At 40.4% G+C, this 72,089-nt stretch overlaps 2 protein-coding genes across 3 annotated transcripts in view; both read left to right on the top strand.

Moving 5' to 3' along the window:
• Window positions 1-35,192: 35,192 nt before the first annotated feature.
• Window positions 35,193-57,657, top strand: IFRD1 (interferon related developmental regulator 1). 2 transcript variants are annotated; one of them, XM_049641710.1, is made up of 12 exons: window positions 35,193-35,555; window positions 39,332-39,436; window positions 39,590-39,674; window positions 40,459-40,583; window positions 42,411-42,568; window positions 45,256-45,306; window positions 45,388-45,566; window positions 45,653-45,761; window positions 50,072-50,206; window positions 54,245-54,373; window positions 54,770-54,865; window positions 56,875-57,657. In XM_049641710.1, exons 1-12 carry the CDS (start codon window positions 35,465-35,467, stop codon window positions 56,962-56,964), a joined length of 1,353 nt encoding a protein of 450 aa, XP_049497667.1. In that variant the 5' UTR covers window positions 35,193-35,464; the 3' UTR covers window positions 56,965-57,657. The 2 variants fall into 2 exon arrangements, with proteins under 2 accessions (XP_049497667.1, XP_049497668.1); XM_049641711.1 differs by lacking the exon at window positions 35,193-35,555 and adding an exon at window positions 35,579-36,412.
• Window positions 57,658-65,814: 8,157 nt separating this feature from the next.
• Window positions 65,815-72,089, top strand: part of LSMEM1 (leucine rich single-pass membrane protein 1) — a 6,771-nt gene continuing 496 nt past the window's right edge. Inside the window, exons 1-3 of the mRNA XM_049641713.1 lie at window positions 65,815-66,181; window positions 67,917-68,045; window positions 71,986-72,089. The exon at window positions 71,986-72,089 is cut by the window's right edge and continues 496 nt beyond it. Coding sequence (XP_049497670.1) covers window positions 66,058-66,181; window positions 67,917-68,045; window positions 71,986-72,089 — 357 coding nt within the window. The 5' untranslated portion in view covers window positions 65,815-66,057. The remainder of the gene's footprint in view (window positions 66,182-67,916; window positions 68,046-71,985) is intronic.

Here is a 72,089-nt window from a genome sequence, read left to right on the forward strand (position 1 = left end):
CTCCCCCTGCCCCACGCCTGACGCAGGGTTCCTTGAAAGCAGTGGTGAGCCCCCTAGTGTGACCTGCGGGTTCACTTGCAATCACCAATGACCAAAATAAGGAGGCCACAGGCCCTGAAGGGTCTAACAGAGGAATGAGGGGTTTTCTCCGCTTCAGGCTGCATGTGAAAGAGCTCCTGGCAGCTAAGAGACTTGTAATTTGATCATGAAAATAGTGGGGTGTCTGTTCCTGTTGTGTAACTTCAGACTTGTTGAACAGGTTTTTATAAACCGAGATATATATGAGCCGTTTTGTTGAAATGGAGAAGAGCCAGTTGGACTGCAGAGGAAGCCAGGTGCCTAAAGGGCACTCCAACCCCTCAAATGGAAATGTATAGATACATTTTTGCCTGTTGCTTAAGTGCTAGACTTAGGATACAGACAAATGCCTCGGACCTTTTGCATCTTGCCTCATTAATCACTCCCTCAAAGAATGTGTCTTACCCCATAGAAACGAAAACTTCCCTTTTGGGAGATGATTCTGTATTTCTAGGTAATTCTAGCAATTGTTCTGTAAACCCCAGAGCCCACCCTGGCTATTCTGGGTGCAATTCTGGGACCTTGCTTTGGTTGAAAAGCTCTCCCTTAACCTAGAGCAACTCTTTTTCTTTCATTGGATGACCTTGAAAATCAAGCCACTTCCTTGTCTTTGGGTGTTTCTTTTTAAAGCGAGAAAGACTGTTAGAGAAGGTGACCTTCTGATTCAGCTCTTCATGCTTTAACATGAGGCATAACAGCTGTGTTCTGCGGAATAAGCAACTTTCTCAAACAATGACCCTTGTTCATCATTAAGGTTTTCACAGGGAGGTAAAAATTACCACTTAAAGTTAAAAATAGGTTAGCCAAACTTGCAGACCACTCATTTTAGTGCATTGTATTACTGTGCAGTCCAGAAAGTAGAAAGACACGGTCTAAATGATTTATAAGAATTTGCTTGCAGGTTGAAGATTTTCTGATGAGTTACAAAATGGATTCCACTCACAGGGGGAAATCTATCTTGTAATCCAGGAGGTATTGTTGTTGTTGTTGTTGTTGTTGTTGTTGTTTTAATGCACGTGTATCTTATGCACAATAGTTTTGACATTTTATCAGCGTGCAATTAAAATCCCTTTGTCTAAGGTTCTGGCTCTAAATTCTTGAACAGACAGAAGCCCAGAATGAACTGTGTTATACATTTCAGAAAGAAGAAATTAATTTGACATCTGGTACAGCTCCGTCCCCAGGAGGGTGTGAGCAGTGCTGTGCTGCACTCTGTCGGGCTGCTGCAGAAACATACAGTGTGCATTTTGTTTGTCTGCCAAGAGAGTCTTCCCAAGGAAATGTCTCCAATCGCTTCCCTGGGAATAATCTGGCTGTTTATTCAACACAGAGACCCTTCTTTTCACAGAAGAACAAGAGAAACACAATAAGCTAAGCAATAGAGTAGAAAATGAAATGTTAAAACTCTTTTGGTGGGTGGTGAATGTCTGTTACCCGACCCCCCCCCCCCTCGACATTTCATATGTTGAAGCCCTAATCCCCAGTGTGATGGTATTTGGAGTGGGATCTTTAGGAGGTAATGAGGTCATGAGGGTGTAGCCCGTGTGAATGGGATTAGTGTCTTATAAAAGAAATGCTTTTTTCTGCATCTATTGAGATGATCGTATGATTTTTATTCTCAGTTCTGTTAATGTGGTGTATCACATTTATTGATTTGTGTATGTTCAGCCATCATTGCTTCCCAGGGATAAATCCCACTTAATCACGGTGTGTGATCCACTTACTATGCTGTTGTTGAAATTGGTTTGCTAGTATTTTGTGGAGGATTTTTGCATTTGGCTGGCACTTTGATCTTGGCACTTTCTGGCATCCATTACTGTTAAGAACTAAATGTAATCTAGTTCTGACCATTGAATGATGTAAGTAGGCGAGGGGAAAGATTTTCCTCCCTAATAAGAGCAAAAGCTGCAGGAGAAGAAAGTTACATGTGTCTGCTCACCCCTCCCTGCTTACAGAGTTGTTTGGTGAGGTTGTGCTGCCTAGAACCTGGCAGACATCTTGGCAACCATCAGGTGTTAATTCTGTGAATGAAACCACTGATCTGCTGGCCATCCCTGGAGGACCCTAGCTCTGAGCTTCTTGTTCCTTGTGGTTTAAGCTTCTGTGGCTGAATATTCTGTTACTTAGAGCTGAATGATTTTCAGCTGTGACAGATGGTTTCCAGTTTGGACAGGAGGTAATGCTTCTCACACCACTGCATGGAGGAGTGTTAGAACTGGCCATCCTGCCTTCTATCGGTTCCCTTGGTTAGTGCTTTGATTGCTCAGTGACCTGGGAGCCCTAATGATTATGTGTCAGTAAGCCTTGTGATGTGTAAAAGCAGACTATATGTCTAGCCTAAAGCTGGCCTCTAAAAGTGTGGTTTGGAGCCACCTGCCCGGCTCAATCAGTAGAGCATGCAACTCTTGATCTTGGGATTGTGAGTTTGAGCCCAATATTGGGTATAGAGATTACTTAAGAATAAAACCTTTAAGGGGCACCTAAATGGCTCAGTTGCATTTGGCTGGCAAATCAACTTCAGATCAGAACCATGATCTTGTGGTTCATGAGTTTGAACCCCACATTGGGCTCTGTGCTGACAGCTCAGAGCCTGGAGCCTGCTTCAGATTCTGTCTCCTTCTCTCTGCCCATCCCCCCTGCTCACGCTCTCTCTCTCTCAAATAAATAAACGTTAAAAAAAAAAAAAAGAAAATCTTTAAAAAGAAAAAATAAAAAAGTATGCTTTGAATGACCCCAAAATCGTCTACTCAGCAGATAAATTTCCTTATAGCCTCCTTCCAGATCTGAAATTCTATTGGTAGGGATTATTTTCCTCAGAGTCTTTAAGAGCTCTTTATTAAATTACATATTTTCTTGAGCAGAGGCTAGCATCCTATAGTCTTACCAACTCACATATCAACTGAGATGGAGAAGTATAAGATGGGGACAAAATAAACAGAATCTTAGGATCTGTGAGTTGGTAGGGATCTTTGAGATCACCTAGTCTCATACCTTTATTTTGTAGATGAAAGATACTGTAGATCAGAGAGGTTCAGTGTTTTATGCAGATTATGTCCACCTTAGAGCCAGAACCTTGGTTCTCAGACTTCCCAGCCCAGTGACTTTGATACTCAGTTGCCATGCCCAGAATAAGTATTTTAACCTTCTGCCTGGTGAAGCCTTGTTGCAATTTCTCTATCTGGGTCTGGAAACCATGGGCTTGAAGTTGCATTTGAATAGTAAATATACTTTTTACAATGACAGAAGTGAACAGCACCAAGGGAGGAGCTGATGGCTATTGGAAGGAATAGACACATGACCACTGGCCTCAGGATCTGGCTGAGGTCTAAGCCTGCTTTTGCCTTCTATCTGTTGGAAAGGACAATTTCTTCTCTCCGCCTTCCCACCTCTATTCTTACTTACCCTATACAGGCTGTGTAGGCTAAATACATAATTGTCTTTAATAAACAACCCCTTTAACATTTTGATGCTTGTTAGTTTATTTAACAAATGTCACTGCATGGCACATTTACCATAGCATCACATTCTTTAAAGAAATACATTTCTAATAAGATAAAAACAGAAAGGGAGGCAAACCATAAGAGACTCTTAAATACAGAGATCAAACTGAGGGTTATTGGAGGGGTGTTGGGTAGGGGGATGGGCTAAATGGGTGATGGGCATAAAGGAGGGCACTTGTTGGGATGAGCCCTGGGTATTGTATGTAAATGATGAGTCACAAAATTCTACTCCTGAGACCATGTTATTACACTATATGTCAACTAACTTGGATTTAAATTTTTAAAAAAAGAAAAAGAAACCCATTTCTGAGGTAATGTTCCAGAGACTTTATTTCTGTGGGATCTTCAGATAAAAGTATTTCTTAAAATTTAGGTTAAATTATTTACACATAGTCCTATGTTTTTATCAGGCATTTAAGGATCCATAAAGAAATGCATCATTTAAAGAAATTCTAACTTTTTTATTAAAAAAGCAAGAATTTGTTCCAATGTCAGCAGGAATCAGTCACTGCCTTGGACATGCTGTTTTTAAATATGTTCTTTCAAAAGAACCACACTTGTGGTGGCTTTTGTTGTTTATTTTTGCAGAGAGACCTATACAGTTCTATTCCAAACATTCCTCAGGAAGTCAATCTTGGAATGGTTTCTGTGCTCTTTTGCCCTCTGCTGGCTAAATTGAGACCTTCCTAAAAAACATGTCAATTCGGTATCTTCTGGTCACGGAATGTACATCCTCTGTCCTGCTCATTCCTAGGTTTATGTGGCAAAAGCCCCTAACAATCCTTATGCCAGAGATAAAAATCCAGCTTTAGACGGCTGCTTTTTATCAAGATATCCATGACCAGATGGCTGCAGCTACGAGATCTGTCCATTCTCAAGCATCTTTTGTATTTATCCACAGCAATCTGTGATCAGCACCTTATTAAATACTGTTCTCTTTCTGAACTGCTGCTACTGCATAATTTAGTCGATGGATCAGTTTGTAAATATAAATAAGCTGTATCATTCTGTCTTATTAATTGCTTGGTGTTTGTCTTGTTTTCTCAGGGTGACTTTCAGTCTCTAGGCCTTCAACCCCATCAGATGGATTCCAAAGAGGCCTCAGTCATGGCAACTAAGTCCTCACCTAGACTTTAATAGGAATGACGAGGGGGCCTTCGTTCTTGCTGTGAAACTGGCATTCCCAGGCATCCTCCAGTCCACCTGCCGTGGCCAGGATGGAGCACACACCTCTGAGTAAGGTCCACCCTTCCCTTGTGGGCCCAGTGGAGGAGAGCAAACCAGCTCATGGTCTTAGACCTGTATCCTGCTGCTCTTCTGCTGGTGGTGACCCCGGGCTGGTGTTGTTTAGGTCCTGCTACCATGGAGACCCCACTGCCCTGCCTCCTCTTCCATGTAATTCTCACCAGTCTGGGCTTCTGGGGTAGGCTACTGAGTGACTGCTGCCCTTGGATTTCTACTATCCCATTTACATCTAAATGGAAGTCTGCTTCCCTCCCCCCTCCCCCTTATTAATCTGTATCCCTACCCTCCACCCTCTTCCCACAGAGGAAGGATGTATGAAAGATTTGAATTTGGTGGCTGGCATTTTTATCCCAAGGGAAAACTGCAAAAGTTCTCTTCTGATTTTTTGTTTTGTTCCGACTTGTTTTCTCCATGAGGTACAAGAAGGACAATCAGCTGAATGAGGGTGGGGGTGGAGAAGGGAGAGGGTGTGAATAGCTGTCTGGGGGAGCTGGAGGCCGAAGGACAGGGCAGCATGACTGGCTAGGAATGAGAAGGCACCACTTGAGGTCTGTGGTAATAAATTTAAAGCAAGACCAGTCAGCATGATCATGGGTTTTTCTGCAGTCACGTTCAGCTGCATCCTGTTGTGGTTTTACCAAAGGAATGCAAAGAAATGTGCAAAACAGATAGGAAGAAAACTTTAAAGCACTCTGTGAAACACAAATAGAGACAAACAAATAAGAAGACATCCCACCTTCTTGGCTTAGACACTGTAGCATCAGGGAGATGCCAATTCTCCCCAAGTTGATATATACATTTACTGTGATCACATTAAAAGTGGCCTTTTTTCTCCCCAGAGTCAAAAAGGTTTCCAAAGTACTTTTCCTGAAAAGGAGGCACAATGGACAAAAAAATATGAACAGGTGGTTAAAATTAAAAAACAGTTTGAAAAGGAAATGGCCTGTAACTATCTGAAAAGCTACTCCGTCTTGCTTATATTAAGAGGAAAATGAATTTTAAAAGTATTTAAAACTGTTACTACTCACTGATGGTAGCTACAACAGTCCTGGCTGGCACAGCATATTGTGTAAACTTGTCTAATCACTACCTTGTAACACCTGAAACTAATGTAACATTGTCAATTATACCAAAAAAAAGTTCTGTTCACCTCTCTGATCAACAAAACTCAAAATGTTTGCTGATACCCTCTGTTGGTGAGGATGTTGACAGTCGCTGTCATAATTGTTGGGAGTGCAAAATGGTGCAGTCTCTAGAGAGAATAATCTGGAATTAACTAATAAAAGCTACATTTGATTCACCTGTTGACTTAGCAATTCTACTTTCAAGAATCTCTAGAAATTAGAAACACTATGTGCAGGGAGTTATTCATTGTGACATTACTTAAAATCGCAAAAGATTAAAAACAATCCAAACATCCATCAATAGGGAACTTACTACATAAAGCAAAATAGAAAACAGAGCAGCTGTGTAAAAAAGCTTTAAAAAGAAACAGCTCTCTAAAAACAAGATTCAGAACAAAAGACTAGATAAAAGATAAAGATCGGATACAGTCTTTTGTGTAATAAAGGAGGAGAAATAAGAATGTTTGCTTATTTCTGCCAAAAACAAAGCTCTTGGAAGGATAAGTAAAAAAATTAGTAAAAATGGTTTTCTAGATGAAGCAGGAAAAAGGCCTGTGTAGATGGAGATGGAGGGGACACTTCTTTAAATACAGTGAACAGTGGAGACATTTTATAAATTTAAAAAATCATAATAAAACGAGGGGCGCCTGGGTGGCTCAGTCCGTTAAGCGTCTGACTCTTGATTTCAGCTCAGGTCAAGATCTCAAGGTTTGCGAGTCTAAGCCCTGCGTCAGGCTCTGTGTTGACAGCTCGGATTATGTGTCTCCCTGTCTCTCTGCCCTTCCCCTGCTCTCTCTCTCTCTATCTCTCTCTCAAAATAAATAAATAAACATTAAAAAATTATTTAAGGGGCGCCTGGGTGGCTCAGTCGGTTGAGCGTCCGACTTCGGCCCAGGTCATGATCTTGCGGTCCGTGGGTTTAAGCCCCGCGTCGGGCTCTGTGCTGCCAGCTCGGAGCCTGGAGCCTGTTTCAGATTCTGTCTCCCTCTCTCTCTGACCCTCCCCTGTTCATGCTCTGTCTCTCTCCGTCTCAAAAATAAATAAACATTAAAAAATTTTTTTTAAATTATTTAAAAATCATAATACAATGAAATTTAAAGGAAAATAAAAGCAAACCCTAATACTGGAAACACATGAATTTAAAATGAAGAGCAGACTGAGGGACCCCATGCCTCTTCTTCTTAGCCCTCTGTATATGTTCCCCAGTAAAGCCCGAACTTGATAACCAAATGGTGGGATTCTGGAATTTGCACAACTTGTCTCAGTTACAATTATTGTCTCAACATAATTTTCCCACTGAACAGCCAGCTCTACAGGACAGGGATCTTTATCCATTCTATATAGTGTCTGGCACATAGTAAGTGCTCAATAAATATTGGTTGACTGAATGAAACTCTTTGTGGGCAGGGAAGCCATTTATGTGCTTATTAATTTATGTGCTTATTAATGCCCCAGATCTTATACAGGGACGGCTAACGCAGGGATTGCTTAATACATATTTTTATCCAAGTCCAAATGTTTTTAAGCAGAACTACAACTACCTTTCTGTCCCCACTGTCATTTATTTATGTCTGGCCAATAGCCCTGAAGAGTGCTGCCATGACTTTATCTGCAGCTGGAAGTCCCTAGAAGCCAAGACACTGCCCAGGCTCACTCTGTGTTGAAAGTGGCCCAAACCGTCAAAGATTTACTCTCCTTTCTCTTTCAGTATGCTCCCAGCTGAGCTGCTTTGTAGATGTTTCAGAGCTCTCTCTCTGTTTCTTTCTAGTCCATGGACAGTGACAAACAGCGATATTTTGGATTCATGGAGAAATCAACCTGCCTTTGAAAATGGCTATATCCAGATGAAGAGATTTCTTTCAGTAGGTCTGATTTAGTAATAAACTGGATAGATATGACTAAGAAAAGCATCAGCCTTCCTACATCGCTCTCTGTGCATTTCCTTCTCTCCATAAGATCCACTAAAAGGCTTCAGTTGGGAATCCACTTCTTAAAAGGTTTTGCCCTGAGAGTGAGACATGTAGATTTGAATCCTCACGCAGGCAAAGTATTAACTCACCTAGTCCTAGAAAGGACTCGGTTCCCACAAGTTCAGCAACACCTGTATTTCAGAGTTGTTGGAAACACTCGCAAATGTGTGTCACACTCTTGGCAAACCCTAGTTCTTCACTGAAGGGTGCTATTAATAAAAATAGGCTTCCTCTTCCTACTGAAAACTGTAGGGAAAAGAATTTGGAAGGAAATCTATGAAAATGTGGACTGTTATTGCCATGGGGTGGTGAGGGTTTTATGATTTTTATCTTGGTGATTTAAACTTTCCTGGATTTTCCGTGTCTTGTAAAATCATTATACAATAGTTTTATGATCAGAAAACATTAACAAAAACAAGTTGTATGACTGTTAATAGTTAAAAAAAAAAATTGTCAGTTCTCCTTCCTTGATTCTGTGCTGTTTCTCAATAATACCTCACAACAAAAGTCAAAGTAAAAAAAACGAGTTGTGTCAGTTCATTTCATTAACAACCAGGAGAGTTAATACAAACACACAGACCCAGGACCTGAAAAAAAATTTAGTCTGCAAACAAATTTGAATAAGAATGAAAACTGAGGACTTGGTCTTTAGCACAAATGTTGAAGTCAGAACTTTTAGGACCTGGTGAGCAGGTGGCAACACTTTTAGAGTGTTGACCAATAAGAACAATCTGGAGGTCAGCGAATGGCTCAACAGAGTGCCCTGTGTGTGAAGCAGAGAGAGCAGAGCAGGGGGTGTGGATTTCCTAACACGAGAGCCATCCTTTCTCTGCTGGGAAGGCATCCTCTCTGATAGCCTTTCTGGAGAGTCAGGCATAGAGGAGTGAGGCAGGAAGCACTCACCCATGCCACAGCCACCCTTGGTGATCAGTGTGGATTGGAGTAAAATGTCCACACATTTGCGAGTGTCCATCCCCACGATGGGATGGCTACATTTGCATCACCTGAGGGGGGGGAGGGGACAGGCGATAGTTCTCAGAGATTGAAACCCAAGAGGGAAGGAAATGGTAGAGTTGGTGGTTAGTACTCTTAGGACCTGGCAGCCACTCCCACCTCCTGTCACTTGCAGGGACTGTGGTCAGGGTTGCAAGAGAAGTGGGGACAGAGGAGGCATTTGTGACCACTCAGTCCGTGTGTATCAGACTTCTAACCATTCCTTCTAACCACCTGGCATTTCACAACTGAGAAAATAGGAAGTGGGGATTTAGGAGGAAACATGGGGGCTGGGAGCAGTATACCCAAGACTTCGAAGGGCAGGGACTTTTGCCAATACAGATTATTCAGTAACAAAGATGCTGAAATACATTTCCCATGTGGATTTAAAAAAAAAAATTTTTTTTTAACGTTTATTTATTTTTGAGAGAGACAGAGCATGAACGGGGGAGGGTCAGAGAGAGGGAGACACAGAATCTGAAACAGGCTCCAGGCTCTGAGCTGTCAGCACATAGCCTGACGCGGGGCTCGAACTCACGGACCGTGAGATCATGACCTGAGCTGCATTCGGCCGCTTAACCGACTGAGCCACCCAGGCGCCCCTGGATTTTTTTTTAGAGTGTCGTTGACCAGTTCTGTAACTCAGGACACCTGTAGACTGTTGTGACGCTCTGAAGCCTGGAAATCAGAACAAACCATTCATCTCACACTCCTACAGCACAGAGCAAGGGTCAATCAGTTACCAAAATTGATGCTTAATATCAGGAGAATTTATAGCAGAGAATGGATGGCAAGCCATCTTTACAACTCTGGCAGCACCCTTAGATTGCACAGATAAGATTAGGAAATTGATAAAGTAGTTGTGTTCATCTGTCTTCTGGAAAACATCTCTAATTGTTTTCTTTTGCTTCATTTTCATCCATTTCTGCTATGAGCAGGTTTTTTATTTGCTTCCTTCTCCCTCTCACTTAACTCTTATAAAAGAAAAACTTGAATGGTGTTTTCAGGAAGAGAGCACCTCTCTCTGCTCAGGGAATCCCCTGATTCACAGGTGGAAATCCCCAGGTATCAGTAAGAGCACCTGCCCATTTGGCTGTGGCTCAAGAACTGAAGCCAGGAGGCTTGTGCCCAGAGAAGGAAAATAACCAGTTTGATCAGTGGGCAAGAGATGAGAGCCTAAATTGGGCGAGACAAAGAAAAGGTCAGGTGCAAGTGGGTCAGGAGATCAGAGTGGACGAGTAGGCCCTGGAATGCTCCCCTGGGAGGCCAGCCAGGAGAGCTGTCAGTCCCCTGCAATCCCTGCCCCGCCCCTGGGTGGGATGATTCAGCATTCCCTATTACTAATAAGGCCAACCCCAGAGACCCAGCAAGGCTGACTCCTGTTAAAACCGGACTGTTCTCCTTCTGGCTTCTGGTTCATTCTATGTCTACATAGCAATAGGGCATTCCAGGAGGGATGTGTAATTCATCCCAGTATTTAATGCTCTTTTATTACTTTTTTTTTTTAACTTGGGGCAACAGCCTGAACTGGTCAGGCTTTGGGCTGATGCCAGCTACTTTATTTGGGTACATCCTCACGTAGTAACAAGTGATTACTTGTTACTATCACCCTTTTTGGTGATTGGTAGGTGCTGACATTGTGTGAACTTTACATAGACCTCCTTTATAATTCTCAGAAGCAAGCCACAGGTAGGTATTATCTTCATTTGCAGATGAGAAAACAGAGGCTCAGGTATGTTTATTAAATTGCTGAGGACCGAGAGTGTAACTCAAGCCTTTTCACTTAGGAGTCCATGTGTCCTCTTAACCTGTACCCTCTACTGCCTGGCAGAGATTAGAAATGGCCCACTGAGTTTAAAGGAAAGTCAGAAGGTGATCATATGTGGGAGAACTTGAAGAAAATTGAAAGCAAACAGTGGGCCAGGAATGTGATGAGAAGGGAAGGACAGAAGGAGGGAAGCCTATGCGGCTGGTGGAAAGTCAAGGTGGTAAAACCACTGGCTCTTTGTGGCCACTTAAGGTCCTACCTAAAGGCTTGTTTACCTATTAACATCTGTTCAAGATGGACTTGCTTTGTTATCTCCGTTTTCTATGTAGATGCGAATACGGATTTATTATCTACATTTGTATTGTTTTAGCCGCCAGAGGATAGGTGTATATTCAATGTGACTCTGTGTCACGTGCACACGTGTCATACTGTTGCCCCATCTTCTACCCTCTCTGAAAATTTCATATGGCAGTAACTGGGTCAGGCAGCAAACGATGGGCATTGTCTTCAGAAGGTTATTTTTGAAATGTGCATGTCGTGCTCCAAGTCACATTCCATGAAGGCAAGGATTTTGTCTTGTCCACCTCTATATCCTTAGCTGTGGGAATGTAGAGGGTAATCGGTCCGGTTTGAATTAAGAATATTAACTCAGTGAAATAAAGAGGTGAGCAGGAGGCACAGTGTCCCTTGAAATCTTTGTTGAAACTCTTGTCTAGGTGATTCATTGACTTTGCAGAGTAGAAAATGGGACTGGGTCATGTTTTAGGGGATGTGGTTAGGTAGGATTAGAGACAGGAAAGTCTGGGGCTTGGGACTCTGTAGTGGGAGAGCTGGTGAACTGGTGGCTAGTGTCCACTTCCCACCTGCCTTCCTTCCACTTCAGTGTCCATGTCTCTGTACCGGCCTCTCACCCTTCCCTCAGCTTCTGACTTAGCATGGCGGCCATCGCTAGGTGTATGGCTTCTCCAGCATCTTTGATCTTTACTTCTGCCACCTTCAAACAAGCACAGGTATTCCTCCTCCAAGAAAAACAAAAACAAAATCTCGTTTGACTCTCAAGTCCTCTCTCATCACCCTATTTCTCTACTTCCATTTTACTGTTACCCTTGAATAAATGGTCTGCACTTTTTCTCTTCATTTGCCCAGTGCCCAGTAACTCTTAGTTCCTTGAAATCTGGCTTCTGCTTGTACTGCTTTACTAAAACATTCTCTTTTTCTCTGTTTTGTAGAAAGCAAACAGAACAGGACACTTTCCATCTGACCACCTGTTGTCCCTGATATTCCTTTCTCCTTTTTTCCTTTTATGAATAAAACTCCCCAGAGTTTTAGCTGGGCATGTATTTTTCCATTTTTAAAAAATTTAAATCCAAGTTAGTTAACCTATAGTGTAATAATGATTTCAGGAATAGAATTTAGTGATTCATCACTTACATGTAACAGCCAGTGCTCATCCCAACAAGTGGCCTCCTTACTGCCCATCAACCATTTGGCCCATCCTCCCACCCAACACCCCTCCAGCAACCCTCAGTCTGTTCTCTGTATTTAAGAGTCTCTTATGGTTTGTCTCCCTCTCTGTCTTTATCTTATTTTTGCTTCCCTTCCTCTTTGTTCACCTGTTTTGTTTCTTAAATTCGACATATGAGTGAAATCATATATTTGTCTTTCTCGGACTGACTTATTTTGCTTAGCATAATACACCCTAGTTCCATCCATGTGGTTGCAAATGGCAAGATTTCATTCTTTTTGATCTTCACTGGGGATATCAATGCCCAGCTGGAGACTGCATTTCCCCATCTCCCTTGCAGCTGGATATGGATATTTGGCCAGGAGCTGGGGGCAACTTACTGCTTTTTAAAAAAAAAATTTTTTTTTTAATGTTTATTTATTTTTGACAGAGAGGGAGAGAGACAGAGCATGAACGGGGCAGGGGCAGAGAGAGAGGGAGACACAGAATCCGAAGAAGGCTCCGGGCTCTGAGCTGTCAGCACAAAACCCAACAAGGGGCTTGAACTCACAGACTGCGAGATCATGACCTGAGCAGAAGTCAGACGCTCAACTGACTGAGCCACCCAGGCACCCTGCAGCTTATTGCTTTTGTCCTGTCCTTCCTCTTTCGTTCTCACTGTTGACTAGAAGCAGCCTTGGAAACTGGCAGTCAAGAGGCAGGGCTGGCATGTTGAGGACTGCAGCGCTGTTCCACGAGCCCTGCATTGATCACCTGTGCATCTCTACATGAGAGAAAAATAAACTTGTACTGTATTTTAATCATTTTATTTTGGGGTCTCTTTGTTTTAAGCAGCTTAGCATGTACCCTAATAAGCTTCTTTATTATTTCAATAGTACACATTCCCTGTAAAAACTATAACTTAATGATAAATAGGAGATGACACAACTCCTGTTAATCCTTATACTTTTCTGATATAGCTGATGCTTAACTGCCTTCTTTTATTTCTCTTACCTACAGTAATGGGCATAGCCCAGAACTAAATTCTCTATTCTCTTGTCTCTCTCTGCTTTGTCTACAGAGAATGACTCATCTAGTGATTGATTCAGTCATTAATCTGTTCGCTTGAAAATAATCTAGTGGGGCATCTGGGTAATTCAGTCGGTTAAGCATCTGACTCTTGATCTCAGCTCGTTCTTGATCTTAGGGTCATGAGTTCAAGCCCCACTTTGGGTTCCACCCTGGGCATGAAGCCTACTTAAAAAAAAATCGAGTGAGAACCAAATTCTGATGAGTGCTAGAGATACGAAAATGAGTTAGACCTGGCCCCTACCCCCAAGTTGATGACAGTCTGGAGCAGAGAGGAAAAGGGAGAAAGAAACAAGTCCTCTTAACATAGTGTGCTGAGTACCTTGAGGTGGGTGGAAAAGAGGAAGATGAGGAAGGGAGGTATTTCCAAGCTAAGAGCTCAGCCAGGAACCAAAGCCTCGATGCGAACACTTTCAAGGTGTTTACAAGGAAATAGAGGCAATATGTTGTTGATACTCTGAAGAGCCAAGGGTGGAGAGGTACAAAGATGAGGTCGTGGAGGTCTTGCTTGTCATGCTAAGGAAGCTGAGAGCTTTCTCCTGACTGGGGCTTTAATGAAGTGTACTCACTAGATGTGTGTAATGTAGATTTACGTTTTAGATAGACAAGAGTTTTCTGGGTGTTAGGGTCAAGAATTTCTGAGAGGTAAATAGGAACAGGGAACCTGTTAGGAAGCTATTTGCAGTAGAGTAAGTAAGGAGATGGCTAGATACATGGTATTGGCATTAAGAATGAAGAAAGAAAGGAATTTGAGACGTTTTCAGGAAGTAAAATGGACATGACTTGGTGACTGAAGAGGAAATAAGAGGAACAAAGATGACTCCTGGGTTTCTTGCTTGGGTGGTCTGATAGATTGGGCAATAGCGTTAGTGGCTTCAAGCTATCACTTACCTGTAAGGTAGCTTATTCTGAAGGTAAGAAAGCTTAATCTTGAGCCCTCCTTCCCTGTGTGGGCCCATTCAAAGGCTCTGGGAACGGTCCCAGTGGTTTTGTATTCTCAAGTCAAATATTCTTTTTCTTTTTTAAAATTTTTTAACATTTATTTTATTTATTTTTTTTGAGAGACAGAGTGTGAGTGGGGGAGGGACAGAGAGAGAGAGAGTCACAGAATCTGAAGCAGGCTCCAGGCTCTGAGCTGTCAGCACAGAGCCCATCACGGGGCTCAAACCCATGAACTGTGAGATCATGACCTGAACTGAAGTTGGACACTTAACTGACTGAGCCACCCAAGCGCCCTCTATTGAACTTTCTTACTTACTACCAATCCTCTTTCCTTCTTTCTTTCTTTCTTTCTTTCTTTCTTTCTTTCTTTCTTTCTTTCTGCTTTGCTTTTATTCCAGTTGTGGCTTTTCTTCCTTAAACACTTGTTTAATCTCAGACTTGGCTATCCAGTAAAAGCTGGTGTTTGGATTAGCTCATACCTATAGAAAGCCTCCTTGTATAAGCAAGCATCACTTTTTATTTTGGTCCTGGTTTACATCTACCATGGGATTATGCTTTTCAATTCTGTTTTTGATAATGTTGAGTCAGAGGCAGTTTGCACTCTAGAATGGTCATTCTGGGCTCTAAACCTTTGAATATTAATCACTCAAGCATTCCAATATCTGGAATATAATGTGCTGTTATCTGCAGTCACAGCATCCCGAACCATCCTCTCATCAGAGAGAAGAGCTGTGTTCATTGTTGTTTACTGCACTGACACCTGAGAAGTGATTTCTGAGGGTTTCTCTGCTCTCTGAGCAGCTGCTACTCCATGTATGAAATGTCTAATTTCACTTCCTAAGCATTTTTCCCATAATGTCCCTTCTGCTTTAACAAATTCTCACCCAGACACACAAAAATGGGACTCATAATAATCATTTTATTATTTTAGCAGTCCCCATAAACAAGGCAGTCTCACCATGTTCCTTTTTTCTTTGGAGATAAGGCAAGCCTAGCCTTTTTCTATAAAAGGACATACTATATGGCTTCATGTTACAAAAATTTCAGCTTTGTTAAATTTTAACAGACAGTCCTTCGGTTTTTCTTTTAAGAAGATCATTTATGATGGATAAAAGTTGTTATATGTATTTAACAAATAAAGATAGAATGTTGATATTAGGAGATTATTCTGAGCCATAGAGCCCAGTGTTGATATTTCATACCAGATATTTTTCAACGCCTTTCTTCTCAGCTCCTTCCTACTTTCTCAGTCTTTCCCTCTCTCTGTCCCATGTTGGGAGATACAAATCAGAGGTGTCGTGGGGTTGACAGCACCTGCGGAGGCCTAAGGACTTCTTTTGGATGAATGGATTTAGGTCTGCGTGCCATAAATCCACAGAAGGGGTTGTGAACCAAGGAAAGCAAAAAATGGTAATACTAAGAAATGTGGGACAGATGTAACGTGGTGCAGGAGGAAGACTTGGGAGCCCAGTTCTTTCTTGGGCAAATACTGTTTTCTATATTGTAATTTTCTTCTGTTGGTGTAAGCCATTTGACCTTCACGGTGCCGGGAGGGATTCAGGCAGGGGAATGAGTTGTGGTTGCAGTAAAGCAGAAGGGGAAGCTGGGCAGCAGCCCGGGGAAGGTGGTTAGGACACAGGGAGTGGTGCCCTGCTGAGGGCTGAGCTGAAGCCTGACTGGGGACAGATAGTGGCCAGAACGGATATGTAGAGCAAGTGAGCACTCCTCAAGGATTCTTACAAGTATCTGGAAGGAGAACCTGTTAAGAGAAAAATTCCCTTTTTGTCACACATGACAGGAGTTTTGATCCTTGTTGCCCTTGGAGACGAGAGAAGTCTGGCGTACCCAGAACAAACACTAGTGAGCATCTGTCCAGGAAGGGGCTAACTCCCTAGCTCCCTCTCACATACACACTCCCTCCCAGCTGCTGTTCATGCCACTTCTGTGTCTTCCATTTGGAGTTGCCCAAGTGGAAGGGGTAGACTAAAAGGTTTTTTTTTTTTTTTGAGAAAGAGAGAGAGAGTGCAAGTCGTGGAGGAGCAGAGAGGGGGAGACCAAGGATCTGAAGCAGGCTCTGCACAGAGCCTGACATGGGGCTTGAACTCACAAACCTTGAGATCAAGACCTGAGCTAAAGTCAGACACTTAACCAATTGAACCATCCAGGTGCCCCTAGAAGGTATTTTATATATAGAGACCAAGGAGGATGTTGAAGACTCTCACCACCTGTTTGCAGCTTGGTACCCCCCAAAAGTGACCCTGAGCACTCATGTAGTCTGGTGTCTGAAATAAAGGGTTCTCCCAGCATCCTGTTTCATATAGGTTCAGCATCATATTCCTCAGCTAATTAATACAGATGCCCCCCAAAGGTCAGTAGGGATATAAGGGCCGTACATTAGAGCTCCTTCAGTTCAGTGTTTTACATAATTAATCCTTGATATGGCTGGACCTTGTCAGGTTAATTTATCATCTCTTGCCTTTCTCTTTCTTCTCCCTTCCCTCCTACCTTCTGTCTGCCCTCCCTTCTTTCCTTGTTGCATTTTTGGTCGTAGTAAAATTTCATTATTTTTCAGGCAGTGTTGCTGCCACTCACTGTGTCCTGTGTTCCCTGTTGTAGCCAGAAATCTGCTTACATTAAAGGTTTAGAGGGCACACAGGAGGCTGAGGAAGCTTAAGGCTAGGCCTCAAGTTTACTGCCTAGAACTTTTTGCCTAGAGAGGATTGTATGAAGACCTATAACATTGTTTTAATACTGTGTCCCATTATATTTTGAATTAAGGATCTCAATATATAGATAGGTGACAACAAAATTCAAATTGATAATTAAGCATGACCGCCCTGGACTTTTTTCCTTCTCTTGGACCAATAGTACTCCGGTATGGCTGATGGAGTCTACTTTATGATCATTCTCGGAGAAGAGGAATGACACACATCAGTATGGAATATTTTAGGTGAGATCACCAAGAAGCCAGGTTACAGGTGAGGTATAATCATTTATCTTTAGACTCACAGCTGCAATTTACCCTCCCTCCACCCAGACTTTATTTCTACACAGCCCTCTTTCCCATGGAGTTATAATGATGGGAGGGGAATATCTGGGACAGTAGGAACCTCCCTCGTCCTGACCTCCAGACTCACAGTTTCTATACTATCTGTATTTGTGACAAAGGTCACAGGCACTACCTCCCTCTGTCTAAATGGGTGGGACCAGAAAGGTCACAGTTATGAAGGTAATATCTGAAATAAAGAGGAAAGGGGCTAGCAAGTGTCCTGTATGTTCACTGGGATCTTTTTGAATTTACTTTACATGGGATCTCTAGTCACCTGAGACCTCAGGTTCTTGGAAAGCAAGTACAGAGATGTACTTGTTCAGAAATATTTTATCTCTTTTGGGTCCTCCACATCCTAAGTGCTCAATAAATGTTTACTAAACAAATGAGTGACTCTTGCTTCCTAGAATAGTGTTGTGTTGGAGGTATGAACACAATTTTACAGAATGTATTAGTCATCAGGCTAGCCATTTAGCCATGTCCTCTATTGCCTATTCCTGTAATTACACGATAAATACATAGGCATGAATGTCCACAGCATTTTTTACAGCCTATTTTTTGTGTGTGTGTCTATTTGTTTTGAAAATCAAAACTCAGTTTTTGGTGCCTGCCATCTACCAGGCACTGTAACTGCGATGAGCACTTTATATACATTACATTCTCTGTAATTCTCACAATAGTGCCGTGAGGAATGATTTTTCATTTTCTATTCATTCACTGGTCCATTCAACAACAGCGGCCTCTGTGTTAGATGCTAAGGACAAAGAGTGAATGAGACAGACAGCATCTGACCTTCATGGCGCTTAGAAGCCAGGGCGTAAAGAAGTAATGGGTAGTTAGGGGACACAATAAGTGACCAAGCCTGGATGTAAATCTGCCTGTTTCCAGAACTCATTCCACCTCTGAAAAAATATACTGGACAGTCAGTTGCAAAGAACCTACAAAAAGCCAGTCCTTTACAACATAACTCGTTTTGAAGCCTTCATTCCAATCCCCTGGGTTAAGTGTTCTCTCCATTTTATAAGTGAGGAAATGGGGCTCTGGGAGGTTAAATTACTTGCTCACGATTATAGAGCTAGTGGACAGCAGGACCAAGACCTGGTTGCAGGTCAGCCTGTCTCCAAGAGCCCAGGCTGCTTCCACTTGATTGTGTCGTTGCCCTGCGTAGCAGAGAAGACAAAGGTTCACAGGCCCTACCCTGTGGGAGCTTATAGGCAAGAGAAGCAAAATACAATCACAGTACAAAGCAGAAGAGCACGAGGCCACACGAGGAGTATAAACAAAGTGCTTTGAGGTTGAGGAGGAATTATTTTAGTCGAATGACTCCTTGAAAAGTGGACAAGGAAAAGTGCTTGATTTGATAGATCTACAAGGTGTCCTCTTTCTAGTGAAAAATGACCTGTGATTCTGAGTGAGATATAAAAATAGAATTTAGAATTATTTCACTTCACCCCCTTTTTTTTCCCTTAGCAAATGTATCCATTATATAAAATTTATTAAGTTGCTAACTGGGGATAGCACTGTAAGAAATATCAATTCCAGAGTTGTTAAATTGTTAAAAAATGTGGATCCTAGAATCAAATACAGTTTTTTAAAAAAAGTCTTTTAATGTTTATTTATTTTTGAGAGAGAGAGATGGAGCGTGAGCTGAGGAGGGGCAGAAAGAGAGAAGGAAAGAGAGATTCCCAAGCAGGCTCCAGGCTCTGAGTTGTCAGCACAGAGCCTGACGCGGGCCTCAAACTCATGAACGGTGAGATCATGACCTGAGCCAAAATCAAGTGTCCAGCACTTAACCGACTGAGCCACCCAGGCACTCTGACTTTTAAAATTTTGGATAAGTTAGAAAAAATTCTCTGTGGGCTAACAGTGACCCTGGATCCTACAGCAGGAATAACGATAATGGTGCTGCAGGAGCCAGGGTTGAAGTGTACTTTTTATTTTTGAAGTTGAAATATAATTGATATACAATATTATATTAGTTTCAGGTGTACAACATAGTGATTTGATATTTTTATACATTATAAAATTATGTCCTCAGTGGGTCTAATTACCCTCTATGACCATACAAAGTTATTGCAATATTATTGACTGTATTCCCAATGCTGTACATCATCACCCCTCTGACTTATTTATTTTATAACTGGAAGTTTGTACCTCTTAATCCACTTTCACCTATTTCACCCATCCCCCAACTCTCTTCCTCTCTGGTAACCACCAGTTTGTTCTCTATATCCATGCGTTTTTGTTTTTTTTTTTAGATACCACATATAAGTGAAATCATATGGTATTTGTCTTTCTCTATCTGAGTTACTTTATTATCACAATATCTTCTAGGTCCATCCATGTACATGCAAATGACAAGATTTCACTATTTTTGTGGTGGAGTAATATTGGAATATACACACATATACATACATACATACATACATACCACGTCTTCTTTATTCAATGATCTATCAATGGACACTTGGGGTACTTCCATATCTTGGCTCTTGTAAATAATGCTGAAATGAATATAGGAATTTATGTATTTTTTTGAATTAGTGTTTTCATTTTCTCCAGATAAATACTCAGAAGTGGGATTGCTGGATCAATGGTAGTTCTATTTTTAATTTTTTGAAGAACCTCCATATTGTTTTCCATAGTAGCTTCACCAATTTACATTCCCACCAACAGTGCAATAGAGTTCCCTTTTTTACACATCCTTGCCAAAACTTGGTATTTCTTGTCTTTTTAGATAATAACCACTTTGACAGATGTGAAGTGTATCTCATTGTGGTTTCGATCTGTATTTCCCTGATGATGAGTGATGTTGAACATCTTTTCATGTGCCTCCTGCCCATCAGTATGCCTTCTGTGAAAAATACCTATGCAGATTCTCTGCCCATTTTTTAACTAGGTTGTTTTTGTTGTTGTTGGTATTATTGAGTTGAATTCTTTATATATTTGGGGTATCAATCCCTGATCAGATGTATCATTTGTAAGTAGCTTCTCCCATTCAGTAGGTTGACTTTTCCTTTTATTAATGGTTTTCTTTGCTGGGCAAAAGCTTTATAATTTGTTGTAGTCCTAATTGTTTATTTTTGTTTTTGTTGCTCTTGGCTGAGGAAACATATCTAAAGTAGTATTGGTATGACCATTGTCAAAGAGCTTACTGTGTATGTTTTCTTGCAGGAATATTATGGTTTCAGGTATTATATTTAAGTCCTTAATCCATTTTGAATTGGTTTTTGTATATGGTGTAAGAGAGTGGTCCAATTTCATTCTTTTGAATGATGCTGTCCAGTTTTCCCAACACCATTTGTTGAGGAGACTGTCTTTTCTGCTTTATATATTATTGCCTCCTTTGTCATAGATTAATTGGGCATATAAATGTGGGTTTATTTCTGGGCTGTCTATTCTATTCCATTATCTGTGAGTCTGTTTTTGTGCCAGTACCATACTATTTTGGTTAGTATAACTTTGTAGTATAGTTTGAAATCAAAAAGCATAATATCTCAGATTTATTCTTTCTCAAAATTGCTTTGCCTGTTGGGAGTCTTTTGAGATTCCATATACATTTTAGGATTATTTGTTCCAGTTCTGTGAAAAAACACAATTGGTATTATGATAGGGATTGTATTGAATGAAGTGTACTTAATATGACAACATTTTTAAAAGTTTATTTATTTATTTTGAAAGAGAGAGCACAAGCAAGGGAAGGGGGGTGGATATTCTGTCTTGGGATCTAATAAAACACATAAAATAAAATGAACCTTTATGTAAAAAGAAAAAGACTAAATTTAAGGGCACCTGGGTGGCTCAGTCAGTTATGGTACTCTTGATTTTGGCTCAGGTCATGATCTCACGCTTGGTGAGTTTGAGCCCCACATAAGGCTCTATGCTGACAGCGCAGAGCCTGCTTTGGATTCTCTCTCTTCCACTCTCTGCCCCTCCCATCCTTGCACTCTCTCTCTCTCTTTCTCTCAAAGAAGTAAACATTAAAAAAAGACTAAATTAAGTAATTACTAATATTAATGTAAAATCTGTTAATGAGAAATTTTATTGGTTCTCTGTTATTACATAGAGACAAGTTGTAATATGGAATAAAATATAATTTTAGGGATTTCACAGCCCATCTAATCCCATTTTGGACCTCAGATTAATATAACCATAATTTTGTATGGAATGATTCAAAAAGAATTGAACACTTAACAAATATAACATGTGGTCAAAACCTAATATTTTCCCTATGGGCAGACACTTAAAAGGTCACCCACAGTTTAACATGTACATGATTGTATATTACCTGGTTACTGAGTAATCCACTTTGGAAGTGTGCGATACTTTTTGAATCACCCTGTATCGTTTTCTCAACTTCATCTCAGGGGTTTTAAGTGCCAATTTGGCAGTCTTAGTTTGGGGTGCTATTGTGCCGTGGATACATATTCATTATGGCTCACTTTGCAAGTTGACTTTTATAGGTTGGATCAATGATGAACAGAGTAGTTCTTTATTGGATGAGAATAATTTTACTTTAGATTTCAGTGAGTGATGTTGGCATTACTGCATTACTCAAAATCAAATTGAAAATATAACTTCTTCCAGATTTGGAGCCTCTTCAAGGTTCCGAATTGTCATAGTGACCATGAAATTATAAACTACTCTACTATCATAGATAGTGAAGTTTCCCAGGACAATGAGTCATTATTAAAGCAGAGAGAGAGCCTCTAAAGGGTTCCCTCATTAGACCAGCTAGTGTGCAAGTGTAAAGCGTGCATCTGACAATGTGGTTTTCATCACTAGCCGGAGGCTGTCTTCCACTTCACAGAGTAGCTCATGAAACTGTCATGTTAAGTGTTGATTTTTCTGGCCAAATGTCATCTTTAAGAAATACTATTTCATCAGAGAGTTTGCTGAGAGGAGACTGGCTTGGGATTTTTACCATAATCCGGAGGAAATCTGCTGCAGGTGGAGGCGGTGGGTGACTGCTAGTTCGCTAGTTGTAATGCCACATGATCTGACTGCAAGTATATACATGAGCCCCATTAACCAATGTAAGTTCAAGTTGACCTTGACAGCAATACTTTTATGTGGTCAGTTTAGGTAATAGCTCTTTGTAAAATTTTAATTTTCTCCTATCAATAAGAACATTCATATATTAATGTATCATTAATTTTGAAATGTTCTATTCAGTTTATTCTGTTGATAATTTTTTCCTTTTTAAAACATGCAAGTATTTGTTCAAAGGAGACATTTTTTTTTTTGTTCTCCTTTTTTTTTTATTTTTATTTTACTTTGTTTTTTTTTGTTTTTTGTTTTTTTTTTATTTTTTATTTTTTAATATATGAAATTTACTGTCAAATTGGTTTCCATACAACACCCAGTGCTCATCCCAAAAGGTGCCCTCCTCAATACCCATCACCCACCCTGCCCTCCCTCCCACCCCCCATCAACCCTCAGTTTGTTCTCAGTTTTTAACAGTCTCTTATGCTTTGGCTCTCTCCCACTCTAACCTCTTTTTTTTTTTTTTTTTCCTTCCCCTCCCCCATGGGTTTCTGTTACGTTTCTCAGGATCCACATAAGAGTGAAACCATATGGTATCTGTCTTTCTCTGTATGGCTTATTTCACTTAGCATCACACTCTCCAGTTCCATCCACGTTGCTACAAAAGGCCATATTTCATTTTTTCTCATTGCCACATAGTATTCCATTGTGTATATAAACCACAATTTCTTTATCCATTCATCAGTTGATGGACATTTAGGCTCTTTCCATAATTTGGCTATTGTTGAGAGTGCTGCTATAAACATTGGGGTACAAGTGCCCCTGTGCATCAGTACTCCTGTATCCCTTGGATAAATTCCTAGCAGTGCTATTGCTGGGTCATAGGGTAGGTCTATTTTTAATTTTCTGAGGAACCTCCACACTGCTTTCCAGCAAAGGAGACATGTTTTAACCACAAGTGAAAGCTGAATATTAACAATGCAGTATGAAATCACCAGGGCACATGCCAAGCATTTTGCTTTACTATCCGAAGCAACAAGGATGAAAGTGATTGCAGGTAGGATTTGCATGTTAGGGATGTGCACTATCAATGATTCAGTGGTTAGCAGTTTTCCTAGCTTAACGCGTAGATGATCTATAATAATTGTTGACATTTTGTTTATTTACAAATAATTGCTGAGTGCCTCACCTGTGTCAATCACAGAATTGGGTGGTTGGGATGCACAGATCAATAAGGCAGGGCCTCTGTGTGTTGCACCCTGGGTGATCAGTGCTTCATTAAAGAGACCAAAGATAACGTAGCAGCACATAGGAGGGAGGGATCAGTTCTAGCTACAGGGTGCCCACAAAGTCTCGAAATGCAGATGTATTATTTCATCCCATAATGTAATATAATGCCAACAAAACTATTACATATTTGCCTGTGTTTCTGGACTTGGTGGCCACCTAATAAGATGGTCAGGAAAGACTTTGTGGGAAAAGATACTTGATTTGGGTCTTGAATATCAAAAGACATCTACCAGGTTTGGAGAAAGGGCCTGGGAAGACATTCTCAGTTAAAGGAAATGTTTGGGGAATTACAATGGTCTTGCTTAGCTGGAATGTAGAAGATGAAACAGAATAGACATGTAAGAGCCAGACATCAGAAGTTTTGTAAATCATGTTAAGTGGATGGATTTTATACTACAGGCAATCAGGAGCCAATGAAGGATTATGAGCCAGGCAGTAACATGGTCAATGAATCAGAAAGTGTTCATAGAGTGCCTAGTACTTTTCAGGCAAGTACGAGGTGCTAAAGCTTCAAAAATGAATTAGATGCAAATAACTCAAAGCCTGATAAAGAAACATACTGAGAATGTGGTGCAATGGAAATCAGATTTTCTGTAATAATCATATAATTATTACATTTATGGAGTATTTACTATGTGCCTGGTGTGTGCTAAATGCTAATGTGCATCGTCTCATTTAATTCTCCCAATAACACTAGAAGCATTATTGATTAGTACCACCTTATAGAAGAGGAAACTGAAGCACACAGATTCAGTACTTGCATCTGGTAAATGGTGGTGCCAAGGTTCAAATCCTAAGAGTCTGACTCCAGAAAATGCCCTTTTTACCATATTGAAGGGGACAGTTCATCTGTAGGGACAGAGGTGGGGTTTGGAAAGCCTTCATGGAGATGGTGATGGGATTTGCCTTAAGGAAGGTCGCTGTTAATTCGGAATGGTAAAGACGGAGAAAGAAAAGGATACTAGGGAAAAAAATCTCAGAAAACACTCACATCCACTAGTAATGGGAGTGAAGGAAAGGAAATTCTCCAAATAAAGTGTTTTAACAGGTGTCCTTGGACAGACTTCTGTGGAGGTGGCACGAAGCGGGCAGTGGCACTATGTTGACACCTTCTGTGTACAAAACAGCAGATGACAGGAGTGAGAATTTCAAAGACATTTTCTTTCTTGGAACATAGGGGACTTTTAAGGGTTGTAGGGGAACAGTTGAGGGATTATTTTTTATTCAATTCACTTTTAAGCACATATAAGAATGTTAGAAACTGGGTGCCTGGGAGACTCAGTTGGCTGAATGTACAACTTTTTATTTTGGCTTAGGTCACGATCCCAGGGTCATGGTGTTGGGCTCTACACTGAGTGTGGAGCCTGCTTAAGAATCTCTCTCTCTCCCTCTGCCCCTCTCCCCTGCTTGTTCCCTCTCTCTCTAAAAAAAAAAAAAAAGAATGTTAGAAATCGCCAAATACTACCATCATGATTTATTTATTTATTTATTTATTTAGCTACCATCATTTTAAAGGGATTGTTAGATATAACAGTATCAGTTGGGATCCTTTCAGCCTCAAGTCACAGAAATCTCCAGTTAAACTTGACTTAAATATTCAGGACTTTTATTATCTCACATAATGAGCAGTCTAGAGGTAGTAGGTTGTGCCACTTGGTAACTGAGTGTCTCAGAAATCTCATCCAGTTTCTGTAATCCTTCTGTCTTGTAGTTCCTGGTATATTAGCTTTGTTTGCCCTCATTGATCACAAATGACAACATCCCGAGAAAGAGAAAACCATCTCTTTGTTTGTATTTCTCTTGGGAAGGAGAAGTCTTTCTGCAAAACCCCTCACCCTTTACACCTCATTGGTTATAATTATATTGTGTGTTCAAGACTAAACCAACCATGTGTAAGAGGAATCAATCATGGGATCATTCATGACCCAATGCCTACAGCTGAGGCTAGGTCCAGCCTTCCCTGAAGCAAATGGCCGCTCAAAGGAGGCTGGAAAAATGGACAAAATTGGGGTTTTGTGAATGAGGAGGGAGGGTTGGATAGATTTGGGGTAGGCAATCAATGGTGTCTGTTACAACTTAATTACAAAAGCCTTTCTTGAATGGAATGAAAAAATATTTACCAAATGTATCTTATTAATAAAACTTTCAGTCTTTTATCAATGTGTTCAGTAGCCAATTTTCTCTTATTTTTAATAAAATAATTATAATTTTAGAACTAATTAATATAAATATTTCAATGTGATAAACCTAGTATGGCCAGTTCAGTTTGGTTTAGGTTTTTAAACTAGCTCTTTAGAATTCTTTTGGCTGGATTGATTCACAATAAATATCACTGATGATGAATGAAATTTGGCAGTTCACTAATTCTCCATAATTTAGAAAAATGCTAACATGCCTCCAAAGTGTTGGAGAATCTGTTCCTACTTCCTACTGCCTTTCATCTGAGAGCAGAAGATAGGTTTTGCAAGTCCCATTTGCAGCTGCCTGAACAGTTTCTTGGGTCTCCAAGAAATATTAGACTCAAGGAAACAGGGCATTGCCAAGAAGAAACTATCAGTCACTCCAGCTTACAAGAAATAGAAACTGACTAGACATAACTTAAGCATAAAGAAAGGGTTTATTTTATTTTTTTTAAATATTTTTTAATTTTATTATTTTTTTTAATTTTATTTTTTTAAATTTACATCCAAATTAGTTAGCATATACTGCAACAATGATTTCAGGAGTAGATTCCTTGGTGCCCCTTACCCATTTAGCCCATTCCCCCTCCCACAACCCCTCCAGTAACCCTCTGTTCTCCATATTTATGAGTCTCTTCTGTTTTGCCCCCCTCCCTGCTTTTATATTATTTTGTTTCCCTTCCCTGTGTTCATCTGTTTTGTCTCTTAAAGTCCTCATATGAGTGAAGTCATATGATATTTGTCTTTCTCTAATTTCGCTTAGCATAATATCCTCCAGTTCCATCCACGTAGTTGCAAATGGCAAGATTTCATTCTTTTTGATTGCCAAGTAATACTCCAGTTCTTCTTTATCCATTCATCCACCGATGGACATTTGGGCTCTTTCATACTTTGGCTATTGTTGATAGTGCTGCTATAAACATTGGGGTGCGTGTGTCCCTTCAAAACAGCACACCTGTATCCCGTGGATAAATACCTAGTAGTGCAATTGCTGGGTCGTAGGGTAGTTCTATTTTTAGTTTTTTGAGGAACCTCCATACTGTTTTTGAGAGTGGCTGCACCAGCTTGCATTGCCACCAACAATGCAGAAGAGATCCTCTTTCTCCGCATCCTCACCAACATCTGTTGTTGCATGACTTGTTAATGTTAGCCATTCTGACAGGTGTCAGGTGGTATCTCTTTGTGGTTTTGATTTGTATTTCCAATGATGAGTGATGTTGAGCACTTTTTCATGTGTCGGTTGGCCATCTGGATGTCTTCTTTGGAGAAGTGTCTATTCATGTCTTTTGCCCATTTCTTCACTGGATTATTTGTTTTTTGGGTGTTGAGTTTGATAAGTTCCTTATAGATTTTGGATACTAACCCTTTATCTGATATGTCGTTTGCAAATATCTTCTCCCATTCTGTTGGTTGCCTTTTAGTTTTGCTGATTGTTCCCTTCGCTGTGCAGAAGCTTTTTATTTTGATGAGGTCCCAGTAGTTCATTTTTGCTTTTGTTTCCCTTGCCTCCGGAGACATGTTGAGTAAGAGGTTTCTGCAGCCTTTTTAAAATATTTTTTAATGTTTATTCATTCTTGAGAGAGAGAGAGAGAGAGAGAGAGAGCATGAATGGGGGAGGAGCTGAGAGAGAGGGAGACACAGAATCCAAAGCAGGCTCCATGCTCTGAGCTGTCAGCACAGAGCCTGATGCGGGGCTTGAACTCGGACCAGATAGCGAAATCATGACCTGAGCTGAAGTGGGATGCTTAACCAACTGAGCCACCCAGGCACCCCAGAAAGGGTTTATTTTAAAAGTTCTGGGGAGGGGCGCCTAGATGGCTCAGTAGGTTGAGTGTCCAACTTCGGCTCAGATCATGATCTTACTGTTCGTGAGTTCGAGCCCCGCGTTGGGCTCTGTGCTGTCACTTCAGAGCCTGGAGCTTGCCTCAGTTTCTGTGTCTTCCTCTCTCTCTCTCTGCCCCCTCCCACTCATGCTCTCTCTCAAAAATAAACATTAAAAAAAAAGTTCAGGGGTGATCCCGGAACCCAAATTCAGCTGAGTCTTAGGAAGTTCTGCTGTCTGAAGGTAGAAGCCCATCTCTTGTCCCTGCTTCTCTCTATAGTCCTGTTTGTTTCTTTTCTCTATGGGAACTGGCTTTCTTGTTTTTTCATGATGATAGAGAGCTAATTTACATTCCTTGACATCACATCCCCTCTGCTGAAAGGACTAGTCCAGGCTCTTAATGTCTCTAAATTCTAACTCTGAATTCCCAAGAGAGAGAATCTAATTTACAAATGAGGAAGCTGTGGCTTAGAGTAAGTAGCTTGCATAAGGTCATCCGACTAGACTAGTAAGTGGCAGATAAGCATTGTGATTCTAGGTCTGTCTGGATCTAAAACCTGGTTGACCTTCCAACAAAATACATGGCCACCAAATAGATTTTCAGGAGCAATGTGGATGCCTTGTTGACTCAGTCTAGTCTTGTCCTTGTTACGAAGCCTGTTTTGGAGGCTTGGTGCAGTTCTTCCTCTTACCCTATCTACCAGCTCCTAGCCAGAAGATCTTCCCTTGCTGATTGTTGTCTACAATTGCATCATGAGGAGAAGCCTTTCTTTCTCTCACTTAACACATGGAGTATCTCATCCTTATAGAATACTGGACAGGTTACAAAGACTACATAATGATTTCATTTTATTTTTACAACAATCCAGTGACATAATAGGCAGGGTTATTTACTCCCTTTTATACCTAAGGAAATGGACGTCCACAAGGGCAAAGTGATTTGCTGCAGAGGAGAGGATTGCCCTCCCTGGGGAGCCTGTGGACTAGTTGCTCAGGGGTAGATGAAGGATCTCATTGGTCAAATCACTGGGGAATGTAACAGTATCACCTCCAACAGGGCTGTGATGGCAGGACAGCTACAGGACACTTGGTGGTGAACTCTTGATAGATTAGGAACTTCAGGAGGCCAGATAACTGTTCTCACTCATCTCTTTGTTCTCAGGTTCTAGCATTGCATGTTATACATAGCAGACACCTGATGAATGTTGAAGAAATATGAGACTTCTTAAAATGATAACTGTGCAATACTGGAATGATCTGTCTTGAAAGTTGTGCAATGCTTAGCACTGGCAGAATTTAAGATGAATAAATATCTGCTTGCTAATGTTAAAGACTAACATTTATTGTTTACTATGTGTTACTTAGCACTGGGCTAAGTGCTCTACATGTATTATTTCACATATTCCTCATTATAAGTCTGTGAAATAGGTTCTAGTATTATTCTCTTTGAAACCAAGGCACAGAGGGGGAAGTGATTTGCTCACAAATCCATTGTAGGGAGTGTGGCCAGGACTCAAACCCTGAGTTAGAGATCCGCTAGACTGAGTTAGAGATCAGGATCTTGGTCCTGTTGCCAAAGTGTTTCCTAGATGAGATAGGAGTTTGAGGTAGATGACCTCAAGTCTTTTTTTTAATTTAAGATTCTCTGGTTATTTGGCCAGAAGACTGGTGCTACCACAGAGAAAGTGAGGTAAGGAGAACTGGCTGAGGATTTTAGGAGAGAGGGGTCAGTAGAGAAAAAATTGATTTTGATTATGTTGGGTATGAAGTATCAGAGGACATCCAAATGAAAAAGTCCAATGATAGCTCTCTCTTCAAAGAAAAGAAAATCCATACATATGCTGTTGCCATGCAAAGCCCCTTCAATTCAACCTGTGATAAACATGGTCTGCATGTGTATATTGTAGTATTTACAGCTCATTGTCCTCTTTTCTCATAGCCTTATACTGTATTATTGATATTAGCACAACTTCGTGAGATAAGCAACGTTCTCTTCTTACAAGACCTTTGACAACCTTATTATCTTTTATTTTTCAGAAATTTCATTAGAGAAAGTGTATGCAATTTCAAAACTGACAACCCAAAGAAATGTCTCCTACATAACAAAAAGAAAAAGCAAACAAAATATATTTGGAAGCTTAGGAGTTTTAACTAATTTTGCCACTGTATCTCTTCTTAAAAGAAAGAAACAGGGACTTCATATTTAGCATGTTGCATTATCACCATTCCTGGCAATAAAATAAAACTTGTAAAACTGTTAAGAAAGCAACATAACCTAAAACATAACAAGTGATAATGCATTAAAAAATTATTTGATTGAGGGGTGTCTGGGTGGCTCAGTCGGCCTTTGGCTCAGGTCATGATCTTGTGGATCATGACGAGCCCCACGTCGGGCTCTCTGCTCTCATCACGGAGACTGCTTCAGATCCTCTGTCTCCCCTCATCTCTCTGCTGCTCCCCTGCTTGCATGCTCTCTCTTTCTCAAAAAAATAAACATAAAAAAATTATTTGATTGAATAACATTGCTATTTGATAATACAATTCTGCTATTGCCTAGAAATATCAGAAAACTCTAAATCTGCCAAACAAACAAACAGGCAGTCAGAAATAGTAGGGGTCAAAGGACACCAAAAAAAGGCTGAACAAGGCAAGATTGTGCCCACATGGGCCCGTCCTAGCGGAACAACATACATAACCTGTGGCTCCTGGGAAGAAGCAGTCAGGGCCCCATGTGGCCCAGGTCAGCCAAGGACAACCTTGGAATCAGATGGGCCCGGGTTTCAATCACAAACTATTTGATAATGGTACAACGTTGGGGAACTGACAAAACCTCTCTGAGCCCAGTTTTTTATCCACAAAATGTTAAAACTGATCTGTCATGCATACAGTGTAAGAAGTATATAAGATGTGAAATGAACCTAGAATTAAGTGTTCTTATTACACACACACACACACACACACACACAGAAGGTAGGAGGAAACTTTCAGAGGTGATGGGTATGTTTATGGCATTGATTGTGGTGATGGTTTCACTAGCATATACATACTTCCAAACTCGTCAGGTTGTATCCATCAAACAAGCACAGCTTTTTGTATGTCAATCATACCTCAATAAAGTGGTAAAAAAAAAAAAAAAAAAAAGGAAAAAACCAGAAAAGCACCAGCAGCAGAGTGGACTTCTGATAATTGTTAGTGTCATCCTTTTCCCAACTTTAGTTTCTTTGTCTTTAAGAAAATTGCCCAGATACAGAGGAAATTCACTCCCTCACCGAATTAAACAACTACTGTCTACCAGGGCCCCTGTGTACAGATGGATAGGTTGTTCCCTGATGAAGGGAGAGAGGGGGTTAAATTCCAGCTCATTATTACTCATCAAGCTGGGTGCCCTGGCCTCTAATTTGCACAAAGGTGCTGCACGTGCTTGTAAAGCTCTGGTGTCTGATTCAGTAATGATGATCTTGGACTTTGCCCATTTTGTGTCTGATGGGGAAACAGACAAGTAACCAAGAATTATAATACATATAATTACTGCTGTTCTAGGGAACAGCACTATAGGAACATAGAAGAGAGACATTTAAATCTGACAGGGGAGGGGAGGGAGGTCCAGGATCTGTGACTTAAAGGATGAAGGGAGATTGTGGAGAAGGATGTTTCAGGCAGGGGAGTGACATTCAGTTATTTATCCATTTATTCGTTAACATTAATTTAACATCTACTAAGTACCAGTACTGAAGATACAGCAGTGAGTAAAACAAAATCTCTTTTCTTATAATTCTAACATTGTACTAGAGAAAACACTCTACAAGAGAAAACAATAACTGAACTTGAGAAACCTTAGGTGGTGAGATGTGCTTTAGGAGAATAACATAGGTGGGGTGGTGGTAGGCGGGATAAGGGGGCTACCTTAGAACAGAGAGTAGGGGAGGCCTCTTCAGGGATGTGTCACTTAAGCTGAGATCTGAATGGCAATCGTGGAAGCTCAGGGATGAGGGAGGGCTGTCAGTCTTAAGCGGGGGATAAACTTTGTAGTCTGAGGTGGTAAAGAAGACACTTTAGGCAATGTGCCATAGTGGGCAAGGAGTGGGAGAGGCCTGGAAGCTTGAGCATGATGAGCTCTGAGACCTGCCAGTGGTTCCATGTGGCAGAAGGGAAGGGACTGTGTTGTTAGGTGTTGAGAGGTGAGTTGGGAGAGATAGGTAGGATCTAGGTTATGATAAGTCTTAGCTGGATCTGGGAGACATTTAATTCTGCTTAATGCCATGCAAAGAATCCCAAGGAAGCCATGACTGAAGACATTCAAAGAAAACCTTTTATGTTTATGCCTTCAAGGGAGGTTTGAATACCCAAGTCTTATTTGTGTTAATTGTTCTTGAACCACATTTCTCAAGATATAGACCCCATGAGAGCTTAGAACTCTTCTCAGGTGTGCCGACAAATTCAGATTAATTTAAAATCTATTTTTACAACAATGAGTATGCTTACCATGATAGTGATATCTGTTAGACAGAATGTTAAACTGAGTAGTAGGTTGTGTTTTTTTAGGAGGAGGATACATCTTACTACTGGTAAGAGGTGAGAGACAGCACATAATGTCAAGTTGGTAACAAATATGTGATACTTGTTAGAACATGGGAAGACTTTGTCTCATAGTACATGAAGAACACACTGCTAGATGCCTACTCTACATCCAGGATCTCCCCTTCGTTCTTATCGACAGAACTGCAGTTTTGATTGTCAATAACTCCAGCTAAAAATCCTTGTCTTCTAGACTCCCTTTAGGTCAGGGACTGTCAGGTGACAAAAGTCTGGCCAGTGAGACCTAGGTAGAAATCCCCAAGGAAGGTGTTCTTTCCTGAATAAACAGGCAAAGCCTGGCTAGGAAAAAGCCCTTGTGTCCTGGGTTCCCCTTTCTTCCTGCTATTTGTAGTCATTTGGTGACTCACTTAATGTTGTTTGGAGTCTCATAATTTCTTTAAATATGTTGTAAAACCAATATGTTAAGGACCACTGTGTAATGAGGACAGTGACTAAATCTTCTTGGTATTTGTACATATCTGAGGTAACTATAGATATAAAAATATATTAAGATGATGTTATCAAAAGTTCTTCTTGGAGTTCGTAATTTGAAAGTTATCTTCCATGCATGTAACGTATCTCCCTTTTCTTGAACTAGAGAAATCTAGTCAATAATTATTTCTTAACCATTCATTTAACAGACACTGACTGTAATTACAAAGATAGCACTTCTTTATATGCCATGAGGAGTAGGAATAATGAAAACAAGGTTCTTGTTCTTGGAGACCTGGCAATTTTATTAGATGACAGATGTGTTCACCACTAAACGTAAAACAAGTGTGTGTATGATGTGGCCGGGCCTGCCCAAGAAAAGCCTGTAGTGGACATGAATATGGATGCAGATAAAAGGAAGATGCCTCACATGCAGGCGAAGTACAAGTTCAAGGTCTGGAACCTGGACATCAAGCCTGGGTAATGGGCTCACACCGTAGCAAGATTATTGCCTTATGTGTAGTATTAGTTGTTTCCGGATGATGGAGAGTCTGGGTTTATCAAAGTTACGGAGTTCTGTGCTTCTCCAACCTAGGGTCATCTCACTCAATGTGCACCCAGGCCACCAGGCTTCAGATGTGTAGTCATCGGGAGGGAAATTAGTGTGAGCTATGTCCACCAACCTGCGTCCTTACCTGGTTTACAAGGTCTGTGTAGTTTACTTGCTGCTTCAGGGTTAAGCAAAATGAAAGCTACCTTGAATTCTTGCCCCCTGAAGAGCATCTTAGAAAAAGCTGTGTGGCCTGTGGTGATATAATTAGTGGCGACAGAGCATTACAAAGAGTGCTGAGAGTTGTGAGGAGGAAGAAACAATTCTGGTTAGAAGCTTCGTGAAGGAGGTGGGGGATTTGAGCTACACCTTGAAAGATGGCTAAAATTTTGTAAGGTGAAGGTGGGAGGAAGGACGTTACAAGAACATGGAACAATGTGAAAGAGAAAATGGAGATAGGAGAGCAGAGTTGTGTCCTGGAAATGACAAGCAAGAGCAGTGTGGCTGAAGAACAGGATGTGTATGGGGGCAGCAGTGAGAGATGGAGCTGGAAAGGGAGTCCAGGCCAGGCTAAGAGGGTTGGCATTTCACATATTAGTAATGGAACCAAGGAATGTTTTTGAACAATTGTTAAATTAGTGAATTAGTAAGACAGGGATACATAAATAAACCTGGCAGAATCATCATGCACGAAACCTTGGTGAAACAACTGGAAGATCTTTAAGTGTCCACGTATGAACTGAGGCCACGTGTGACTGGAGAATGGGTCATGAATTTGAGTTTTATTGTAAAGCCCATTGTTTTGGGAGGGCATTAATTAGAGAGGGGAACCATGTATGAAGTTGAGTTTTTATTTTTATTTTTTTAATTTTTTTTAACGTTTATTTTTGAGACAGAGAGAGACAGAGCATGAACGGGGGAGGGTCAGAGAGAGGGAGACACAGAATCTGAAACAGGCTCCAGGCTCTGAGCTGTCAGCACAGAGCCCGACGCGGGGCTCGAACTCACGGACCGCGAGATCATGACCTGAGCCGGAGTCGGCGGCTCAACTGACTGAGCCACCCAGGCGCCCCTGAAGTTGAGTTTTTACTTTGGACATATGGGAGGATAGTAGTACTGTGAACACACAAAGGGCAGACAGGAAGAGGGAAACAGTTCTTGTTTTAGTGATACTGGATTGAGGTGCAGGTGGAACATTCCGGTGGAAATGTGCTACAGGCAGTTGAAAATAAGAGGAGCTCAGGAGAGGTGCAGTGGGGGATGAGTCACCTATATTGAGGTGAGTCAGTGAGTTCGGTCTGTCATAAGCATGACAACTAATAACAGGTCCTAAATAAATAACAAATGTAACAAGGAAGACATATCTAGGAGCACCTTGGAAAATAAAAAAACACTGCAATATTGGTATTTATAGTTTATGTTTGTTTTACCATCTGTTAAATTCTCAGAAACCAGACTGACCCGGCAGGTATAATTGTTAAACGACACATTCTTGTGTAGAAATACGACTCCTGCGACACTGAATCGCCAGATCTTTCTAGTCTGTAATAGGAGAAATACACAAACTACACGACTAAGTAAATTAAAGCACACCTTTTTTTGGAGGTGCACACAGCCCTGAACCACAGCTCAATGATAGATATTGGTGATCGCTAAACGAATCCAACAACTAAAACCTTGGGGGTGTTCTCGAGCAGGGGTATGGCTGTGCCCGAGCGAGACTGCAGAGAAGCAGGGTAAAGGTTAAACAGAAGAACTCCAGCCTCTGGAGAAAGATGAGCTAAGCTGATTCCGTAGCTCCCAGTTGGAAGCTGGCCGTCGTCATCATGCATACTCCCTGCATTGCTCATCACCCACGATCAACTCAGTCTCTTCCAAGGCGGGGCTGCTGGGAAGCAGGGGAGGGGTCATGAGGTGGGAGGCAAGCCCGTTGGGAGGAGACAGAAGGCCAACCCCTCCCCGGCCCCAAAGGCCTACTACATTTCCCAGAATTAAGTGCGGTAGCTAAGAGTCACTCCCTGGGCGCTGCCGGAAGACTTGCGACATGGGATTGGTAGTCAGGATCCGTCAGCCGCCGGAGGTAGGACTCTGGTCGGGAGATCTATACGGATTGGTTACTGGGTGTTCGAGTCCTGCCCACATATGGTGACGACAGGCGGCGGTCTTGCTACTTAAGGCGTCGTGGCCCAGCCCGCCCCGCCTTAGCTCCCGCGCTAGAGAGAAACATGTATCGTTTCCGATCACAGCTCTTCACCGGGATTTCTGCTGCTGCCACCGCCCACTCTTACCCCCGCCGCTTCTCGCCTCTGTTGTTAGCTGAAGACTCGCCTCTTAGCCGCCTTCCACACAGACGCACGAGTAAAAAGTGCAGCTCCATCGGCTGATCTTTGCTAAGCCCTGAGTTTAGGCGGCACCGGGCGTCCCACGATGCCGAAGAATAAGAAGCGGAATACTCCCCACCGCGGTGGCAGTGGTGGCAGCGGCTCAGGGGCAGCTGCAGCGACGGCGGCGACAGCAGGTAAGGGGGTATCCCCGTCGCCGGCATCCCAGTTGCCGGCCGGACTAGCGAGTCTCTTATCCTTGGGCAGCCTGGGATTTGTAGTTCCTTCCCTTTAGACATTTGTGTTGGCTGGGCGCTTTCGTTGGCTGGCGAACTACAATTCCCAGCATGCCCTGGCGACAGTACCTCGCGCGATTTGGATCTGGCTTTCGAGCCGAACTCTTAGGCACCGGCCGTGGGGGCGGGGAGGGGGGCGAATAGGTCCTAGGGTCTGAGAGTGGGTCGGAGTCGGGGGTGAAGGGTTGCTGGGCGGGAGAGGCACTGTTTTCAGAAGCTGGTGCTTGCTCTTCAGAGCTCGCCCTGACGGAGGGTGGGGTCGAGTTAGGATTTGCGTCTGGGCTGTCAGTGGTCGTCTTTGACCCCCAGACTCCAACATGGAGTTCTCGGGAATGCTAAACGTCCGGCGGGTTTGGCCGGCGGGTTCTTGCGTCACGAGGCCTGGACCTTGAGCTGTGGGGCCGACGTGACGCAGAGGCGCACGTGTGGCATCCCGTTCCGCTGCCTTCCTGGGCATCCCGCGTGTCCATCTGGCTGGGCGCAGGCGTAGGAGGCTTGGGGCCACTGTCCCAGCCTAGGCTCTATTCCTACCCCTGACTGGCACCTGCAGAAATCCCGAGCCCCCTCCTCCTCTTGTGGCCAGACGGTCCAGGCGACCTCCTCCCCGGGGCAGAAGTCGCGTTCTCCTTTGTGCTGCGTTCTATAGGTTCTGTGCTCTGAGGCCGGAATAGGCGGGGTGGCGAGGAGCTCTGATTGCAGTTGGCCAAAAGTTTGGGTTTTTGTGTTCTCACAGCAAAGTTGAAGCTTTTCCTGAATGGGTAGGTGCTTCAATGAATTAATGATTCTGTGCTAGTAACTATAGGGGTAAGAATAAAGGACTTCAAAGCGGAAAGTCCTACGAGACACCACTAAACTCAAATCGAGTATTAAGTTAAATTGGGTGAAGTCAATTTTTTGATGGAGATTTTGAAGTTAAATACTGGAATATTCTCAGACATTATCCCATCGGAACTACCAGCCGTTATGTATTTGTCAACAGAGTTGCAAATCCGACCCACAGAATGATACGCCTTTGTTCATTACTGAATAGCCCAGTTTTCTTGTTAACAAGAAGGATGATTGGAAACTAGCATTTAAAGCGCTTTCATATAGGATTTATAGCAGCACGAAAACTCGTGTTCATGTATTAAACATTTAATAATTGACAATAGGAATGGATTGTTATAAGTGCAATTTTTTTCTTCATATCGCTCTTTATTTTGATTGTATCCCTTCGATAGTCGTGAAATTCATTTTTGATCAAGATGTAAAGTACAAAATTAGTTTGGTGTGGCATATGATTGCTCTGTGTCAGTTGAGGATACCTCTGTACTTTTCTGTTGTTAACCTTTTCCTCCTCTGAAGTAAATCAATTCTGTCTGGAAGGCTCTTAGTTTATTCTCCTTTAAGCTTGACTTTTGTTGATGGAATAAATGGTGCAGAGCTGCAAGCCAAAGTCATTTAAAATTTGTAACGATGTTACTAATGGCTTCCTTGAATCGTAAACAAACCTTTTTTTCCCTGTGAAACTTCCTGTCTAAGCTTCCTTTCTTCGTGGTACTAGCAGAATAACCTCAAGTGGCAGTGGAGGATTGCCTTCCAAATTTTACCTCTAGGCTCTTTCCTGATCTTTAATCAGCCTGATTATTTTCAGGAAAAAAAAAGTATATTTAAACACTGAATTTTAGCATGTTTAAGTAAGTGGAAAAGAATTATTTGATTAGTTTATAAAACTGTACATGTTTTGAATGTCTTTGGAAATTTACTCTAGAACTTGTTAACTGTGCTCACCTCTGATAAATGGAGTATGCAGGTGGGATTTACTTTTTTAAAACCTTAATTTGATTCCATGTGAATGTATTACTCAAGTGAATAAATAATAATCGAATAGAAGAGATAAAAAGTTGTCACAAACTTGTACTAATTTATAAGCCACTTACTTATTGGTATTTTTAAATGACACCTAGAAGAGATGGGATTCAGATGAGATTTTAACATGTACAACTAAAAGATAACCAACTTTTCTATCACTTTAATTGGTTGCCCATTTAAATTCTAAGTTCATGCAAAGTTCTAGGAAGCTGATAAAATTGACAAGTATGCATACTAGTTATAGCACTTAATTTGAAGAGAGCATTTTTTTTGGTGAAAGAACAAAACCTTGTAAGTCAGCCCCCTAAGAAATAAGGACTATATGTGTCTAGAGTGCTACTTAATTAAAATTACTTGGGAACACAAGGTGGGTGAGTTTGATCTAGATATCAGGCATTCATACATGGTTCTTTTTCTTGGTTTTTCTTTAACTTCTCTTTCCCTGGAGTCTTGGAAACTGATTGAAACTTAGAGAAAGAGCGGGGTAAATGTTGTATAGAATACGTTTCTTGGCAGTTTAGAAATAGACTGAATATGAAAAGGAAAAAAATACGAATTGTTGAATAAATGTTAGTATTATTCAGATGACTCTCAACCATAGCCATGACTTCACATCATGAAGACAATGAAGATAGATCCAGAAATAGAGAATGATGTCATAGATCCTTGTTTATGTGTTTGTTTATTCCTGCCGTAAGGACTCTGATTAATATGTTGTGGTATCTTGGCTTCACTGCTTATTCTTTATGCTTTCCTACTTTGATTGGCAAAGTTTATTCCTTTGGGATAGCAAGCAAATTTGAAGGCCGCTTGCCACTTTATACTGATTTAAAAATCAGGCAAATCTCTGTTCTGATTAAAAAAAAAAAAACTCTAGAAAAAACCCTAAATTTAGCAGTTTTAGTCAGAGAGGATTTAAACAACAACAACAACAACAACTTTTCTTAAGGTGGTAAATTTCTTGAACATATGCACCTGGTGATGTTTGGTGCAGTCTTTACTGATAAGGGAACTTGGGCTCAAAGAAATCAGGTGACTTAGAGTCATTTTGGGGGCAGAATTTGGGATGTAGTTTGATTCACTGCTCAGTGTAATTCATGATTGGGCAGTACTTTTATTAATATCAAATTCCTGCCAAAAAAACCCCACTTAACTATGGATTTATTTTTTTTTTAAGTTAATTTGAGGAGAGATCCTAGTTTTAAAAAAGATTTTTCTAGTAACAGCCCTGATATTTTTAAAGTGTTGGATATGTTAACCTTTATTTAGAGGTGAACTATATAACAGGCTTTTATATTAAATACCAAAATTTCTATTTTACTTCTGTTTTTCCCTCTTAACTTGTTTTCTTTAAAACTACCATCCCTTAATGTCTTAATTCTTCCTCATGTGGCAGGTAACCTAAAAATTAATCCATTTACCATGTTTGTTTACTGTCATATTTGTTCACTAAGCTCAGTCATTCTCCTTGAAAAATACACTTTTCTTATTCTTATGATCTATGATCTCATACTCTATCTGGATCTATTTTCATCGTCTTCATGATTTAATGTCATGTTTGGAAATAGTTTTTTCGTCCATAATACCAGATTTTGACATTTCTGAAATTGATGTAGATTGTAAACAGTTGGTGGTCTGAAAAACAGGTGAATTGACTTATTTTAGGAATATTTTAGTATGTTTTTTGTAGTATAATCATCTCTTCACCTAAGTAAGGTTGGGTTTTTATTAATGGATTTTTCCTAAGTAAATTTTAAAATTCCCAACTTAAATATTTGTATATATGGCAACACAGTCATCTCCTTTGACCCTCTTTTACCTAATAGGTGGCCAGCATCGAAATGTTCAACCTTTTAGTGATGAGGATGCATCGATTGAAACAATGAGCCATTGCAGTGGTTACAGCGATCCTTCCAGCTTTGCTGAAGATGGTATGAGTTTTAAATTTAAATTTGAAACTTTAGATAAAGGATGTTTTAGGTGGAAGAATTCTTATAGCTAAAGCATACTATCACCGTTCCCCATCTGCTTTTTTTTTTTTTTTTTAACTTAAATTGCAATGGTTAGTTTATATTATTTCTTAGGACCAGAAGTCCTTGATGAGGAAGGAACTCAAGAAGACGTAGAGTACAAATTGAAGGGATTCATTGACCTGACCCTGGATAAGAGGTAGGAACTACTGGAAACTGTTCTTTCTATGTCAGGGATTCTGGCCAGCCACCGTGTATATTGTATCCACTTCTCTGAACTTCTCTGATCTTGATTTGTTTACTTTGGATGTTTTAATGTTTTTTGTTCCTTTGGACTTCTAATGTGGATAGGAACATACCAGTAGACTTTAGATGGACTCGGATTAGTCATTATACTAGCATAATAGCACATAACTGTATTTGATTATAATTGAAATGGATTCATTGGATTAACAGTTAATTTTCAGCTTGAAAGAACAGCTAAACCTGGCTTTAAGCCTCTTGTCCACTAATTTTGTTGCCTACATGAAAAATAGCAAAGCTAAATTTTCTTATTTCATAGTAGTTCTAAAGTTGACTTACAACACACAGAATTAAAAAGCCCTGGAGATGCAAACATGAACTCTAGACTTTTGTAATAAAAGTGTTAAAAGAAAAAAAAAGTGTGACTTTACTTAAATATGTACTACAAGAGAACATGTCTTGCACATTGAAACTATAAAATATTATATGGTCATTTAAACTTGTGGTTATTAGATGAATAAGCAGAAAAATGGTCTATAAAGCAGCTTAACATCTTTGTGTAATAAGATGAATTTTGTATGAAAATTAAATTATTGAAAAATGCTTAGAGCTTGATGACAATTACATAAGAAAATGATTTACAAGTCTGTCAATAGAAATGTAGAGGGGACTAGTGGAGTTTTTGTAAGTCATTGACCTATGGTACACTCCAGCTGGATCTTTGATTTTGTTTTAAATAGTGCGAAGACCAGGCAGGCAGCTCTTGAAGGTATTAAAAATGCACTGGCTTCAAAAATGCTTTATGAATTTATTCTGGAAAGAAGAATGACTTTGACTGACAGCATTGAACGCTGCCTGAAAAAAGGTACTGTCCTTATTTTTGAGTCAGAGTCACAGAACTAAAAAGGAATTTGCCACCTCTTGGCAGTAACCTTTGTTAATGGAAATAGAAAACTGGCTCACTCTTTTAACTTTAGGTGTCAAGGAATACACACTATGCTTATTCAAATTCAAAATGAGACTTGTTAGAAACTTTGTTTTTATTTATGTAATAGACAGCTTAACACTAGGATTGTGGTGGATTGTCATCCTTTTTTTGTATTGCAAGAAGTGATTGCCATTCTCAAAGAAGAAAGTCTTGAAAGCTTGTGTCAGATGTCAACAAAAGCCATTATTAAAAAAAACATCCCACTTCATCTTTCTGAAATTAAAAAAGTATTATAATCACGTAGCTCATTTTCCCTTGCATGCACTTAAAACATCAATCATACCTGCAGATGACATCATTTTTAGGATATTCCTTGGGATATTTGAATTCTAGAACTTTGTAGTAGAGATTCTGGAATTCATATTGTTGTAATCCTAGAACTTTTAAGAATGAAGAGAGGGGCGCCTGGGTGGCTCAGTCATTAAGCGTCCGACTTCGGCTCAGGTCACGATCTCGCGGTCCGTGAGTTCGAGCCCCGTGTCAGGCTCTGGGCTGATGGCTCAGAGCCTGGAGCCTGTTTCCGATTCTGTGTCTCCCTCTCTCTCTGCCCCTCCCCCGTTCATGCTCTGTCTCTCTCTGTCTCAAAAATAAATAAACGTTAAAAAAAAAAATTAAAAAAAAAAAAAATGAAGAGAGACATTAAAGATGAAATCTAGTATCACCAAGACTTCAGCTTTAGGAACCACCAAAATTAAAAAGACTTGGGGCTGCCAGCTTAATTATTTTGCCAAGTGAGGACATTGTGAGGATAATGACTCTTCATCATTATCTCTTTGTTAACAAAATATTTTTAGCACCAGAATGTGGGAAGCCCACATGCTTTTTTAAATTGAGTGAGCTTTATTAGCTTTATGTCTTTGTTTTTCTCATTTTACCTTACGTGAAAGCTTTGTCAATGAATGGGTATTTGGAAACCTTTCATCCATTCCACCTCTCTCATTGTACAGAATAAAGGCCTAGGAAATGGGAGATTGGTCTAAGGTTATATAACTTCTTAGTGGTATAGTTGATAGCAGAGCCCGCTTTTCTGAGATGTTACAAAGGCTTTTATAGAGGTGTTTACATTGAAACTATTTTCCTATGATAGTTGGATTAGATGACTTCTAAAAATTCCATTCCAGTCTGCTTATTTTATAATTTTTTTGTTTGGCAGGTAGTAATTTGCATTTAAAATCTGCCCAAACCCTTTGGTGTCTGTAGTTTTTGTATGGTTTTAACCTTGTTTATTTTTAAAAAATTGGGATGGGGCAGGGGGGACCCTGAAGGTTTAGGCTTTCTCACGGGCTGTGTACATCTGAAATGCTTCAGAGATTAATGCAGAGGCTACCTGAGCACAGTTCTGTGAGTACATGAAAGGTTTGGAAGGTCAAATCAGCTGAAACACGTTATTTTGTAAAACAGAACACGTTTTGTTATAGTACTTGCTTAAGATAGATATTGATCTCCATTTTACTGCTGACGAAATATGTTTTGAGAATAAGTCATTTGGCTAGTAAGTGGTGTGGATATAGGATTTGAGTGAGGTCTGTTCCCAGAGTTTGAGCTCACTAGGGTGCTGCTCAGGTCAAAACTTGGAACGTACTATGGGTTTTGTAAATGGTAGATGATATTCTGGAATTGTACAGATTTGGGAAATGGCTGTCTTAATAAGGTAGTCTTCTCAAAGTCATTTTTTTCACGGTTGCACCGTTGTTTTTTCTGTAGGTAAGAGTGATGAGCAGCGTGCGGCTGCGGCACTAGCATCTGTTCTGTGTATTCAGTTGGGCCCTGGGATCGAAAGTGAAGAAGTTTTGAAAACTCTTGGACCAATCCTAAAGAAAATAATTTGTGATGGAACAGCTAGTATCCAGGCTAGGCAAACTGTAAGTATGTGATTTTTTTAGTTTATAAATTTATCTAGGCGTGACAGCCAGTGACTCTGATGAATGATCTAGGAAAGTTAGATTTTTTAAACTAGCAGGTTTGTAATTAACATTTTATTTTCATTTGTCTTTTAGTTTGAGTGAACAGACTTAGCATAACAATTGTTTTCTTAAATTTTCTTTGATGCCATAGAATAGCCCAGATAGATTTCTACACCTTTGAAATTGAAGGTCATACACTAATAGGGAATACTCTATTGGGTTACTTAGGATGATTGAAGAGTAATTTTGAGGGGTGCCTGCATGGCTTAGTTTGTTGAGTGTCTGACCTCGACTTGGGTTTGAGCCCCACATCGGGCTGGCTGCTGTCAGTGCAGAGCCTGCTTCGATTCTTCTGTTCCCCTCTCTCTCTATCCCTCCTCTGCTCTTGCTTGTGCTCTCTCTCAAGAATAAAACATTAAATAATAAAACATTAAAAAAATGTTTTTTGGTTGGAACTTAAAGAAGTGATCTAACAGTGTTTGTTGGGTGGTTGTTTTTTACTCTTAAGAAATGTAATAGGTGTTAAAAAAATTGGCTTGGTGTGGCCGACAAGTCCTTGTGAAAAGCTGAATGCTCTATTTCCATGGGTGGATTTGGGTTGATGTAGGAATCTGTAACTTGTGAGATCCTCATCTAGTTTTGGGGTTTGAAAAACTTTCATTCTCTAATTGTTTGAAATTTATCACTTATAACAGTTGACTTCAAATTGTTTTTTTGTTTGTTTGTTTTTGGTATGCTTAAGTGATTATCACAAACATCTTTCTGAGTTTAGAAAGTAGATTTGGATCTTAATGGATCTTAAGAATCTTAATGCATCATAAGAATTTAATCTTAGTAGATTTGAATCGTAAGCTGTTTTCCTAACGAGAACCAGTTCAAGTTTTTAATACTTTTAAGAGTGAGTTTTCAAGCTTTCTCTTTAATATTACTTAAAGTAATTGACATTGATCTTTATATCAGATAAACCCTGAAATCTTGGTGGCTTAATAAAAGTTTCTTGCTCATGTCACTGTGTAAGTAAGTAGTCAGAGACCCTGGTTATCCATCCACCCTGTGGCTCTGCCCTACCTTTAGGTCCTCCATATGGCAGCTATGGTAGCTGGAAGGGGAAAAAGAGGACATATGCTCAGGCCAGAGCATATCCCTTTAGCGGCCAGTTCCTTGGTCTACCAGCTGTATGGAAGCCGGGTATAGTGAGGCTGTTTCCCCCAGAGGCAAAGAAATCGAATTTTGGTGACTTCCTAGGAATCTCTGCTCTCTAGCATTTAGTGATCCCAAAATGGCTATACAAGCTTATGCTGTTGACATTCTTTGCCCCCTTTTTGGGTAGTTTCATGCAACTTTTAAGTCATGCAGGACTGGAGAGGTGTTTTTGAAATGTTTGACAGAAAACCCTGTTAGGTGGGTACTTGTAGCGATGTCTTAATTTTCATCATGCATGAGTTTGTTGTCATTTTTTTAAAAAATATGCTTGATGGTTGCCGTGAATTAAAAAATTCCTTGACAGTTCTTATATTAGCAGAGGGATGTAGGCAGTTCTAATTGTTAATATACCTTTTTTCTCTTTGAGGCAGCGAAAGGAGAGATGGGGCTTGGCCTGTGCTGCTTGCTCAGGACAAGGGATTACAGATTGAAAGTTTTTGTTACTGAGAATAATACCTAGATTACTTTTTAACTTTAGCAATGTCCAATTTTTACCAGGGTGAAATAATGAAAATAAAATAGTGACACAAAGCAGATCAATGCCGCAAGTGTCCTTATGCTACCAGATCCAAACTAACTGAAACCTGGGTGTGCGAATGGTGACTTTAAAGACTTAATGCTTTAGTGGCACTTGGAACAACATGAGAATTTTAATGAAAACGTGGAGAAAAGGGAAGTGGACAATAATAAAATGTCATAAGTCATAAATTGTTTTCATATGATCTGTTAGAGCAGTGTTCTGAAAATTAATGGCTCCCATTTATGCTACAAGCACATGGTTGCATATGTTTTGTCTTCCGAGTCCATTTTATTAAGTAACTTTACCTTTGTAGTCCTATATCGTTCCTTTTTCCCCCTTAACAAAAGGCAGTTACAGGATTCCTGACCGCTTTTCAGTATACTTGGAAAACAATGGGATCTGGATTAATGAGATCCTTCTTTAAGCGGAAGTTCAAGGAGAGTTATTAAACTGGAGGAGATTTCTGCTCCTACTGTGCTTATTTCTGGAAAAATGATTTCTTTTGGAAGTTTTCATAGTAGAGTCTATGTAAAAACAAATGAACATAAATGGTTTTAAAAGCCTTGTAACAAACTTAATGTATTTTAAACGTTTTTAGTAGAGTAGGCTTCTTAATCTCCAATGTGCAAACTTCATCTCTTTCTTTGAGTTGGAGTTGGAAGTTTGAAAACTATCTGCTGGATTAATGGAAGAACTGAGAGAAAGAGAAGAACTTAACCATACTCTCAGTTTGGTAGCATAGTTTGAGCTGAAATCCACTTCCCTTAACTCTTGATTCTATATTCTCTCTTTTTATACTCTGCTTGGGAACATTATAGTCATGTAGTTAAGAAAATTTTCACATTGAATTATAAAAGCAGGAAGATACAGAAATAGTAAGAAAATTACAAACATTAATGTCTATATTTACTTTTTTTTTTAGTGTGCAACTTGCTTTGGTGTTTGCTGTTTTATTGCTACAGATGACATTACTGTAAGTAGAAAACCTTTGACCCAGTTATTTGCTCATTTCAAATTTAAGATGGTTACCTTATTTAATGTTCTTATACATTAGGAGCTGTATTCAACTCTGGAATGTTTGGAAAATGTCTTCACCAAGTCCTACCTCAAAGAGAAAGACACTAATGTTATTTGCAGCACCCCTAATACAGTGCTTCACATCAGCTCGCTTCTCGCATGGACATTATTGTTGACCATATGCCCGATCAGTGAAGTGAAGAAAAAGCTTGAGATGTATGTATTCTTTGTTTCATATTTTATGAAAACATACATTGACATGATTGGCTGTGTTCACATAGTAATGACTAACTGTTTTTTAGGCATTTCCATAAACTTCCAAGCCTCCTGTCTTCTGATGATGTAAACATGAGAATAGCTGCTGGTGAATCTTTGGCACTTATGTTTGAATTGGCCAGAGGGATGGAGAGTGTAAGTATTTGATGAATAGAGAAAAAAATATTATATCACAAGGACTGTGATTCTATCATTATCTTCATAATTAAGAGTTAGATGATAACTTCGGAGTATGACCAGCTTGAAAACCAAGTGATTGATTGCCCTGCTTCTTGGCAGTGATGATACAAGTTTTAAGAGCATAAACCAGTAGGGGTTGGTAGAGCAACATTTGAGCGTTATTGCACTTACCCTTGCTGTCTATAGAACTCAAGTTTAGGGGCACTGTTACCATGGAGAAAGTTGTTTACTACAATCTGTTTGGAACTGCTTGGATTTCTCAGGCACGGGACACATCCAGGTGATTCAGGCATGGATGCCTTATAATAAATGTCAGGCAAGTGGATGAAATACTAAGTCAACATAGGTTTGGGATCAGATAAATTTAATCATTGTTGTTTAACTTCTCTAAGCCAAAGCTGGAAACAAGCATGGACCTTTAGACTGGGACATGTGCTTTGTAGCTCCCCATCCACTGTCTGCTTGTCATGTTGTTACTCAATTTGGCTCTCAAAGGTATTTTGTGATAGGTGACCAGCTTTACTGGATTGCCTGATACTGTTCTAAGGTTAGCATTAACAGCCCTGTGTTCCAGGAAACCTCTCGTCTCTGGCTAACTGGGATGTTTGGCACCCTAGTTTGTATCCCCTGTTGTGAACCTTTGGTTACTTACTAGGTGCTCTTTAATGTAAAGACAACAACTATACTTCTGGAATGAAACCTTTTCTGGAATTAAATGTGTTGTTTAATAGTGAATAATTCCAAATAGGATTAATAATATCTCTGTCGCCTTTGTTCTTCACATTTCATTCTAGTCCTATGTTTAAAAATAATGTTGAGGCTTGGAGCGCCTGGGTAGCTCAATTGGTTAAGCATCTAACCTTGATTTCAGTTCGGATCTTGCACTCATGGTTTGTGTGTTTGAGCCCTGCATCGGGCTCTGCACGGACAGTGCAGAGCCTGCTTTAGATTCTGTCTTTCTCTCTCTGCCTCTCCCCCACTTGCTTTCTTTCTCTCTCTCTCTCAAAATATAAATAAAAATAAACTGGAAAAAAACCCAAAACAATGTTTTAGGCTCTTAAAACTTCTATCTAGGAAGTGTCTTTGTTAGGCTTCCTCTAACCTCCCCCTGCCTTTTTTTTTCTTTTTTGAAAGCTAGCAGGTAGAATGGAAAGAAGCTATTAATGCTGTCAGCGAATGAATGTACTTAGGAGAAATTGGACTCAAGCTTAGCAATCAATTTAATTTTATTGAGCTACTTAATGGCTCCTTAACCTCAAGGCATAGAAGCCAGATGTCCCAGTTTTTTAATTTTCTTTTACTCTACTGGCTATAAATGGTAATTTCTTTGCTTTTTCCTTTGAAGTGTATCTTAAAAGTAAAGTAATAATACAATTTAAATTATACATGTTGGATTTTTTAAAATAATTGTGTAAACATACATTTCTTATTACTCACATATCTTCTTTGTTCTCCGGGTTTGATAAATTGTAGGAGATAGAGCTAGAACTCAGGTCAGATTAAACATGTTTGGATAAGTCCCTATCTAAGGACAAAAATGAACTGAGTTACAGAATAGAACCTAGTGTTTTGTTTGCTATTTTTGTTAAGTAAGCTTTTTGAAAGTGAGTTTGTGGTATTGGGTAGGAGTAGATGTAGGGCGTTCAAAAAATTAAACCCAGTGTTGATGAATACATAGGCTGATTTAAATTGTGGTTTTAGTAGCAAATGCATGGCATGGAAATATTCAGAGCCTTTGCTAATGTAAGTTTCCATGGCGAATTAGAAATCGTGAGAGCTCTCTCTCTAGTTTATTATGCATATTTGCTCTGTAACCACATAGGTAGGTGTGTGCTCTGGAGCCACACTCCCAGGTTCAGATCTCTTTTCTACCCTTACTAGTTGGATAATTTGGGCAACTTCTCTATGCTTCAGTATCAGTATCTTTGAAATGCAGAATAAAATAGTAATTACCTCATAAGGTTGTTGAGAACACGATAGGTACAGTATAAGTGGTAGCTATTACTGTTAACTCTTGATTAAACTGAGTATTACTTCCCCTCTCTGGCAGTGGTCTAGTAGTGGCCTTTTAGGAGCTCTCTAGGATAACTTACAATAAGACCGAGACTGTTCACTAGGCAGAGTTACAGATCTTGGGAGCCAAATAACATGCTGACCCTGGAAGACATACCAAAATATAGCATAGACCTTCCTTGATTCTCCCATTTTTATACCCTGCTTAACCTGACAAAGGAAGTGCTTCAGGAGAGAAACAGACACACACCCTTGTGTGATCATGATTCTGCTATTTTCTTTTTATATTTGATAGGAGTTAAAGTGTTTATTTGTACCCCAAGAGTCCAATTTTCATTTGTCCCTGGATATATAGTTTACTATATACTTACCCTAAGCCCCAATAAGTTGGCTTTCGGATGCTATTTATGGACTGTTTTTATTTTATATTTTCTTTCTTTTTAATGCCCAAATGTTTTGGAGACATTTCCCTACAATATATAACATTTGTTTTTTCCAAGTTAGTACTATATTGAACTCAGTGATTGATACTGTAACTAGATTGAGTTTTATCGGTTGCAGAGATCGATAACTGGGATTTCTTAACGTCTGTATGGTTGGTAGGTTGGGCTGTGTAATTTTCTGTTGGGAAGAGGGTACGGGTGCGGTCCTGTGCATTTTAGGATGTTTAGCAACATCTCTGGCCTCTACTCATTAGATGCCCGTAGCAACTGCTCCTTCCTCAGGTATGACAACCAAAAATGTCCCTGAACATAGCCGAATGTCCCCGGTGGGTCAGACTAGCAGTGGTTCTCAGTTCTTAAAACAAGTTAAGTTAATATCTAGAGTTTTCTTAATTTCGTTTATTTTCCTATATGTATTGTAAGGTTTTCCATACATTTTTCTTTGAGAATACTATAACAGAATGAGTAGCCAGTGAAATGAGTAGGAAACTTCCAGTGTCTGAAATGTACTTGTTTCTACAAGTAAAACTTTATGAAAGCATCACATTCATTGGAATTTATATACATAGAGATATAAACATGACTTTCATCTGTTTTAATAAAACCTCATCAGCTTTGGTAGTAGATTTTCTAGATGCAAATCTTAAGGTATTGTTCCAGTTACTCAGACATAGGAGGTTGATTTGGAACATTTGAAGAAAACTTGTTGAAATAGTTAATAATACACAATCTCTAAAATATTGACGATAAGAAAATATGTACTTAAAAGTTGGGGTATCAGTTGTAATTTTCCACCAGTAATAATAAATTTTAAATAATAAAATCTCTACCAGTTTAATAATCTTTTTCATTTTAGACTTTAAAAGAAATTGCATTTATGCTTTTTGAGCTTAAACAATTATATATACAATTTGAAGAATATCCAGAATAAGATCTACTTATTTTAATAGAACAAGTTAAATGATTATTATAGCTAATGCAAAAAATATTAAACAGCCATTAATAAGTGGAACTGGAGATTGTTTACTTTCTGGCTTCTCTAAGTGTCTGCTCTAATTTTGGTCAGCTAAATAACTTTGAATCATTTTTTAATGTGTTTATAAAATGTACATAGCAAATAAAAACACTCAAAGGTACTTCTTAAAAGTATAGCCATTGTTAAACTATAACAAGGAAACTCACAGTCAAATCAGGGCAGTAGCAAATAGTAGTACGTTTTGTGGCTTCTCTTCAGAAGGGATTAAAATATCTTCTTAGCTTGAGTAACTTAAGTACATGAGGTGTACACCTGAGTTAAATGCTTGCTTATTTGAAAAATGAAGAGTAAAAAATTAGGTGTTTTAAGCATTACTGATAGCTTGTACTTTGGGAATAAGAATATTTGGAATTCTGGGATTGTGTGCTTTGGGGACTGAAGAGCCAAAGGATAGAAGCTGTGTTGATATTTGTGGTATCTGACTTCCACTGAACTTTGAAATCCCAGGAATGTCTTGAATACGGTAGGAACACAATAAGTATTTGTTGACTGTATCTGGATATAGTTGGGAGGGGAATGTTAATTGGTTAGTGGTAGTGTATCATCTTGTAGTCACCATTTCTGGATTAAAATTTTCGCACGATGCTATAAATGTGTGAATGTGTGCCTGTGTGCCAAGATCTCTAAAGAGCTCCAAGATGTGTGGTGCTCCTTTTACCACTGCTGGGTGATTTCCAAAGTGGACTGTTCTTTGTTAGCGCTAGGAAAGGTTGGGGTGGTGGTGGCGGGGGAAAGGAACCCAATAACAAACTAAAATTGTTTTTCCTGACCAGGACTTTTTTTATGAAGACATGGAGTCTTTGACTCAGATGCTTAGGGCTTTGGCTACAGATGGAAACAAGCACCGTGCCAAAGTGGACAAGAGAAAGCAGCGGTCCGTGTTCAGAGACATCCTGAGGGCAGTGGAGGTAGGTCTCTCAATGCTACAATGCCTACTCATTTTGAATGAGATTGTTTTAGGCTAAACTTGGCAATAGGGTCATTTTGTTGGTTGAACTTCACCTTTGATCAAAATAGTTTCCTCATTTTAAGCCTGGAGGGTATTTTTAAAACATATATATATTTTTTAAACAAAGGCAAATTTCATTTTGATGCATAAAGCTACTTTTTTCTTAGTTTAAAAAATACAAAGTGTATTTCCCTTTGTTGTACTTGTCATCATTTAAACAGTGGTGCTTAGCACATACATATTTAGTACAGCGTTCTCTGTGAATAGTGAATTATTGCCTACCCGTCAGTACTTTTAAGCAAAGACCTTTGTATTCTCCCTAGGAAGCCTAGGTGCTAAAAACTGAAATAACAAAACCCAGCATTTAAGTAATGTTGTAAAATCATCTGATACTTGAGTACCTTCTACAGTCTTCTAACCTGTTTCAATCTACCTGGCAAATAAATTGATTTGGAAACCTTCAGGGATTCGATTAGAAGGCACAGTTAAAAGGAACTGCAGGTTAAGGGCAGTTTTACTGTGGAGAATACCAAAGTCATTAACATTTTCTTTTATTCCTTTTTTTTTGGTTTGACCAGGTAAGAAATATTTCTTGCACATAAAGGATAAATATCTCAGGTTCTTACTATCCAATAGGGCAGCTCATTTAAGAATAAGTGTGTCACCAGAGTCTTCAACCTGGCGTGTATATGAAAATTTAGAATGGTAATTAAAAAAAGTAAAGATGCTAAGATCCCATTCAGGTCCAGTTTTGAAATAATCCAGTGATTCTCATGCATAGCCTGCTTAAGAACTTTGTTCATTTTAATCCAAGTAAAACTTAGGGTATAAATTAGTATAGAGATCTTCAGGGATCTATGCATTCCAGTTAATGCTAACTCTAATTACATTATAGTAAAATTTTTTTTTTTTTTTTTAAATTTTTTTTTTTCAACGTTTTTTATTTTATTTTTTGGGACAGAGAGAGACAGAGCATGAACGGGGGAGGGGCAGAGAGAGAGGGAGACACAGAATCGGAAACAGGCTCCAGGCTCCGAGCCATCAGCCCGGAGCCTGACGCGGGGCTCGAACTCACGGACCGCGAGACCGTGACCTGGCTGAAGTCGGACGCTTAACCGACTGCGCCACCCAGGCGCCCCGTAATATTTTATATTTACTCTGGTTTTTAGAATCTGAAAAATAAAAGCCCCCAAGCTTGAGCAGACATCTATATTAAAAATTGATCCTTTTGATCTTACAATTTTAGTGTGGTGGTGTCCCCAAATTAAGCAAGGCATTTTCTTGAATAACTACAAACTACTCCTCTATTTGGATAATGTCACCGCCAAAGATAAGATAATGGAGTGTTCTATGTTTTCTGGATTAGACCTGATGTTAGATTTTCTGTCTTGATGCATCCTTTCTGGATCAAAGATTTTAAGGCTCAGCAGGATCTGAGCAGACCCTGTTGACAAGCCCCTCGACCTGAGCAGCCACAGCACGCAGCACTGATTGTCCTAAGACACAAGCCAGATCACAGTGCACACCAGCCTTCACAGGCCTCTCGTGTGCCCCAACCCCTGCCCAGCACCTCCTACAAGTGAAAGCCCTTTCTTTGCCTCATAATTCTTCCCTGCAGTGCTCTCCCCTTAGGCCTTCTCCACCCTCCCCTCTCCACCTCAGGATTTCCCTTCCTCCCCTGCCCTTTGCCTGGGTTCCCTCTTCTCCAGCTCTGCTTCAGTGTACCTGCTGAAGAAAGGTCTGTCCTCACAGCCTTGCTAAGTGTTCTTGTTTCTTAACTTTCACTGGAACCCAGCTTTCTCTGAAGGACCCTGCTTCCTTGATGGATCTTTTCAATGAAGCTGATTAAACTGCCATAGAGGAGAGTTCTCCATTTTAGGTGTGCTTGTTGCTGCCCATCCTTTCTTTTCATCTGAAAATCTTTCTTTAAGCTCATGTATTTCTTAATCAGCAAGCATTTAATACGTTAGGTGCCTTGATATAAAGTTTTCTTATTTCTGTTCCATTATAACACTTAAGCAACACAGTTATTTTTTTAAGGAAAAATGGAGACCAAAGGCAGAAAGAACAGTAAGTAGCACAGCTGGAATTTGAACCCATTGTACTGTGCCATCAACAGGGCCACATGCTGCAGATAGGTCAAGTGAGAGAGAGTGAAGGAAGTGTCCATTGGATTTGTCAATTCGGTCATTGGTGGGTGACCTTTATAAGAGCAGCTTCAGTAGAAGGATGTCAGGAAAGCTTGACTGAAGGGGATTGGAAAGTGAAGCAGTGGAGATGTTGTGTTTTGACTGTTCTTTTTTTTTTTTTTTTTTTTTTTTTAACGTTTATTTATTTTTGAGACAGAGAGAGAGCATGAATGGGGGAGGGTCAGAGAGAGGGAGACACAGAATCTGAAACAGGCTCCAGGCTCTGAGCTGTCAGCACAGAGCCTGACGTGGGGGTTGAACTCATGGACCGCGAGATCATGACCTGAGCCGAAGTCGGCCGCTTAACCGACTGAGCCACCCAGGCGCCCCATTTGACTGTTCTTTTTAAAAACGTGGCTGTAACTGGAAGGGGAAAGGGTCCATCACTGGATTGTGGGAGGGTTTTGTTGTTTTGTTTTGTTTTAGATGCTGGGTGTTTTAGATACTCCCTTTATGGGAGAAGGAACCAGTGGAGAAGGGAGCATTTGAAAATACAAGTTTATAATTTTAGTTTGAGGGTATGATGATAGATTGAGAGTATGATGTAAGGAGTATGATTTGCCTTGAATCGGAGAGATTTAGGAGAGGAATAGGTTATGATGCAGATGAGTTTAGACAGAGCTCTTTCCTGGTGTCTCAGTGTTTCTGAAATAAGAACGGCTGAAATAGTAGAACCCTGTTGGGTGTTTTTTCAGTTGTTGTGACAGACCAGGCAGTTTGTGCTTCACAAACATGCTTTATCTTAACACTTCTCATAACTCTGTGGTATAGGTATTGAAGGCTCCACTTTACAGGCAAGGGAACAGACCCAAAGGGGTTAAATTAGTTGCCAAAATGACAAGCCAGTGAATGGCACACCCATGTAAGTCTAGATTTCATGTTCTTTTCTATCACATTATATAATGTGTCTGCTGAGAAGGAAGGGGGCTAGGTAGATGTCGGGGAGCTGATTGAAGTGGTCAAGTTCCATCTCCTTTGTTCTGTCCCTGTGGTGATCAGCTGCTCTCTTCCTAGTTACTCTTTCATAATCATGATTCATTAAAGAATGGAGCAGCCAGTTTTTTTTCATCCCAAGTTCTGCCCCTGTTCTGGGTGACTCCTCTCTACATTTGGAGGGCCCTTTCCTGTATTTGTTTCAATGATCTTTACTTCCATTTCCTTTATTTCCTTGATTCGCTAGATTCCCACTCATGATTGTACTTTAGAAATTGTCTTCTGGAAAAATCGTTCCATCTCTGAAGTCTTAAACTCCATTTGTTAACCTCTCATTTTTTTAGTAAGTCTGCTCTGAGACCCTTGGAGCCCTCTTGTTGCTGGTACTCTACTTTTTGGTTGGTCTGTTATGTCAGTTCCATTTATCTTCCCTTCCTTCCGTTGACCCCCGCTTCTTCTCAGTTTCACTCCTGGTGTGTGGGGGCATCTTGTCTTCTGACTTGTCTTGCAGCATCCTTCTCCTCTCTCCCCACCTCACCCTGTATTTGTAGACCAATATAGATACCTGATTTTTTTCTTCAAGTTTGTTGAGTGTTACTGAAATTTAAAGACATTCACAACACTGTGGTTTTGCCAATAGTATTTATCCGAACTTGGTTGTGCCTTCAAGTCTACTATAAATAGACAACTTCTGTACCCTTATATTAGGATAATACTTGCTAGTCTGTTCACATCTCAGGGGTGGAGGTATCGGAGTTAGCAGTTTAAACCATATTGTTTACTTGTAAATGTGTCTGTTTAGAAATTGTGTTTCTGTAGGATCTTGTGAAGCCATCTTCATTCCTCTTAAAATTTTTGGTTCTTCTGTTGGCTAGGAACGGGATTTTCCAACAGAAACTGTTAAATTTGGTCCTGAACGTATGTATATTGATTGCTGGGTCAAAAAACATACCTATGACACCTTTAAGGAAGTTCTTGGTTCAGGAATGCAGTACCATTTGCAGGTGAGTGTGAGTGACCTCTTTTCTGTATGTTTGTTTTTAAATTAGGGAGCATTTTGGAATGTAGTTCACTTAATGAGCTTTTGAAGTTAGTTGGATATGGAGATGCTTTCAGCATGGTACAGAGCTGCATTTATTTTTTTTAAAGTAGAATTGATAAGTAGGCAACTTTTTGGTGGAGCATCTGTAAGTTTTGTAGACGACTTTTGCTTATGTAACTTTCTTGGATTCGAGGCATTGGAAACAACTTAGTCTCATAAAGAGAGGAAAATAAGTGACCCAAGTACTTATTTGTAAGCTCCACATAACTTCTATTAATCAGATTTCACTTTATGTAGTAAAAAAGAGCTGATATTTGATAATGAGCCTGATTTTATTTACCTTTCTGTTTTACCGAAGTCAAATGAATTCCTTCGTAATGTATTTGAACTTGGACCCCCAGTGATGCTTGATGCTGCAACACTTAAAACCATGAAGATTTCACGTTTTGAAAGGGTAGGTTTTGTTTTTGTTTTCATCAGAACTCAGTGCATCAAAGAAAAGTAGACCGAGGCTTTGATTATACCAGGTGATAGGTATTTAGCGGAGTCTATGGGCTTGTAGTGCTTTATGATGTTTCAGACACAGAATAGCTGTATTAAAATTGTAGACGTTGGGGCGCCTGGGTGGCGCAGTCGGTTAAGCCTCCGACTTCGGCCGGGTCACGATCTCGCGGTCCGTGAGTTCGAGCCCCGCGTCGGGCTCTGGGCTGATGGCTCAGAGCCTGGAGCCTGTTTCCGATTCTGTGTCTCCCTCTCTCTCTGCCCCTCCCCCGTTCATGCTCTGTCTCTCTCTGTCCCAAAAATAAATAAAAAACATTGAAAAAAAAATTAAAAAAAAAAAATTGTAGACGTTTTATTAAAATTGTAGACACTTTATTTAGAGTATCGGGAGTTATAATGAATAATTTTTATCTATAATCCTATTAGCACAGAAATTATTTTCCTTTCTTGATTTCTTTTATTCTGTTAACTTTTTATAGTTATGAGTCAGTACACAGTGTCTTTTGTATCAGATAACTAAGCCTACTTAGTAAGTACCAGATTCATTTTGCAAGCTGAGAAAACATGTGCTCAGAGAGTTTGTAACATTAAATACTAATTAATGTAATTTCACTTAACATTTCCAAAATCCTTAATTATATTTTTATGTTTTTATTGAGGTGAAATTCACATAACCTAAAATAAACTATTTTAAAGTGTAGAATTCACTGGGGCGCCTGGGTGGCTCAGTTGGTTAAGTGTCTAACTTGATTTCAGCTCAGGTCATGATCTCACACTTTCATGAATTTGAGCCCCGCGTCGGGCTCTGTGCTGACCCTGTGGAGCCTGCTTGGGATTCTGTCTCTCCCTCTGCCCCTTCCCTATTCATGTGTGCATTCTCTCTCTCTCTCTTTGTCTCTCACTCTCAAAATAAATAAACATTAAAAAAATGAAGTGTACAATGCAGGGCATTTAGTATACTCAACAATGTTGTGCAACTGTCATCTCTGTTTAGTTTCAAAATATTTTCATCACCACAAAAGGAAACTTATATCCATTAAACATTCCCTTCTCATTCTTCCCCACCCCCCCAAGCTGCTGGCAACCACTGATATATGCTTTCTGTCTCCATGCATTTACCTATTCTGGATATTTCATGTAAATAGATTCCTAAAACGTGACCTTTTGTGTGACTTTTTTCATTCAGCCTCATGTTACCAATGTTCATCCATATTCTAGCATGTCCCAGTGTTTTAGTACTTTTTGTGGCTGAAAAACACTCCATCATATGGATACACCACGTGATTATCCGTTTATCAGTTGATAAACTTTTAGCTTGTTTCTGCTTTTTGGCCATTGTGAATAGTGCTACTGTGAACATTTGTGTACATGTTTTTGTTAGAGGACCTGTTCTCAGTTCTTTTAGGTATATACATAGGAGTGGAGTTGCTGGGTCATAGGGTAGTTTCGTGTTTAACTTTGTAAGGAACTGCCCAACTGTTTTCTACAATGACAACCATTTTGCATTCCCACCAGTAGTGTATGAGAGTTCCAATTTCTGTATCCTTATCAACACTTTTTATTCTGGCTTTTTTTGTTTTATAGCCATACTAGTGGGTGGGAAGTGCTTAACTATATTTTTATAGACTATAGTTAATCATTTTTATAGCCACATAATTGATGATTAGGTATTTTAATATTAATATCTTTACATATATTTCTCTTTTGAATCCCTTCTTGGACGAAATCTTTACATGGGAATACAGGGCTGGATTATGACTCTTTGATATGTACTGCCAAATACCTTCTAAAGTTATTGTATCATTTGTAATTGTTTCCAGTAATGAATGAAGGCATGTAGCTATTACACACACATTTGACAACATTTTTATGATTTTAAAATGTTATGATTTTAAAATGTTAAAATACAAGAATATTTTAAGCTTTAGTGATTCACTTGTATTTTCCTTTCCTTCATTTCAGCATCTGTATAATTCTGCAGCCTTCAAAGCTCGAACAAAAGCTCGAAGCAAATGTCGAGATAAGAGAGCAGATGTTGGAGAATTCTTCTAGATTTTCGGCACTTGAAGATCACTTTCTAATTTTTTTTTTTTTTTTGGTAATTTCTAATGTATTTAAACTAGAGATAGTTTTTATCTTGGGTTAACATAGATGGCTTTTGTAGCAGGGGTTATAATTTAATGTACAATATTGCAAATGGTGAGTTCTGGTTATTGAATATTCTCTGTAAATATAATCAGTAAACATAAATAAAGTATTTGTAATGTTTGGTCATTTCTATTTATGAAGAGCAAAAATATGTTACTGTACTTGATTTCATAATGAGGAAACCTATCACCCAAGTTTAAATTTCTTATACTGTAGTTGTCCAAAAATATTGATTAAAATGTTGTAAATATACAAAGTACTTAATATACTAGACAAGTGAGTTTTGGATACAATTTTGGGAGCTAATTCTTTTAGAATTCTGCTATATTTTAATTATTAAATGGGACCTAATCATTTTAGTTCTGTCACTGGGGTTGACGAAGCATGAGACCTTAGAGCTACTCTGAAAGGCCATTTGGTCTTTGAGACCAAAGCTAGTGGGAGTTCACGAGGAGTTCAGCATATGCCAGAAAGGCTGCCAACCTTGACCTCTGAGGGCAGTAACACATTTTACCTGCTATAGTCTTACATTTTGAAATAAAGATCTTTTCACACTAAAAGTGCTTCTTTTCTAGTAGAAGAAACATTTATGGGTTTGAGGTACAAAGTTCAAAATAACCAACCTAGATAGGGGGAGAGAGACAAAACTCACTTGTATATTTGGAAGCATGAAGATAGATGAAAGAATGTAGCAATGTCATTGGGTATATCACTGTAGAATAATACTTAGCACCTCATTGGGATTCTAGTTACTGATTTGTTTGGGTTTAGTGCAGAAAACAGTAATAAGAGGCTTCAGGGGGGGTAACCTGTACACAAGAGAAGAGCCCAGATCCGTGAAGGTGTTCTTCCCAAACCAGGGCTCTTCCTCCCCGACATTCTCAACAACTGGGACGTGTGATGTAGCTTCTTGTTGAAACCGTATTATCTGGCCTGTAGAGTCCCTGTAGCTGCGGCAAGCGTGAGTCCCATCTCTCGGTTTTGGTGCAGAGGAAAACTGCCTCGGAATCCAGAACCGGAGTTCGCTGTTGCCACCTTCTTGTGCTCCCAAGTAGGTCAGAATCCTGGAAAAACGATTGCAAGTAGTTATCGCCCGTAAATTTTCAATTTCATATGTGTATACTATTTTTAAATAAAAATTTTTATTAAGATGATGTATATACATAGTTGAATGGTACCTCAGGGATTGTAAGGGGGAAAGTTAGCTCCCTGCTCCATCCTTTTCCATTTCACAGGGGCCGTTTCAGCCTTTGGTGTTTTTCCTAGGGCCTTGGTTTCAGATTTCTAAGTAATATGCTTATACTGTTACTGGTTTACTATGTTTAGACATCTGACAGCTTCCTATTTGATAGATGATTTTTCCTTTTTCCTTTTTTCTCATTCTGGTATTTTTCCATTAAATTGGCATCGTCGGATTATAGTGACCATATCTCTATGTTCATTCCTGAATGAGTTGCCTGTGCTTCCTTACCATTCTCAACATTTTGTGTTGGTTTTACATTTACATCACTAATTCTTCCGAAACAGTCCCAAATATGTAAAACTTTTTAAGATCAATTTTCCACAGGGTCAAAGCCCAACCGTATACCTGTTTCAGTCTAAATTTCTTTCTTTCTTATCCATGTATATGTACAACTGTTTCTGAGACTTCATCATCCTGGGATATGTTTTCCTCCCTTGGGTTGGAGTCCACGTTTTCTGGACCCTGTGTCTTTGTTCTTAGATTGCTTGGTAGAGAACACTTCCTTCAGTGAAGGAATGGGTGCCTAGAGGCTCAATTACTTAGACTACCACATGCCTGAAAGGTAATATGGCTTGGTATATAAAATTTTAGGTAGAAAATCAAATTCAGAATTTTGAAGACCTCGCTCTATTGTAATAAAACTGTTGTGCGATTTTTATTTCGTTTTGTTATTGGAGGCATTTTAGAGTTGTAAAATTCAGCGATAACTGTGCTTTGGTGGGCCCTGACCCTGCCCAGCCCCCCCCCCCCCCCCCCCCCCCCCCCCCCCCCCCCCACACACACAAAACCCACACATACACACTCTGTCCTGGAACCCCATGAAATAACTAGAACCGCTGAATTGAGCCTCTGGCTTTATTTCTTAATCATTTATTTGTGGGGGGGGGGGTAGATTTCTATAACGCAGTTTTTCAATCTTTATGAAATCACCTCCCTGGATTTAGCTCCATACTTCATTCTTGCCTCCAATTCCTAAGCCCGCCTGAGTTCTGCCGTTCTACACATGCGGGTAACGACCACTCTCTTTTCCGTATTCAATACATTTGTTGGAATCTTGTTCAGTATTATTTCTTCCAATTTTCATTCTTGTGGTTTTCTAATTTTAATTCCTATTCTGCCTTTTTAATGGGGTTTTAGGAGGAAGAAGAGAGAAATGAGTTAATCTGTATATTAAATTTATGGATGGGTACATCTCCATGAAATTTATAGATAGTTGCTAGACAAGGATTACTGGGGCTTCAATGTATAAAAATAATTGAGTTTTCTCAAAAGTAGCAAAATGGTATATGATAGTTCATATCATATGAACCAGTTCATTCCTTGGTTCTTGATTAATCTTGCTGGTTTAAAGGAATTTAAAATGGTCCCTGCCTACTCAGTTCTTAATGTTTTGAGGCTCAAGCATTAATTTTGAAGCAACCAGCATCCATGATTCAAGTCTGTGATGGCATTTACTGAATTTCCTGGGAGTTGAATCTAGATATGGTAAAATAAAGTGTTTGAAATAAAAACCAAGAAATATTTAAAAGTGCCCCCAGATTATTTCAGGTGAGAATACCTATTTTCTTCTTATGACTGAACTCTTCTTGATGTGATCTTTCAAGTACGTAATAGATAAAATGAGGTATGTATGTCATCTTTCTTTGCTCTCACGTGCTTCTCCAGAAGTCTAATTAATCGCAAGCCATAAGAACTTTTCATCCCTTTACCTGGTTGAATTCAGACTTTGGGGTAAGGAATTGCTTAGGCTACATTTTCCTCATCCCTGAAGGGGGACTGATAGGGTTGTAAGGTTACAGGAGTGAGAAAAACATACATAGTACATATTCAGAATGAGGCTGCTGTTTCTTCAGAGGTTTGATGGTTTAAGACTGATCAGGTAGCTAGGAGATTTATAAACAGGCTGATAATATAACAGCAAACAGACATTTTCATTTTTCAAGAAATTTGGCATAGCTTTTTAATGTATAATATACCTCTGAGGAGACAGTTACTAGTTATATTGCTTCCTCCGTGAACTGGTCCCCTGGTACAGATGAAGCTTAAGGAAATGGCATTCCTTTCCCCTAAATGTAGACCGAGGTCCATACTAAATATAAATGTAAAGAAAGTTCCGTGAAGCAAACATTTTCTGATTGACGTACAAACTGTTTCAAAGATCCATAGATGTGTCCATCTAGATGTGCAATGGAAGGTAGGTTTGGAAAGGACTGCGTATCTGATTACTGCCCAGCCCTTAGTGTCCTGCCAGGATAGTTTGTCCCTGTAGCCTGCGAATGGGACTCACAGGATGGCAGTCCTCACTGTAGCTCCTCTCCTGTACACCAGAGGGCAGGCGCTCCTTGGCGTGCCTGTGCGGGAACCCCATGAGAGAAAGTCTGGCATTTCTGAGAAAGCGGATGCATAAAAACTCAGAATAAATAAAGGCTTTGAGTAGAAAGGGAAGTTGATGAGACACAGTGCTTCTCTCTTCTGCAGCGGGTCTGTAGCCATACAATCTCCCACTCGCAATCTTTTTTTGTAGCTTCTGGAAGCACTCGGAGTTCTCTGACGTGCCATCATCCCAGTTAGTATCACAACCTTTCTCTGTCGCTCTTTATTGCAGTCCTCTGGTTGGTCTGGAGTCCTGTCAGAATGGCAGCTCCAGTCCGCTACTGGATATTTATATATGGGAGCATACCGTGGCAGAAGTGCTAGAATGTGTCCGCTTACCCGGTCCCATCAGCCAAATAAGGACATTAACTTCGGTCCAATAACAACCTCAACAGTTACCAATTGAATCAAGGCATGGTGGCTTTTTCTTTTTAAAGCATAGTTTCAGTAATATAGTCCCTAAAAACCTTAGACATTGCATAAAAAGTATTTGGAAATCTTACACTGCTTGGCTAAATTAACACTAAATATAGACCAACATCATGCCGGGGTTTATGGGCCTTGTAGGAGCACCCGTTCGCTGAAGGAAGGCAAAGACAGGACTACAGAATTCATAGAAAGTTTTACTATAGTTGCTTCTGAATAGTATTTTTTTTTCTTTCTTTTCTTTTCTGGTAACCTAGCAGTCAAAGCTCACATTTTTTGTAAGTAATTTGCATGCTATTACTCTACCGACACCGAATTATGATTCTTGAGGCTGGGATGTTTTTTGTTGCATGTGCTCTGTGCTTTAAACTTTTGATAGAAATGATTTAGACTTGATTTAAAAAATTAATTCCTGAATGTGAAGAGGCACTGACTCTGAAATGGAATTAAAGAACAAATTACCATGACTCACTCAATAAAGCTTCCTATTAGCTTTGAATTAAACCCTATTATAACAATTTGGATTTTGTGGCAAGCAATACCGGTGTGTCATTTCTGTGCTTTGATATCGAGCACCCAGGGGAAAAAATAAAGAGCAAAGCAATTTTTCATAGACAACTCTTTTGTCGGAATATTTATTTGTAGCTGGTCAAAGAATTCTTAAATGATAAAAAGAGCTGTGAGCGTGATCTAAGCTGGAGGAAAATGAAATTACTTACATGTTTCAGTGCAAGGGATTAGAAAAGGCTCCGTTAAAAGGATACTGCTTTGGTCAATCTCAGAATAGTGAGCAAATTTGCACACCAGAGTTAGGGAGGAGGGTTGAGCTACTGTGATGCAGAATTTAGTAACACTTTGGCTTCTCCAGCCCTGCTGCTTGTTCCCAGGTGCCCTTATATGGAGATGCCAGAGATAGCAGCAACTGGTGTCAACAACAGTGGGTCCTGGCTTCGGGGCATGTGATCCTGGATCCATTTACTCACAGAGCCATTTATAGGCTCTTGGTGGCCATGAACCACAGACACCCAATCCCATTTTCTTTGCTAGTTATTTTTCATTTGCATGTTGTAGTTCATTTAAAAGTACATGAAAATGGCATCTATTTATATTATGACTTTACCCTGAGGAAGAAATTTACTTTCAGGGCACGTCATAGCTTACTCTAAGTTGTTGCCTCAGTGATTTTGGATTTGTTGTTGCACTGAATCACCTTTTTCAGTGAGTAGCAAGGCTGATCATTTGGAGATTTAATTAGCTGCACTGCTCCTAGGTTAGTTTTGTGGCTACGATTTTCTAGTTGTTCCTCCACTTTGTAACCGTTGATTAAGCTCCGGTATGAGATTTGAGCAATAGCAATTCCATTCCTAAAGGGGAAGCTAAGGCTTGAGGACGTTGAGTCAGAGATCCAAAAATGAACCACGTGCCAGTCACCACACCTAAAATAGAAGCCATGGCTGGAATGATGATTCTATGATGTGACATACAAAGCTTTATTGCTCATCAAATATTAGTACTCGGGATAATAAAGTATAAGAGATGATAAAATACAAAGCATTTCTTTGTAGAGTAGAATTTCTTTGAAGAGTAGAATCTGTGACCATGCATCAGTCATTGCTTATGATTTTATCTGTGAAAGGATAAGACTTGATTGATCTCTAAGACTCCTTTATTTTATATGCTGATGCTGCTTTTTAAAAAACGATCACTTCATGTCATTCCCTTAGGACTATTCCATGAAGTATATTTGGAATTCAGTAATATCAATATCAATGCTTCAGTAATATCTAATCTAAAATACTCTGAGAATTACATATTTTTGTTAATTAAAATTTCAGGATACCTGGAACACCTTGTTTAGTTATTAGCTTTGACTGATAAAAAGTTTAATTAGTCCATGTTTTTCTTAGGGTTTCAGGAGCATATTTTTTACAAGTACTAGTGGGTTTTAGGTATGACTGGGGAATTCCTGGTTTTTAATGTTTCAGGATGCAGTTTACCCTGTTTATTTTAAATTTTTTTTTTAACGTTTATTTATTTTTGAGACAGAGAGAGACAGAGCATGAACGGGGGAGGGTCAGAGAGAGGGAGACACAGAATCTGAAACAGGCTCCAGGCTCCGAGCCGTCAGCACAGAGCCCCACACGGGGCTCGAACTCATGGACCGCGGACCGCGAGATCATGACCTGAGCCGGCAGCTTAACCGACTGAGCCACCCAGGCGTCCCCAGTTTACCCTGTTTAGTAAATGGCTGATCCTTTTTTAGATCTGTAGGTGTTCCCAACTTTTTTTTTCTGAATTTGTTTTCTCCTAACTCTATCTTTCTTCATTTTGCAACTGCTATTAAAGGAAAGATTTTTAATGTTAACAGTAAGTAAACAGTGTGTTGCTTCATATAAATGAAGGCACAAAGTTTATTGACTTTACCAGAGTCCAGATAGATATCACATGAGGATTTTTATCCTCAGTTTCTTTCTGTCATTGCATTTATTATTAACTGCCTCAAATTCTTTTGTAAATGGTGAACTTCAGATCGTAAATAAAATATTTTAGCTGTTCCAACTTAACGTAAGTCATGGCTTATACATTTGACACTGAGTATTTGAAGAATAGGATTGGTGCCCACCCTGAGGAGTTCTCAGTCAACCAGGAAAGTCAAAGATGTAAGCAGTAAATGTTGTAAAATAGAATGTGTGTTCTGATGGAAGAAGGTACCGCATCCAGCAAAAGCACAAAGGAAAGGCAGGTTGATTCTTCGAGAGATGAGGTTTGAGCCAAGTCTTGAAAGAGGGTTAGGGAGGCACCTGTGTGGCTCAGTTGGTTAAGTGTCTGACCTCAGCTCAGGTCATGATCTCGCGGTCCATGAGTTCGAGCCCTGCGTCAGGCTCTGTGCTGACAGCTTGAAGCCTGGAGCCTGCTTTGGATTCTGTGTCTCCCTCTCTCTCTGCCTCTCCCCCACTCAGGCTCTGTCTCTCAAAAATGAATAAGCATTAAAAAATAAAAGGAGAAGAGGGTGAGGGAGGGATGTGGAGAGGAAAGGGAAGACACAGTGAACTCTGAAGCAAGAGGTCTGCTTCCGGCTAGCTCTGCCTGTAAGTAAATGTGTGGTGTTGGGCATTCACCAGCTGAGCATCCATTTCCTCCTCTGTGGGAAGGAGGGGGCCAGACTAGAGCGTGTCTACAGTCCCTTTCACATCAAAAAGTCCCTATGTCACCATTGGACTCATTTTATGAAGAGAGACCACCATGAAAGAGACAGTTTTGATGGTAATTTGAATTTGTCTTCCTAGAGCCCTTTATTTCATGTAATTAAAAGGGCACACGTTCTCTGTTGTGCTAGAAGAGACCTAATAAAACAGGCTTTATAAAGAAACCCATTCGGGCTTTTCAGGTTTGCTGGAAGTGCTGTCATCAGAAAATATTACCTTAAATGTCAACCTCAGTTTTAAAATTCTTTACTATGGAAGTGGCCTCAATCTAAGGAAATTCGGAGGAAAGAGCCCTCAGACGTCCTGGAGTTTAGCCTCCAATCCGCTGTGCGGTTCCTCTTTATAGCACCCTAGCCTGCGAAGATTTTTGTCTTGAGGACTCCCTGCCAGCATCTAATGGCTAAAGAATACATGTAAGGTGGAGACTCATATATACCATATTGAGCGAGAATGTAAAAATCGCAGTTATGTTTTAAAGCCTCATGCAATTAGGATGGTTTGTGGTAATATTCTCTTGCCCTCTCACAATCTGTCTTTGGGCCACAGGCCGACTAGCTTAGTTTTACCTTTCCGTATGTTTATACATAGTTTTCTTGTCCAAAGGATTTGAGGCATCTCACCAGAATATAAACAATGTGATAAAAGAAAACTATTTTATTTTTTCAATTTTTATTCATTTTTTGAAAGAGAGAGAGACAGAGACAGAGAACAAGTGGGGGAGGGGCAGAGAGAGAGGGAGACACAGAATCTGAAGCAGGCTCCAGGCTCTGAGCTGTCAACACAGAGCTCCACACGGGGCTGGAACCCATGAACTGTGAGATCATGACCTGAGCTGAAGTCGGATGTTTAACTGACTGAGCCACCCAGGTGCCCCTAATTTTGTAATTTATTTTAAAATAGTTTTCTTTTTTTTTTTTTTTAATTTTTTTTTCAACGTTTTTTATTTTTGGGACAGAGAGAGACAGAGCATGAATGGGGGAGGAGCAGAGAGAGAGGGAGACACAGAATCGGAAACAGGCTCCAGGCTCCGAGCCATCAGCCCAGAGCCTGACGCGGGGCTCGAACTCACGGACCGTGAGATCGTGACCTGGCTGAAGTCGGACGCTTAACCGACTGCGCCACCCAGGCGCCCCTTAAAATAGTTTTCTTGCGGCACCTCAGTGAGCTTGGGCAGCTCAATCAGTTAAGCAACCTACTTCAGCCGGAGTCACGATTTCATGGTTTCACTCTTCATGAGTTTGAGCCCCAAATCGGGCTCCACCCTGTCCGCACAGAGCTTTCTTAGGATTCTCTCTCTCCATTCTCTGCCCCTCTCCAACTCATGCTCATGTGCTCTCTCTCTCTCTCTCTCTCTCCCTCAAAATGAATAAATAAAAACTTAAAAAAATTAATGAAATAAAATAAATTACAAAATTAAAAAGCAGGCTCAGGGAAAATAGCGAGAATTAAGAAATCTGAGGAGAAGGAAAGAGGATATTCAGATAAGCAGGGTATAAAGGGCTCACATTGGGTGTCACAATTGAGTCTGAGCTTCCTGGCAAGCCAAGCAAAAAGAATAGGTACAACGTTGTCCCCAAAGGGAAATATTTTCTTCTGGACAAGTGCAGCTTTTCTAGACCTTCAGCTGGAAATAATGCATGTGGGTGGTTCTTTCCGTGCCTGTCCAGCTTCCTGTGGCCTCTGATTCTTGTGCAGTGGGGCTCCCAGAGCCGGCCTTCTGTTTAGTGTCAGTGTTTTCTTCCAGGAACTATGAATCATTCCCAGGACACCAGCTCTCGAGGCATGCCTGAAGATCGAAAGCTTTATATTGTGGATTCCATAAATGACTTAAACAGACTGACCCTCTGTCCTGCTGGCTCACAGCATCTGCTCCGTATGTGTGCCTCCCGGGCTTGCTGGCTCTTCCTGGCTTCTAGGCCCCCTAAAAATAGTAAAGGCTAATCTGGACCTGTGGGTGTGGTGGGTGGCAGGGTGGGCATTAGGAACAGCTCAGTGCTGGAAATGCTTTTTATTATTAGTCAACTTTTGTGTTAGTTCTCTTAATATTTGACAGGCTTATGGGCTTTCTTGGGTCCTAAGCAAGATTTGGAATGTGTCTTCAAGAGTTCTGAGAAGTTTCTGTGGAGTGTTTCTCCCTGGAAAGGGCAGGGAAACTGCAGTGCTGGTCTTCCAAGAGGTTTGCTCATCCCCCTTGGCTGCTGTCGTGCCTTCCAGAGACCACGGCCAGGTCACGGTGGTGCCCACTTTCCAGGAGAAGTCTTACTTGGTAGTGCATTGCTGAGAAAATGCTCCACACATTCATCCAGATTTCAAGAAGTCATTAAATTTTGGGGGGGGCATGAAGTCAACTTCATTTTCTACTTAAAAATCACAAATGGTCCCAATTAAAGGGTTAAAAAAGGAGGAGAAAGGCAAAACAAAAATCCTCTAAATACTAAATGTGTACTTTGTTCCCTAAATATTGTGAACGAGCTCTCTCAGATCATTCTGAGCCCCATTTTTCCAGCTTGAACTCTGACTTTCAAACACAGGCCTTAATTTTCTACTAGTCGTTTGTTCCATTCCCATTCTAAACTCAGGTAATTCCAAATTTATATCTATTATTCCCCTTCTAAATCCTAATTGAGGTCTTGCTTTTTTCTTCATTTTAATGGGTTCAGACTTTCATCTGCTTCTACTGCAGTCAAGTCTCCGCAGGAATAGGTGTTTGGGTACCAGCTTATGCCATTGCTTTGATTAGGAAGCAAAAGTTGTTGCGGGGTGACGCATGATGTATTTACACGGCCCAGGACCTAAGCCACCCACCTAGCTATTATCAAGTAGCACAGTGTGTGGGACCGATGCAAAGTAGGAGAGAATACAGAAAGGAAGTTAATGGTCTCCATGACCCCAAGTTCCTACAGTGCTTATTTAATTTAATTTGGGTGTTCCTAGGCAAACAGGCCTTACAAAATGATGGCCAAATGCAGACACTTCATGCTTTAGCTGCTTTATAAGCATACTTGCAGTCTCAGTGTAACTGCACAACATTTAAAAGAACCTTGTTTGCCAAGCAGGTTCATCCCAAAGACAGCTCTGAGAAACCCAGATACATCCGGGCCATTTTTCTATTTAAATGGATGTCACCTTAACTTACTCCTATGGTGAAAGGCATTTCTGGGAGATACCCTAGAGCATTCAGCCTTCCACTCAGCATAGGTGTCCCAGCCAGCTGTATTTTACTCCCCTGTCACTTCAGAGAAGAGGGCAATACAGTCTCCATCACTCTGAAAGCTTAACACACATATCCTCTCCTACCCATCCAAAGAAAACCCACGTCCTGCCTCTTCAGTATTAACACCATCTTCAAAGAACTTTCCAAGGAGAGTGCTAAACCCTGCTTATTTTTTTGACTACCAAGGATGAAGAAGGTAAAAAATTCACAAAGAGCACCAAAGACATAAGTCCAAAGACATTCCTATGACATAAGTCACTTTCCAGGGTGATCACAGGGAAAAACGGGTGTATCCCTTACTCGGGTCTTTAACAGTGGGGGACTGTTCAGTTCTTCTGGCAAGGTGGATCCTGAGGAGTTTTTGTCATAGGTATTTTTGTTTGTTTCATGTTAGCTCTCCAGGAGAAAATCCCAGACGTTGGCACTAACTCAGGAAACGGAAGTCACAGTCTATTTTTTATGGGGCTGATAATTGTGCTGATTGTCAGTCTGGCACTGGTTTCCTTCGTGATCTTTCTAATAGGTGAGTACCACTGACACGTTCTCGTTTCTTAAATGCTCTTACTTTGTTGCTGGTTGTTTAATTTTGCTCCTGTGAGGAGTCCATGCTTTTTGGCAATCGCTGCTACACTGGAAAGACAGACGGCAAGTGCCTGACCCTGTGATTCTGGGGACGTAAGCCCACAGTGCCACAAGTTCATGAACAAGGACATTAAATACTTCTATAAATTTCTTTTATTTTTTTTTTAAAGTTTATTTATTTTTAGAGAGTGAGCGTGAGAGAGCGAGCAAACACAAGCACATTAGTGGGGGAGGGGAAGAGAGCGAGGGAGAGAGAGGATCCCAGGCTGACAAAGCAGAGCCTGACGTGAGATCACCACCTAGGCCAAAATCAAGGGTCAGATGCTGAACTGACTGAGCCACCCAGGCGTCTCTATAACTTTCCTTTCTTACTTGGGAGTCCCTGGCTGTCAAATGTTGATTCTAGTTTTTCTTAATCCAGTACAAAATTGCTCCATTAATTCAGGTCTCTACCATAGAGTCACATTCAGGTTTCAAACTCCTTCCCAGGTTTTCTCACTTCCCAGAAATCTATTGGAAGCACTGAGGGCTTGTGCAAGGTCCCAGAGGCTGTGTTGGGGAGGTGATGAGGCCGCTTCTTTCCTGTTTGACACTCCCCCGGGCTGTATGACGACCTGCCCTCCCTGCTCTCAGCCTGGGCCTGACCTCTGCCATTGAGTGGTGGCTGGGCTGTCCCACATGGCGAGACCCGCCAGGCCTCAGGGCCACTCTCCTTTCTGCCTTGGCAGGGGCAGGGTGCTGTCCTTTCCTTCTGTGGGTTGCCCTCTCCCCTCAAACCCATCGGTTCTCTCTCTCAGCTAACCTCTGTGGGCCATTATCTGGATTTATTTCAGCTTCCTGCTGCCCTGAACCACGCCTTTTCCCCTGGGTCCTGAGGACCATCATTTATTTCTTCTGCCCTTTCCTGCTTTGCAGGCCTTGTAGCCTTCAAAAATCTTCAGTGAGAAGTGGAGCCCATGTCTTTGGAAGGCCTTTAATTTAAATTCATTCAGGATTAAAGGAGGTAGTGGTGGTGATGATGGGGGGAGACAGGTGGGCAGGGGGTGTGGCTCTTTTACAGCCTCAGACCCCTTCTCTTCCGCAAACTCCCTTCTCCTTCTGGCTTTTTATCTAGCCTGGGGTCAGGGCACGTGGGGAGGTGGGATATTTAACTGCTTCTCTCTGGCCCAGTCCATGCCCTCTCCAACTTAAAAGCTTCAATGGGAACTATCCTTACAATAATGGTGCCCTTGTCTCTGACTGTCCATTGAATGTGGGTTGTTCCTGAATCTTCAGGGCCAGAAAAAGCCCATGCATTACTCTGAGTTCTGAAATGTTACACCAACAAAAATTAATGCTCCAAATATCATTCTGCCACACCCATATGGGGTAATGACCGAGTTAAACTAGCAGGAAATTTTAGATATCCCTATCGGCAGGAGAGCCACCCAAAGGAACTTCTCTCTTCTGTGGAGCGACGGGTAATGAGGTTAAAGGTAATGATGATAAGAAGTGCTATATATTGAGCACTCATTTTCCCAGGCACTGTGCTAAGTAACACTTGATGTCTGTTTGCTCACAACCTCGTAACAACTCTAGGTCGTACGATCTACTATTATTCTGGTTTTACCGGTGCTGACACTGAGGCTTCGGTTAATCACCGTGCCTGAGGTCCACAACTAATAAGTGCCGAATCAGGGCCCAAAGACACTCCTGCCTGACTTCAAAGAGCATGCACTTTATTACTGTCATTATACCCCTCTTGTATAAATGTGATTTATGTTATATTTGCTGCTGGTGTTTTATGTTGAGAGCAAAGTCATACGAAGAAAGAAAAAGAAGATATGAACAAAGAAGAATGTCTTTTTTTTAATTTTTATTTTTTAACGTATTTATTTTTGAGACAGGGAGAGACAGAGCATGAACAGGGGAGGGTCAGAGAGAGGGCGACACAGAATCCGAAACAGGCTCCAGGCTCTGAGCTGTCAGCACAGAGCCGGGGCTCGAACCCACGGACTGTGAGATCATGACCTGAGCCGAAGTCGGCCGCTCAACCGACTGAGCCACCCAGGCACCCCAAGAAGAATGTCTTTCTTTGGGCTATTGCTCTGTGCCAGATACATAAATTCATTATCTTACATCTTTACCTCTTAAGATAGTATTTAGTATTTCTATTTTACTGACGCGAGACTAAGACCTAGAAATGTACCTCTCCATGTGTACCCTGCTAATCAGAGGCAGAACCAAGATTCAAACCCTGACCTGTCTGGCTCCAAAGCTTCCCTGCCCTCCATTGCCTATGTTGAGGAAATAAAACAAGGACTTCCTGTGGTTTTCAGACAGACCTTAACTCAACCTCAGAGTGGAGTTGGCACAGGCCTCTGGAAATGAACTTGGCCTGTGCTCATCTTTAACAAAGAAACCATTTTGCTCTCAGTGGGATTTAGTGCAAATTTGTAGTCTTTTCACTGACGTGAAAGAACCTGTATTCTTTATAACTGGTATTTTTATGTAAGAGGGAAAAGACTTATTTTATACTTGATTACATTCTTATTAAACCATTGGACCTTATGTTTTTGTCATAATCTCTGTCCTAAAAAGGAATAATGGGCTACAAGAGTAGATTACTATACATGCCTCTGGTAACAAATTCTAGTGGCCAAGCAGTCTATTCCAGAGAATACTAGGTTCCTGGGATGTTGTTGTTGCCTGAGGGAAGAAGGATTCTATGGTCAAAGGAGTTTGATAATTGCTGAGTTAGATAATGCTCAAATTGTTTTTTTTTTTACTTCTTGTGAGTTTCCAAGAGGCAGATCAGTGCAAAATTTTTCTCTAACATTTTTGCACATGGAACTCTTTTTCTTTTTTGGAATTTAATTTGGAATCAGTGTATCGTGGAACACACTCAAGCCAGCCCGGCTGCTGCTTCCTTCTCTGTTTGACTTATGTTCCACTAGGAGGTTCCCAAGAGGGGAAAGGATATTATGTGTTATGAATTTACTTCAGTTTCACATTTTTCCCCAGAAGCAAGTGATTTTTCTGCCTGGCTCTGTAGTTAATCTCAATTAAGATCCTTCCTTCATGTCTTAGACCATAATTCATCCAGCATAGTTTTGCAGACATGGGGAAGAAGCAGCTTCTGGGCAACCATTTGTCCCAAGCCTGGAAGGGGAAGCTCTTCTATCTAGTTTACTTTCCCACATTAGTTTATCCACTAAGCCTCGTGGCATGCTACCAGCAACATTAGTTGGGGAAAAAAAACTTGCTTAAAATGGAAATAATAAGAAGCTCAAATATTAAGTATGGATTTTTTTGCTGCATTTCCTGGAAATTTTAACCTCTGATGAGTATGGAGTAACCTCCATAGCTTATTTTGTTGCCAAGAGTTCTGTTTATTTTGAAAATACAGTCTCTGTTCTTAGGATGGTCCGAGGGGAATTACTACATGTTCATTTATGGACTGGTAATTCAGAACCAGCAGAGCTATGTCAAAATAGGCTGAAACCCAGAAAACCTCATTTCCCAACGAGGAGCCAAAAACCTCTGGAGAAGAGCGCTCTAAGAAGACGATGTAACAATCACTTCTCTGATATGCTCCCAATGAGACTAGCTGGTGGTTTCCTTTGGTGGCTCACAGTGAAGTTTCTCAGCCAAAATCTGTGTGGAGCTGCCAAAGGTAGTCGAGGCTGGGCCCAATAAATTGTAGAAGTAATGCACTTTGGTAGACAGCCTTAGTCTTCGGCGATTTCTCTCCCGGGCTTGTGGGCTGCGTGGGTTATTGGAGCAGGGGACTTGCCAAGGGGGCCTTTCAGCACTTGGCTAAGCACCAACACAAGGCACTAGCGGGTCCCGACGGAACACACTGGCTATCAATGTAACACAGTCTGTTTTCTGTTTTGAAGTTCAAACTGGAAACAAGATGGATGATGTGTCGAGAAGACTAACAGCTGAGGGAAAGGACATAGACGATCTTAAGAAAATCAACAGCATGATTGTAAAGCGACTC

This window comes from Panthera uncia, chromosome A2, assembly GCF_023721935.1.
Source record: "Panthera uncia isolate 11264 chromosome A2, Puncia_PCG_1.0, whole genome shotgun sequence".
Lineage (NCBI taxonomy): Eukaryota > Metazoa > Chordata > Mammalia > Carnivora > Felidae > Panthera > Panthera uncia.

Bases quoted from the DNA above. Each gene is read 5' to 3' on its own strand.
- IFRD1 (XM_049641710.1), top strand. From the start codon at position 35,465: ATGCCGAAGAATAAGAAGCGGAATACTCCCCACCGCGGTGGCAGTGGT. The intron at 40,584-42,410 runs GTACTGTCCTTA...TTTTTTCTGTAG, and splicing joins TGAACGCTGCCTGAAAAAAG to GTAAGAGTGATGAGCAGCGT. The intron at 54,866-56,874 runs GTAGGTTTTGTT...CCTTCATTTCAG, and splicing joins AGATTTCACGTTTTGAAAGG to CATCTGTATAATTCTGCAGC.